The sequence below is a fragment of the Eupeodes corollae genome, chromosome 1 (assembly GCF_945859685.1).
Source record: "Eupeodes corollae chromosome 1, idEupCoro1.1, whole genome shotgun sequence".
Taxonomy (NCBI): domain Eukaryota; kingdom Metazoa; phylum Arthropoda; class Insecta; order Diptera; family Syrphidae; genus Eupeodes; species Eupeodes corollae.
Genome location: NC_079147.1, coordinates 230,841,315 through 230,913,403, shown reverse-complemented (window position 1 = coordinate 230,913,403; position 72,089 = coordinate 230,841,315). Strand labels below are relative to the sequence as shown.

General features: G+C 34.9%; 2 protein-coding genes across 3 annotated transcripts in view; both read right to left on the bottom strand.

Annotated features, from left to right (window-relative positions):
- The window catches only part of LOC129942478 (alpha-amylase 2-like), a 3,070-nt gene extending 1,002 nt beyond the window's left edge, over window positions 1–2,068 (bottom strand). Inside the window, exons 1-4 of the mRNA XM_056051454.1 lie at window positions 1,811–2,068; window positions 1,204–1,752; window positions 296–405; window positions 1–237 (exon numbers count right to left, since the gene is read on the bottom strand). The exon at window positions 1–237 is cut by the window's left edge and continues 1,002 nt beyond it. Coding sequence (XP_055907429.1) covers window positions 1–237; window positions 296–405; window positions 1,204–1,752; window positions 1,811–2,023 — 1,109 coding nt within the window. The 5' untranslated portion in view covers window positions 2,024–2,068. The remainder of the gene's footprint in view (window positions 238–295; window positions 406–1,203; window positions 1,753–1,810) is intronic.
- A 39,801-nt stretch (window positions 2,069–41,869) lies between these two features.
- Window positions 41,870–68,740, bottom strand: LOC129953794 (uncharacterized). Of its 2 annotated transcripts, none has more exons than XM_056067255.1 (5): window positions 68,584–68,740; window positions 45,654–45,836; window positions 45,445–45,581; window positions 43,065–43,262; window positions 41,870–42,997 (listed from the first exon to the last, which is right to left on the bottom strand). In XM_056067255.1, the coding sequence occupies exons 1-5, from the start codon at window positions 68,600–68,602 to the stop codon at window positions 42,911–42,913; spliced, it is 624 nt and encodes a 207-aa protein (XP_055923230.1). In that variant the 5' UTR covers window positions 68,603–68,740; the 3' UTR covers window positions 41,870–42,910. The 2 variants fall into 2 exon arrangements, with proteins under 2 accessions (XP_055923230.1, XP_055923231.1); XM_056067256.1 differs by lacking the exon at window positions 68,584–68,740 and adding an exon at window positions 62,962–63,109.
- Window positions 68,741–72,089: the final 3,349 nt, after the last annotated feature.

Sequence of the window (72,089 nt, the reverse complement as noted above, 5' to 3'; positions counted from 1 at the left end):
TATTTTTTCGGTCTTTCAAAGTTCAAAATAGATTCCGGTTCGATATTACCGCCAAGTCCATGGCCCCGTTGAGTGTAATGGGTGTCTACAAAGACTAATGCATCTGGAGGCATCAAAAATCCCATGGCTGGTCCCCAATTTAAAAGCCTATTCAAAGGCTGTAAACCATTGAAATGGTCTCTTATTTGAATTGCATGCTGAGTCTCGGTCACAACACCGTACCCTGAGTATTCAGTTCTGTGTAAAGTACCATTAATTAGAGTTATTATTAAAATATTGTTAAGTTCACATTTACTTTGATACAGCTTGACGGTTGGTATCAATGATTTCTATTAAACAAAATGGACGCGCCTCTTCCGGAAAATCAAAGTCAGTATTTAAGTTATTTAGTTTTCCAAATATTTTCTAAACAAATTGAATTAAAAACAAGACAAATGGAAGAAAGTTAAATTAATTATTTGTCAATGAAGAAGACTAAAAGCTAATTCAGAACTAACTGACAGCTAATAGTTATTCAAAGTAGGAACTTAAGCCCTCGTGTTGCTAAGATGCCTTTGTGTTTAAATTGTAAATTGTTGCAACTATTTCAGTGTCAATTAATAGGAAATTATTAGCCAGTTCGTTGTTAAAGTTAAGACTTCCAATATTCAAATACGGTTTTTGAAAAGTGTTCTGCTAAGTTGACATGAAACATTGCACGATGTATTCGAAATTGTTACTACAAAGCTAATTATCCAGCCAAAAAGAACTTTAAACCCGTTTGCGAAACTGCGACAAAAAGTGTTGAAAACATTGCTGAATAAATTCGAAGTTTCACAGCAAGCTAGTTAAGGGCAAACTTAAAAGCTTTTAACCAAAGACTTTCAAATTCGCTTTTGGGGAGAAGCGTTGCTTTGCTAAGTTCAAATCAAGTTAGAAAACCTTAAATATAGAATATTGAATGCCAAAATTAAAATTGTCACAAGTAGGTAATTAACAGCAAATTATCTAGCTGCTAACTTTTTGACCTGTTAATGTTGTGTTCTTGAAAATCATGATTTACAGAAAATTATCAATATTTTGAGGAGATGCTTTTTCTTTCGTTAATAATAATTGAAGAAAGAGAAATATCAAACTTATTATTGAACATGTGTTTCTCCTTATCTATTCACTTTAAATTTTATCCAATCAACCTGTCCAAGAACCACTCTATAGCAATTTTACCTTAATGTCCACTGGCCATATGTATTTAGCTGAGTCAATTCGAAATCCTGCCACACCGAATTTTATCAGCTTATTAAAGAAATCAACCAGCTTTTGAGTAACTGAAACTTGAAAATGATCTAAATCAGGAAGTTGCAATATTTCGCAATTCCTAATCAGCTGCCCATCTGAGGGATCATTGATGGAACATTTAGAATGAAAGTCTGTCGAAGTATAGGGAACTCCTGGATAATCTCGAGAACTAGCGTTTGCTATATTTCCTCCAGTGCCTTCAAGGACATCATCGGTAACCAATAATTCCGAACTTTCCATGTCATTGTCAAAGTCCTCTTCGTGGTTGAAATTTCCAAATGGTATTGGTGCAGCCATGTGATTCATCACAACATCCACATAGGTTCGGACACCTACAGCATTACATGTGGCTACCATATCCCTGAAATCGTCTTCATTGCCTGATCGTGTTATTATTTCATAGGAAATAGGATTGTAGCGTTCCCACCAGGGTCGATTGAAATCCCGTCTAATGGAATTTTCGGACACGGGAGAAACCTCAAGCCAAAAATCAATATTATATATTTATGACGATAGAATTGCATCAGCAACTCACCTGGACGCCACCAAATCCACCTGGACCCAATACATCCTTGCATTCCTTTGCAATATCATTGAATTTCCATTCAAACATTTGAACAATTATTGTCCTTCCATCCATAAAATGTGGGTCATGATACCTTTGGTCAAAACCTTCCAATTGTGCAATAGAAGATCTAAAGTCAGCTATAATAACCACAAACAACAATGTAGTTGAAAATAAAGTCATTTTTATGTAACGATTGTAGCTGAGGTCAAACTGTAAATGGAAATATGAAACACTTTATGAAATGTTTTGCCGAACGCCTTTTTGTAATTTGACGGTCTGTCGCGTGTTGTGCAGATTCAACACGCAACCACAATAAAGGTAGATCCATCACATTTTAATCGCTCTGTAAATGTGCAGAGTTTTTACAATGAAGTTAAAAATAAGTAGATGTAGGTTAGGTAGCTACATGATTTCATGGGCTAATGAAATGATGACAGAGTTTGCACGTTAAAGCTGGACTTTGGTTTTATATTGTGGTTCTTCTTTGTGGGATGATTTCACTGTCTGTCTTTCTGTGTGTCCTCATCCTTTCATGATTGTGTTGATTTAGGTCAAAATTGAAAATTAAGGTTTTAAGCAGATTCACGTTAAAAGTTTTATTTTCATTTTTTAAGACCGAAAATAAAAACAAACCGTTTTATTTATATTCTTCTTCCAAATATACGTAAATTACATGTCACGAAGTGTGTACGCAATGGACTCCTAAACCACTTAACCGAATTTAATAAAGTTTGAGCACCGTGTGCAGTTTGATCCAAAAAGCGGTAAGAGAGGATAGCTTCCATGCCGATATTATTTTATTGCAACTTATTTGTCTATTATTTGACAGTCACTGCCTGACTGTGGCATCTAAAGATAGTAATTCTTGTCGTGAAAAGTGCTTTCACAAATTAGCCGTTTGGATTCGTAGGTCCCCTCCATCTTTGACAACAGTACTCGCGCACAGGAATGGTTGAGAATTGTAAGTCACTAGGCTCTAGTTCTCAACGGACTTTTGCCCAAACTAATTTTTTTATTTTATGAGTTTGGTCATTACTGAAAATATTCTTGTAGCAACCATTTAAACAGTCTATGTTGAGAATATGGAAAGACCACTTCTCCAAATTATATAGCGGCGATGACGAACAGAATTCGGCTAAGGATAGCTATGTATTATGCCGTATTATGTGAACGTCTGAAGCCGTTCGTTAACAACCTAATAGGTCCTTATCAGTGTGGCTTCAGAACAGAAAAGTCCACTATTGACCAAATATTCACACAACGGCAGATCTTGGAAAAAACCCAGCAACTTCAAATCGGTACCCACCATATCTTAATCGATTTTAAAGACGCGTATGACAGCATCCATAGGGAAGAGCTCAACAGAGCAATATCTATTTTTGGCATACCTGTCAAACTTATCCGTATGTGCAGAATGACAGTGGAGAATGCACGCTGCTTTATCAAGGTCGGAAAAGATCTCACCGATGCATTTGATGTCAAAAAAGGTTTTAGACAAGGCGTCAGGCGATGCACTGTCATGCGACTTCTTCAATATCGTTCTGGAAAGAAATGTGCAAAACTGAACCGTCTACACTAGAGGCACTGACATCCAAATGTCCATCCAATTACTCAGATACGCAGATGGTATTGACATAATTGAAAGCGTGATGTCAGTGTAGCTTTTTTGAACATTGCTACGGAAGCGAAAAAGATGGGTTTAGTGGTCAATGAGGGCAAGACCAAGTATATGTTGTCATCAAACAGGACATTGAGCAACAGCTATAACTTAGAGTTAGTTAAGGGCTTTGTCTAACTAGGCACCACTATAAACACGGACAACGACACCAGCGCTGAAATCAAAAACTCTTGCAAATCGCTGCTTCTTTAGACCAAGAACGCAAGTGAGTAGGTTCTCATTTATGGCGCTGAGGCTTGGACCCTATGAAAGTTAGATAAGAGCGTCTTAGGATACTTCGAGAGAAAAATGTTTGGGGTGATTTTTGGTCCCGTAAGCATAGATGGAGAATGGAGGAGAAGATATAAAGACGAACTGTACGGGCTGTACAGCGACACCAACCTAGTTAACAGAATTAAAGTCCAACGACCTAGATGGCTGGGTCATGTAGCCTGAATGGACATCAACGCTCTAGCCCGGAAGGTATCCAATCCCGAGGGACGGCGCAATGGAAGAAAACCGCAACTCAGGTGGGTGAAGACCTAAACCAACTTGGCGTGCGAAACTGGAGACAGCTAGCTAGGGACCGAGCTGGCTGGAGACGCATCTTGGTTGAGGTCCAGGTCCACCCCGGACTATCACCTGGGGCTTCGCCATTCAGGGGCGCGCGCCGTGTCCCCAGGCATAATTATAGCATAAAGTAACCAATCGTGTATTTTGCTTTTGTTGTGGCTTGTTTGACTTAAAATCTACCTCAACCTTGAGCAGCAGATTGAAGTCCGGTATAACAATTGACAAGCAGGCTCAAAAGATTATTTCAAAGGGGAGATCAAGGTGGAAAAACTTACTGCAAAAATTGTTGATGAAGAAGATTGAAGATGGCGTTCAGAGAATCATCCGACAAGTTCTTTACCAGAAACAATGGAAAATTCTTGGGCCCTGTGTAATTGTTTTCGAAGTTTGATCCCATAATAGAAGAACATGTCAAACTGGCGATGAATCACGAACTGTCTGTTCACTATTGCGGAAAGAAATTACAAAATGAGTTGATAGAGCTCATAGCATCAAAAGAAGTATCCGCTTTAATTTCACGCATTAAGGAAGCAAAGTACTTTGCAATGATAGCCGACTGTACTCAAAACATTAGCCACAAAGTTCAGCTATCAGTAACGGTAAAATGTGTTCAATATAATCGAAGACAATGTATGCGTTCAAAAATAATTTATTTCATTCGTAAATTATAATGACACAACGGGTCTTAGCCTCACCGATGAAATATTCAAAAGCTTGAACGATTATGGTATTAGCTTGATCGACTACAGGGGACAGGGTTATGATAATGGTGCCGATATGAAAGGCAAAAACAAAGGCGTCCAGAAGAGAATACTGGACATGAATCCATTAGCTTTCTTCGTACCTTGCGGGTGCCATAGCTATAATTTGGTATTGTGCGAATCCGCAAAATCGTCTATAAAATCCGTCTTCTTGTTTGGAATTATACAAAAATTATTTAATTTGCTTGCAGAATCTGTTAGCAGGTGGAAAATTCTAACTGATCACTTAAAAACGCATCCATACAAAAATGTAAGTGATACGCGCTAGAAGACTCGAGTAGAGAGCGTAAAAGCGGCCCGCAATCAACTGTTAGAAATACACAAGGCTTTGGTTTCTTTAGCAGAGAGTTGCAAAACGATGCTGTGACTTCACACGAACCAACCACTTTTGCAGAACAAATAAAGGACTTCAGCCTTATTATTTCCTTAGTAGTTGGGTATGACGTTCTTTTTAAGTTAAATATCGTGAACAAAGCAAGTCAGTCACCAAAAAATTATATTTCTCCACTTCAAAAAAATAAGTAAGCAGTAACAGTTGTTCTTATTTCGAAGTATATAGGCAATAAGGCTTTATTAAAGCTCTTGGTACAGCTACAGAATTAACATCGGCAGTTGAAACGGAACCACTTTACTTGCAATTAAATAAGAATCTTAGCTTCTATTAAAGATTAAAATTCGATTATTTCTCTAGAAAAAGCTGTTGTTATAATAAAGTAAGGATAAAAGAATTAAGAATGTTTCGATCGATATTGAAATAAACTTAGTTTCTTAAGTGTTTTTGTTTTTAACATTTTAATTAAAAAAAAAATCGATACAAACAGAATAAAAATAATTATTATTACTGAATATTTTTGAAAAATTTAATGCAAGTCACTAAGTTCACGTATCGCTAACGTGTAACTTAGTGACTTGAAATATTTGTAAAATTAAGCATTATTCTACTTTTTTAACAACTTGCAATTTCATAAGTGAAATACAAGCTCTAACTCTTTTAATTCTGGAGAAGGAGGTTATATATTTTAATAGAAAAAAAGAGCGCCAAATATTTGACTAGCCTGGGGCGCCGAGCTGGCTGAGACCGGCTCTGGCAAGGCCAAACAATGTCCATTTGTGGTTTAGATTTGGAAAATCCATGTTTTTTCATGGGCATCTATATATTGCATGTTCACTTCTAGAAAAACCGTAGAACCTATTTGTGTAAGCGAAAGAATAAGGTTAACGAAAAATATTGTGCACCGATTAGTGCTTAATTAAATTGAAATTAAAAGTACTTATAATTCAAAAGAATAAATATTATTTTGATTGTTAAAAGATTTTAAACTATCCTCCTTATCTATGTACATCATTTATAAGTTTAACTGTCATATTTTATTTACTAAAAAACTTTCTAATATACTAATTTGTTATAAACTTGAATAAAAATAATAATAAATTTAAAATTTAATTCTTTTTTAATAAAAAAAATTGTATCAATTGTATTCAAATTCCTTCCTCTTCAAATCAAAAACCAGTAAATTTGTATACAAGCTTTTACGTTTCCGTTCGTAGATAATAGTTAAGTTGTAATAAGCTGATTAAGCTTTTTCATCTGTCCTACTCCTCAGGTCTCGTTCCGAGCGGATAGAAAACCGCATTTGTCCAGCCTATTCCCAAAAAAGGCCAATCTTGCTCACCCTCTAACTACCGACCGATTGCACTTACGTTCCTTCTTTCCAAGGTCATGGAAACGCTGATTAATTATCAGCTCAAGAATTATCTTGGAGATCGAAAGTTTCTTAATGAACGACAGTACGGGTTTCGTAGCAATAGATCGACTGGTATTCTCATGGTTCCAATCACCTAATAGTGGAGCAAATCCTTACATCGTTTTGGAGAAAGTAAGATTATCGCACTTGATATTTCAAAAGCATTTGATAGGGTTTAGCATCAGGCTCTCTTATCAAAAACGGTGGCTTTTTATTTTCATGAATCCCTTCTTCATTGGATCAGTAATTACCCTTCAGATCGTTCAATGCAAGTAGTATTGGATGGGGTCAAGTCTGAAAAACCACAAAATAAACGCTGGTGAGCCTTGGGGGTCGGGTCTCTGTTCTGTCTCCAACGCTGTTTCTCATTTTTATTATTGATTTCCTTTCTGCAACTTTTAACCCAATACATTGTTTCGCTGACGATAGCACACTTACAATTCCATATTCGTTTTTAGACTCCCATCCCTCTTCTTGGGATGGGGAACTGCAACGACAAAGTATGATAAGCTCATTAAATTCTGACCTTAACAGCATTGTCCAATGGGGATTAAAAAACCGCGTGGAATTTAATGCTTCAAAAATGCAATGTTTCCTTCAGCGATGCAAGAAATGTTTTACGCCTTCTGATCTGGATGTTATCTACAAAACTTATATACGTCCAAAGCTTGAGTATAACTCCAGATTCTGGCCTGGTGCTCCTGCAACTTACTTAAGCCTCTTGGATGGAAACTGATTGGTGATAAAATCATCATAAGTTCATTTTCTTCGCTTAAACATCGTCGTTAGGTTTCTTGTCTAACGCTTTTTTAACGATTTATGTTCTAAAGAAATGGTCAGTTGCATTTCTCATCTAAGTAAATGTGTGATGTTCTCCTACCGTTCCCATTTAATAGTTATTTAAGGTGGCGCTACAGTTTTGGTTAAACTAGGGTCTCACCCAACAAACTTCTCCATCTAGCTTGGTCCCTAGGTAGAAGTCTCCAGTTTCGCGCTCCAAGTAAGGTGAAGTCACTTTAGACTTGTGCGCGCTACCTAATCAATAGTCTTCCTATACTGCGCTGTCTTGTGGGTGTAGATTCAAAGACTTTTCGGTCCGGAGCTCTGGTTTCCATGCGATCTACGTGACTCAGACATTTTAGTCGTTATACTTTTACCCTTCTAGCTTCTCTTCCACTCCCTTTATATGCATACGCGACCGTAGATCAAACAAAGAACTTTTCTCTTGAAACGACCCAAGGTGCTGTCATCCTCTTTTGTCAAAGTTCATGCTTCTGCACTGTATAGAAGGACGGGGCTAATGAGGGTCTTATATAGCGACAGTTCGGTTCTTCGAGAGAGGACTTTTCTACTCAACTGGTTTATTAGCTTAAAAAAAACAGTGATTATCTCAGCGCTGGTGTTATTTTCTGCGTTTACAGCGGAGCCTAGGTAGACGAAGTCCTTGACTACCTCAAAGTTACGTCTGTCGATGGTGACGTTTTGACCGATACGTTGCGGCGCTTTGTTTTGTCCTCATTAACCATTAAATCTATTGTTCCCTCCTCTGCCTCAATACTCACAAAAGCCCCATTGACATCACGCTCAGTTCTTCCGATTCCGCATGACAGCGCATCACCTTGTCTAAAACCTTTTTTGACATCGGAAGGTTCTGTTAAGCTGTTTCCAACCTTTATGGAGCAGCTTGAATTCTCCATTGTCATCCTGCGCAAACGGAAGAGTTTGTCCGGGATGCCAAAACTAGACACGGCTTTATACACCTCATCCCTGTAGCTGCTGTCAAATCCAGCCTTGAAATCGATAAAAAGATGATGGGTGTCGATTTGATGTTCTTGGGTTTTTTCCTAGATCTGCCATAATGTGAATATTTGATCTACTGTGGACTTTCCTGGTCTAAAACTACACTGATAAGGAACTATCAGGTTGTTGACGATTAGCTTTAGACGTTCACATATTACGACAAAGATGATTTTGAATGCAATGTTAAATAGACTGACTCTATAGTTGGTGCAGTTCAGAGGGTCTCCTTTTTTCAAAGAATCTGGCAAACAATAACTGAGGTGCCACTCATCAGGCATTATTTCTTTTCGAAATCTTGACAGCAACTATTATTATCTCTCCATTTCAGGAACTATTAAAAACGTATTTCTAAAGTAGGTTCTTTGATTTTTTAAATGAGTCTGTTCAAAAAACTCGTTGTTGTATGTACAAAAACGAATTTTAAGGGTGTTTTTCGATTTGGTAATTGAATGAAATTTCGTATTTAATACGAGACAATAAAAATAAATAAGTTTCTTCACACTTTAAATAAACTTTATTCCTAAAAACTAAAAGTGTTTCTTTACTTTGCAAAGTAAACATTTCTTTTTAAATAAACGTTTTATTTATTCCACCTCTTTTAAACAGCTTAGAGCTAAATTCCCTCATTTTTATTCGTGTCCTTATTCCTGCTGAAAACCATTATCTATATCTATTCAATTATTTTCATTATCATGTTACATTATCTCAAACAGCAACGTTTGACGCCAACTATTTAACGAGGCAACAATAGCCATCAGGGTACTTAACCCTAAAAAGTTGTCTTATCGTCTTTAAAATATCCTGCGATTCACTGACTCCGTTCGCCAACATTTAAGTTTCAAGAATGCAACAGCAATAAAGCAAAAACGTCCATCAAATCACCTTAACAGATGGAGACGTACATCGTTCATCCTTTACAACAGCAGCAACACCAACTCGTAGAACAGTCAAAGCAAAAGCTATAAAGAGGGACAACAAAGTGAAGGTAAACTACAGCAATTCAATCGATCAAAATGAAGAAATTGATTGATATCAGAACCAGGAGCAGGAGCTTCTCTATAGGTTACTGCCCGGCCAAATTGGTAATCTATGGAACATGATGTTGAGTGTTCATTGAAGATGGTGTGGTGTTTGGCTTCAAACTAACTACCAATGGATAAGTATATGTAGTTGGTTTGATAGCTACATAGCTGTGAACATAAAGTTCTCAAGAGCCAGTCAGGTGTTGCTCCGTCTCTTCTTCGAAGTCCAAGGACGAGTCGGAAGGACTTAGGAAGACCATCACCAGAGGTTGAAAAGGAAAATGAACTTTGTAATCACCAACTATTGGAATTGCATCGCGCAATCTTTGCCCTACAACGACGTCGACGACGACCGACACTATGCGAAAAGAGTGCTCTTGATGAAGTGATTTCTACAGGGTTTAGAAATTGATTAAGGTGCCGAGTTGTGTTTTGTGATGTTGAAGGCCGGTGTGGTGTGTGTCTGTTCTTGGTTGAGAAGAAGTTAATGGATTCGTCTGAAATATATATTGATTGAGTATACACTGCTTCGAAAATTGTGTTTTTAATGACCGCTCATTTGGTGAAAAGGTTTTCTATACACTACAAGATCCTAGAGAGTCTAAGATGAAAAAGACGTGTAGTTATATTGAGGCTTAGAGAAGTTTTGAAAAAATACTTTTTTTGCTTAGATAAAGTGGCTTCTGACACTGAAAGATGTTTCCATTAAATGTATGCGTATATTTTAGATGTTTTCTATGGTAAGTTTTTATAAATAATATAAAACATTTTCAACATATTGCTATGGGATATCGTACCTATGTTAATGGAAAATGTTGCGAAATATTTTTTGAAACCAAACTTCTTTGAGTTTAGTTTATGGAGATACTGGAAATAAAAAGCTTTTTAAGGGATTTTACTTTTAAAAATCATTATCAAAAATTGAGTAATACACGCCTCAAAAACTCATTGACATTGTTAAGATTCTTCAGAAAATAGTGTTTTTATGTCGTCACAAGGAACTTTCACGGACTGCAATAGCGAAACTGATGTAAACATTTAAGCAATAAGCGATGTGAAGAATGTTCAAATGGTAGACATGTGCTTTTAAGAGGACACAAGTGACCACAGGTTTTTCTTAAAATCCACTTCTGTCTATCAACTTCTACACTCACCTCCCCGCGGTGAACATCGGGTGCCTAGTACCCCAACTGGAGATTGGGTTCTAACCCTAGTGGAAAGTTGTTGGTTGCAGCAAACGAGAGAGAGATGTTTCCATTAAGGCACTTCTCCAGACCCTAGCGGAGTGATTCCCGAGATGGAATCAACGGTGGCATCTACAGTTCCAGTAAGGTTGAGCTACTTAGTGAACACCTTATAGGGCTTCTACGGCATATTCGGAGCCCAGGCCTAAAAGGAGTGGAGTTATACTAAGGATCTGGCCCTCCAGGTTGGGGGTTTTGCCGTCGTCGGGGTGACTTCCTGACCAACTAAAAAATACCTCAGTTGCGAAGAACCAACAAGCCTCGGAAAGTGACGGATTTACATATGACGAACCAAGCAAACGAAATAAGGACAACGAACTTCGGATCTGTATGTAGAATGTTAGGTCCCTCAACAGACTACTTACAGCCGAACAATTAGCGGAAGACTTTAACTGCGGCAAGGCAGATATTACCGCTATTCAAGAAGTGCGATAGGATGGACCGGGCAAACGTAAACAAAAAAATTGCAGTGTATACTACGTCGACTACTACCAAGAACAAAGGTAAATTCTTTTAAGGTGTGGATTTGTTGTTGGAACTTAATTCAGTTCAAAAGTCTTAAAATTAAAAAGTTTTAGCGAGCGCATCACGACAATCCGCATCAAGGCTAAATTCGCCAACATAAGTCTAATATGCACGCATTCCCCAACAGAGGAGAAAGATGAAGCTCCTGGACAAGACATATGAGCAGTGCAATGGCTTTGATATTTAAATGATATTAAGATATTTTAACGCCAAGCAAGGAAGAGAAGACATCTTTGCTGGCACAATCAGGAAATAAAGCCTGCACGACAACACATCCGACAACGGATTCAGGCTGATCGATTTCGCTGTCGGGCAAGGAGTTCTGGTAGCTAGTATTCGCAGTTCACACATCTAAATATAAACAAGGGGCCATGGAAATCTCCTGATCAATCAACTGTCAACCAGATTGACCACATTGCGATCGACGCACGACATGATGTCCGAACGTTCCGAGGGGCCAACATTGACTCGGACAACTATCTCCTTGTAGCCCAGGTACGGCTATGGAAATCCCGATCGAAGCTAAAACAAGGAAGTACTGTGAGAAGTTTCAACGTTTGCTGCTACATCCTGCTGCCATGTCCTTTTCCGATCGAGTTTCTAATAACCTCTTAAGGGGTCCTGCTTACATTAAGCCAGTGGCAACATTCCTTGCACCCATCAGAGATGCCGCCTCCGAAGTGCTAGGTTTTACAGTGAAACCCCTGGTTAGGCGAAATATGCCGTCTAGCGAACGCAGCGAAACAACAGGCATTCAAAACGGTTCTGCACAGAAGGACTAGAGCTGCTCGCGAGCTCTACTAGCAGAAGAGGAGAGAGAAGCACCGGCTTCTTAGATGGAAAAAAGAGAGCATGAGCAGCGCGCGATCGAGAAGATAGAGGGATGTCACAACAGGAATGAGGTTCGTAAATTTTACCAAAAGGTAAAAAAACCTCCCAAGGGTATCAGCCACGAAACGAAGCCTGTAAGGAAGATCTTAGTAGATCTCACGAAATTATAAAACTCCGATGAGGAACCGAAATTCGCTGTAAGGGAGATGGAACCACTTAACCTAAGTGAAGCAAATCAACAATCCCGCCTACCCTACCTCAACGAAGTGAAGATAGCTATCTTAACTGAAGGTTAACAAAGCTGCTGGAGCTGAGGCATCACTGTGAAATTATTCAAAGCAGCAGGCGATGACTTGGCAGGGAGCCTGAACGAACTTATCTGCAAAATATGGTCGGAAGAAAGCATGCCCAATGAGTTGAGTCCCAGCATAGATTGCCAGTACTTTAGAAAGAAGACCCTCTAAATTACGCCAACTACAGACGCATCAGTCTCCTTAACATTGCACATATGATCCTCTCTGCCGTATTGTGTGAACGTCTGAAGCCGTTCGTCGACAACCTAATAGGTCCTTTTCAGAGTAGCTCCAGACCAGGAAAGTCCACTATCGACCAAATATTCACACTACGGCAGATCTTGAAAAAAACCCACGAACTTCAAATCGATACCCACCATATATAGGGTGGGCTCTACAGAGCAATGCCTAGTTTTGGCATCCCTGTCAAACTTATCCGTTTGTGCAGAATGACGATGGAGAATGCACGCTGCTCTATCAAGGTCGGAAAAGATCTAACCGATGCACTTTATATCGAAAAAGGTTTTTCACAAGGCGATGCACTGTCATGCGACTTTTTCAATATCATTCTGGAAAGAATTGTGCAAAACTCAACCGTCAAAACTAGAGGCACAATCTTCCAAAGGTCCATCCAATTATTCGGATACGCAGATGATATTGACATAATTGGAAGATCAAAGCGTGATGTCAGTAGAACGTTTTTGAACATTAAGACATAAGAAGAGAAGATTAGTTTAGTGATCAATGAGTGATCATATACTTCAAGACGAAGTATATGCTGTCAGCAAAAACATCGAACAATGACGACCTTGCAAAACGTAACCGTGGACAGCTATAACTTTGAGGTAGTTGAGGGCTTTATCTACCTATACACCGCTTTAATCTCAAACTGACTCAGACGCTGAAATCAAACGAAGAATAACTCTTGCAAATCGCTGTTTCTTTGGACTTAGAAGGCAATTGAGCATTGAAGTCCTCTCTCGAGCATCTAAAATCAATATCCATAAGACACTCATCATCCGAGTTCTTATTTCTGGCGCTGAGGCATAGAGCCTCTCAATGAAAGATGAGAGCGTCTTAGGGTTGGGTTCGAAATCCTGTATGGATCATAATATTGTATTTAAAATACTGTATCGCAAAATACCGTATTTCAAAATACTGTATGTACAAAATACTGTATGATCAAAATACTGTAGCTCAAAATTCTGTATCTTAAAATTCTGTATACCAAAATTCTGTATTTCAAAATGCTCTAAATAAACTGACAAATAAAAATCGCTTTGATCAAAACGATTTTTATGTGTCAGCCTATTAACAGCATGTTGAAGTTGGATCTTGTTCACCACGTTGAAGTCTGCGAAAGGCTGAATTCTTGTGCACGGCGAGGAATAGGCTGCCTCGGGTTCTACTGTACACTTTCACGGAACGCGGCGATATTCTCCACCGATCGTGCGTTCATTGAACGTACGGATGTTGGCTGAACCGGTCATCTCAAAATTACCCACCAAACGTTGAAGATTCTACTGTGAAGAGCCACCACGTTTACCGTAAAATGGACGCAATGCGTGCAATCTTTGAGGTAACGAACACTCATTTTGATGATAAAGTTTTATCATTTAAAAGTTCTTTTCAATCGTGTAACTTGCCAAGATGATTTGGCATAAGCAATTGAATAATAAACAAATGATTTGACAGATGTCACCAAAACAAAATGGCCACCACGGGTCGCCAAAATCTACCCGCGCTAATTGGAAAACCCTTTACTTACAAGTTTTTAAATCGAATTTTGAAGACAAAGATCATTAAAATGATGAAAATTTCATTAGAAAAGAAAAACTATTTCGCGAATTTATTTGGTCTCAAAAAGCTTAGTAAAACAATGTTAACACATTTTAAACGCTGGCGCTCTTATCTCAGATATTAGAACTAAGGATGTCAAACTCCTTCAAAAAAGTTCAATTTGATTTAAGTTACATAAGTCTGTTTGAGTAGTGTAACTAAAAAATTAGCTTTTTGATCAGCTTTAGAGGACTAAAGCTCTATAAAGGAAATCCCAGAAGTAAGCCATGAAAAGCTTCAAGCCAGCTTGTTGTAATTTTCCAGCGAAAATAGTATCAGATTATGAGTTGCATGATGGCACTGTGCCTTTAATAATTCATAATTCTCTCATTTTCATTCAGTTTTGTTAAAATTTGCCACCAAACTCAGTGGACATGGACACCGAGCGATTAATTCAAATTCCTTATCAACACGAATAAATCTCACAACCGCTACCACCACTTCGTTTATTTTGCAATACCAAATCCATGTTATATGCGTCCGGACCCGTTCGTATCATATCCTTGTCTCGCATGTAGTTTGCAGGGTTCAATATCGCATTTGTCGGTCGTATGCTGGTGGCTGGCGGCCGGCGGCGGCGGCGGTGGACGGGTGGTTTTATTTTATGTTATGAAATGTTGATGTTGTAGCAACAATTTATCAGAATTTTGACGGAATTATGAGAAACGTTTTTACACCCACGCACGGTTAGTCCTTGTACCTTAACATGTTTTATGTAGAAACAAAAAGTTTATAAATAAAACGCAAAACGTGTTATAGAAGGTAATATGTAGTAAGTTATTGCACGCTAGCAATAATATCGAATTCGTGTAAATCGTGTGGAGTTGCGGGTGAGATTTGGTGGAGATAAAATCCGTGTCCTGAATGTCCTGTTGAATGGTATCAGGAATGTAAATTGAGTTGCGTTCTTTTTACTGAATGCACTTTTATTTTTGGACTAAAAGCTAAATTTACTTGTTTCGTGTCGGTCGTAAAATGTTATACCAAGTAAATAAGGATATTTTCATTGTCACGGGTGTGACAATTACGCTCATGACTATTTGTATAAAATATGTAGAAAGATAGATCTTATAGGAAAAGTGATGTTATTTTAATAATTTATAGTTGTAAAACAGGATTTATATTCACCTCGAGCTTAATCTTTCAGAAGTAGTGGTTTGAGGGTATTCTGTGCACAAATTGTACATGGATTGGTGTGTAGTACATCGACCCCTGATGACTTTTACATAATTGAAGATCCGAAGCAAAAGGTGAAGGTGGTTGGAGCTGCTTTCCAGCAAGTGTGGAAACCAGATCCCAACTTCACCACTTTTACCTTCGAAATGAAATGACCCAATGTATATCTGAGAACTGCGGTTTCATGCGATTCAATGACAACTCCTTGGCAAATGCCATATATATATACGAAGATCGAGCTTTAGCTCATCTTCAACTCAATACAAAACAAAAAGTCAGCAGTTGTCGGTGGTATATATTTATACCACACTCTTCAAAAATGCACTGATTAATTCATTGGAAGACCGATGTGGTTCATCCTTTGCCGAAAACGGGAAATTAAAACTCCAACCCTTCAAATCTTCGGTCGATACAACGGGGCTTGAATCAACATAATTTACAATTTTGTGATAAGACTTGTTCGAGGTTACATTGCCAGAGCTACATAATGTCTTTGACCAACAATTTAAATTTTCGGGGCGTTCTATCCGAACGACGAGTATTTTAAGTGTGCACGCTTAAGCGACTTCATTCTACCAGAAGCATTCCTCGTCTTAAATACATACGGTCTGATACTGGATATTTTGGCAGTTCCACTAATCTACTACGTCAGACGAAGAACCGTGGATATGTGACTCCTGTACAATAGGGACGTCATGGCACCAGACGGAGCAGAGCTCATACGGTTCAGTAGAGCTGCGTCCGAACAGGAATGAATTGATAAGGTAAAGCAGGAGAACCACTTTTGGTGGCTATCATTAACACTTAATAGTGGTTAGTCGGCCTGGGGCTTGAAGCCTTGGTCAGCTTTAATTCCTGTTTTATAGTTTTAGAGTTGTTGGCACAAAAAAAGTGCATCGGCCTCGTAAGAAACTTGGTCAAGGTTCGATCTCAGGTGACCAAAGGCTAAGTACCACAAATAAAGGAATCTGATGATCTGATGATAAACTTAAAATGTAATTTAAACTTCCTTGATTGTTTTACTTGTTTTTTTTTAAATCATAAATGTAACTTGTTATCCACTTTGCGATCTCAAAAGTAGAAGTAAATAAAACAAAATATCTTGACCATGGAAAAACATGGATGTTCAAGATTCAAACCATAAAACCACAAACTTTTAAGAATTGGCCTTGTGATATGTCGGTTGGGATCATCGGGATCCTCGGAATGAGAACTTCTTCACCTTTCAATTTTCCTTTCAGTATCGTCGCGTAAATTACATTGTTCATCAATTTTCGAACCATCAAACCCGTACTGTTGCACAGTTTTGGTTGGTTTATGTTTCGCAGCATGAGTATTACGGAGTAAATTGTGCGGTGATAAGCTAGGCACATCCAAGGAGTTTTAAAATTAAATTGGATAATAGGTGGCTTCATCTTCATTTGTGACGCAATCAATTAATTTGAATGAATGCATTGTTTCAATGATCTTATTTTGAATTATGTAGTTTAAGTAATCTATATCTATATTCTTAGCCGCTAAAATCGCTTGCTTACTCAAGGATTCATTATTTTTGCAGTTAGAATTAGTGTTTGAAATACATTGTTGATAAGTTCGTCGTTTTATGAGACAAAATTACAGAAATTATTTGGAAATGATATCAATCCGCTCGATTCATCGACAGGAACTTGACCATTACCGACAGTCAGCAATTGTTCAGAGAATTCTTCAGCAGATGTATCATTACGCAATGCAACTCTCATGCTTGTTGTCAGCTGCAGTTTCTTCTCATAGCGCCATAGATTTGACAAGCGTTTATTTCGTCCCTAGCCGAATAACGGAATAAACAGTATCCTATGTCCGTCTCCTGGCTCTAAGCTACCTACCCACGCCCTTAGAATTACTGGCAGTTGTTTGGCGGAAATCGCCTGACAGTAAAAGCATTGCTCCTCCAAAACATCCGGAGTCATCCCAGATGATGATTTTCGATGCCGATTAAACTTTGGCCATTGCTGAGAGTTTTGTGATATTACACGTTAGTTCTTCGATACCCGATTTGGCACTGACACTCCTTACCTGATTAAAAAAATAGACCTCTGTTGTTCGCTCGAAGATTTCGCATTGCCAATAGAGCCGTTTTACGGGCTGTTTCACTTTGCACTTGTGATTGAGAAGTTCGAAATCGATCCATACTAACGCGGCGCTGTTCACTTGTGATTTCTTGTTCTTCTTCAGTCGTTTCATTTGCAGTGTTTCGTATCTTTCTTGCATTAAGGCTTTGTCGGAAAAGATTCGATCGTCTTGATCGCGGCATTGTTAAATAAACTTCACTTCAATTCACCTTAAAATTAATATCACAACTCAAATTTTTAACCGCGATGCGTGTTTTGTTATTCCAAGTCTGATGCGTTTTGGGTTTAACACCTTTTATAGTTCACTTCACTTTTTATTTAAATAGGCAATGGCTCCGTCATTACATTTTGATTGTTAATTATTTATTTAATTGAAATAGTTTTAATTATGATTCCTTACAAAAATCAAATTATTAAAAATGTATTAAACATACTGCCATGGTCAGAGAAAAAGCACATCTAATGGAAAAAACATTGAAACAAAAATTTCCATCATAGTAAATGTTTTTGTTGTGTTATGTTGTCAGTACTTCTAAAAACTATTATGGCTGAATCACAAACACGCTTCAGCTTCGACTTCACCTGAAGTTTACAAAATATTTGCTCCTTGGAGGGATGAAATAATAGAAATGTCATTCAAAGCAACCTCGGAGCAGGTTCACCGTAACGCAGACGAAGCTTGTTTGTGATTCAGCCATTAAGCTTTTAATTTAGCACGTTTTCAACTAAGAGTTTTTTGTTGTTGCCTTCTTATGCCCTTTACAGCTAAGTAAGCTGTGGACAGAAAAATAGCACAGTTATTTTGTTTTATGAAAAATAAGAACGTTCATACAAAATATAGGCCGAAACCAACATTGTTCTTCAGAAAGAAAAAAATCACTAAGATGTGAACAACGTTCACAATTGTTGAAATGTCCAAGGAAAATGGTGTACAATGCAATTAATTCGGTTAAAGTTCAAAATCACCTGTTAAAAATTTAAAATTAAATCCGAAAGCACCCCCTATAAACAAAACAAAGATAAACCGCATCGAACCTGGCGGAAAACGTTTTTACATCGCTCGAGTCGCTAGGGGTTAAGCCTATAATGCAAAGTAGACTTTGAAGACGGTCAAACACTGAGGAGATAGCATGATGGTTTGGGGAGCGTTTTTTTTTGTGTAATGTGGGTCCATTGGTAAGAATGTACGATGAAGCATGAAATTCCATTTTCCAGAGTAGATACCAAAAAAAAGTGGAGAGTTTACGTCGAAGATGGGAGGCCATGTTTAAAAATATTAGTCCATCAACAAAATTCTTCGATAACAATTATTACAATGGCACATTTTTCATGGGATGATCTGTGATGGACTAAGTTGATAAAACTGACCAGAAAATACAATCCGAACGATTCATCCCCTGGCCTGACCTAGGAAAGAACTTTAAATAGTATAAAATAAATAAATTATGCCGCGCAACAGTCCGTAGAGAACCAGGGCCTAGTGACATACAACTATCAACCATTCCTGTTTGCGAATAATGCTGTCGGAGAAGGAAGGGATCTACAGTTTATATGCCGAATCCGAACGGCTAATTTGATAATGCACTTTTCATGACAAGAATTACTCCTGGAGGTTTTGTCGAAAGAGGTAGTACCCGAGAAAAAGATAGGTAGCACAGGCAGGGATTGAACCCAAGAACCTTGCATGACATTCCAACGCACTAACCATCACTTACTGGGCACTACTTTAATATTAAATACCGGGGAAATATATTATTTACAGAAATGGTTTGCGTATTCGATAAGTTAATTCAAATACACAAACCATTTCTTTTCATATATTATTTTCCCAGTATTTCATGTTTTTATTATATTTATTAAAAGTTAAATTATAAATTTATAATAAATAAAGACGCAATTCGAAGTGTGACGGTAGGTGTTTAAAATGTGGGAAAAATCAAGCTGTCTAAAAGCTGCCAATTCGGTTGGAGATAGAGGCTGGGACGCGACCCACAGTGATAACTTCCCATCCCGTCTGTCAATTTGTCTTGCTTAAAAGTTTGTAGGTTTTGGTTTCGTTAAAAAAGTTGTAAGTTGAATTATTCTTAACAATTTCAAATGACCAACAATATTTGGCATATAACAAAATAGTTTGATTTCGAGATCTATTTTTTTAATGAGATTTTTAGTCGTTAACCAATTTTTACACAATTTTAGTAGTATTTCTTACAATTTTATATTTCTTATATAAAAAATTGGATAAATACAATTAATTTGAAGTCAATGTCTTTAATTATTCACGAGATATCGAAAACCCAACATCAATTTTTTAATTTTTGTATGAAAAAACTGACTGTTGGAATTTTATAAAAAATTTACTGAATGTCGAAAACAATTTTTTTTATGAGATAAAATTAGTTTGAAACCAATATTTTTTTAATTTTTCGTCGAGATATTTAACCCTAGAAAGATAATCATATTTTTTAGTGCGTGAAAGATAATCATACGTCTTAGAGACGTATGGCACTTATTAAGCGCGTTTAAAGATGACAATTGATTTTTCATCATTATTTTGTATTTTAATTCATTTTATTTGGGTTATTTTAAGTAAAATGAATCAATAATTAAGTACAAAAGAAGTAAAATTGGAGAAAAATTTATAAAAAATCTGAACCACCTTTGAAAACAGAACGAACAAAATTCTTTATTTTTTAAAGAAACCTTTGAGTTGGCTTTGAGTCTTAAAATTTGGTAAATTAGTTCATTGAGGGGTAAGCTAACTATAAAAAATAGTTTTAGTAATTTTTGAGAAAAAAAGTTTTTTCCCCATATACTTTTGTTCAGTGCACAAAAGTTTCATAAAAGATAATCATACGTCTCCCAGACGTATAACATAGTCATTACTGGCCCTAATGCATCTTCAGCGTGAATTTTAAGATGCACCATGCAAGCTCTGACCTAGTCCTGAGCAAATATAAAAATTAATGTAATACGGCTTATAATTGAAAAGATATAACAATTTTTCCCCGCGCCATACGTCCCGCAGACGTAGATTATCTTTCTAGGGTTAAGATATTTGTTATACCGTTAATTACCAATACTTCTCTCGAAGAAATCTCAATAGTTCTCAACTTATTGAGTTCAAATTTTTTAAAACTGAAAAGAAACCGTTCAATTGTATTTAATGTTGAGATTAAGTCGATTTTTTGAAAAAGTGACTTATGCCACTTTCAAAATAAACGGCTCAATTTTTGAAAATATATTTGAGTCTCAATTTTTCAAAACTTTTATTATTTTTGGTCAAGTTTTTATTTTTTTAAAAGAAAACTGTCAACTCGATATTTTTCAAAATTTAACTGCATGTTAAAAACAATATTTTTTAAGAAATAAATCTATCTTAAGCCAATATCTCAAAGTTGCGATTTTACCGAATGCTGAAAACAATATTTCTTATAAGATAAAATTAATTTGAAGCCATAATCTCAAATTTTTGAAAAGATTTTGAAAGTTTATGTAAGAAAACTTTCAATGCGATTTTTCTTAAAATTTTACAATGTCAAAGACGCCTATTCTCGTTGGATACAATTATTTTGGCGATAAAAAAATTTGTTATTGGTAAGATATTCGAGGTGACATTTTTTATTAACTTCCCATAGGAAGTTATTGTAATGGGTACGATTTGTCAAATTGAAAATTTTGACATTTCTCGACGTTTCAAGGTCCCTAGAGTCGAAATAAAAGATTTTTAGAAAGATGTCTGTGCGTGCGTGTGTACGTACGTTTGTACGTCCGTACTTTCGCGACGTTTTTTTTCGTTTTCCATAGCTCAAGAACCAGAAGAGACATCGATTTCAAATAAATTTTGTTATACAGATAATAAGGCAGAAAGATTCAGAAAGGGTTCTCAAGAAAATTGCATGGATGGTTTTTTTACCATAGCAGTTTGAAAAAAGGTGAAAATTTTGGTTAACCCTAAATATCTTACGAACCAAAAACGCTAGAGACCTGAATTATATTTTATATAATACATTGTAACTTGATTTCAAAAAAGTATATTTTTTGAAAAAATCCATTTAACGGTTTTTTTTATAAATCAAAAAAACTGAAAAAAAAAATTGTCACTTAAAAAATTTTACGACTTAAATATGATTTCATCTCCAAAACAATTTTATGCAACGAAGAAAAATGTTTTTGACATCTGACAAAGTTTTGAGGAAAATCGAATAGACAGTTTTTTTTATAAAAAATAAAACTCTAAAAAAAACATTACTCAAAGTTGGTAAAAATTGAATATCGATTCAAATATCTTTTCAAAAACTTGAAATTTAGGATTTAAACTTATTTTATCTTATGAGAAATATTGTTTTCAATATTCTGAAAAATGTTGAGAAAAATCTAATTGACAGTTTTTGTACAAAAAATTAAAAACCTAAAAAAAATTACCAAAAGTTGGTAAAAATTGATTTTTGAGTCAAATAGCTTTTCAAAAATTTTTAATATTGGCTTCAAACTTATTTTATTTCACAGAAAATATTGTTTTCGATATTTAATGATTTTTATATAAAAATCCAACAGTCCGTTTTTTCATAAAAAATAAAATCTACAAAAAATGGTACGAGTACATATAGACAAACTTTTAAGCAAGACAAATCGGAAGACGGGATGGGAAGTTATCAGTGTGGGTCGCATCGCAGCCTCTTTTTTTATTTATCAATAAAGGTTAATTGATTTTTTTTTTCAAAAACATATTTATTTTAGATCACGTCACAACACATAACATACAATTTAATTCAAGTCGCTACCGTTATTGGTAAGATATTTTGGGTTAACCAAATTGTTCATTGTTTAAATTGCTATGGTACAACAAAACTACCAGCTCATTTTGTTTGAGAATCCTTTCTGCATCTTTTTACATTATTATCTGTTTATGAACATTTATTTGAAGTCGATATCTCTATTAGTTCTTGGCCTATGGACTACGAAAAAAAAAACTTCACACACACACAAGCATCTCTCTAAAAATCTTTTATTTCAATTCTAGGAACCTTGAAACGTCGAGAAGAATGGCAAAATGTTCAATTCGACAAATCGGACCGTACCAAGTTACTAAATATGTATATTAAATTGAAATGTCATTTAGGTAAAAAAAATAACTTTCAGGTCAAAATCTGAAAGCAACTTAATCTCATTCCTAATAAGAGCAGCATAAATATGAAATATTTTGTTTGGTTAAATTTTTAAATGTTTGTAACCAATAAGCTGAAAAATTTGAATAAGGCCCACAAGACAAAATATTCTGAACTGTTCATATCCTGGCTTAAATCATCCTTTAACCGTTTATAGCCCTTCCGAATATAATATGAAAAATAGGGAAAATATCTTATCGAAAGAGCTGGTTTGTGTATTCGATTAATTAACTCAAATACACAAACCATTTCGCCTAATATCATATTTTCCCAGTATTTCATATTTTTATTATATTAAATAAAAAGTTAAATTATAAATTTGTAACAAATAAGTCCATTGTAATATAATATTAATCCGGCACTGAGCGCTTGTATTACGCGTTTTTATCTTAATTTTAAAAAATAAGTAATAGGAATGAAAAATCACTTACCATTCTTATAAAAATTCTTTTGTCAACTTGATTGATGATGTTGAAATTAAAACTCACACTAAATTATATTATTCTACTTATTTTCATTTAAATTCTTTAATTATGTATAAATTATTATTCACTTTCACAAAATATTTGAGAACACTTCACTTTAAAACTTTGTAATTAATTTTCGTTTTTAAATTATTCGATCGTGGTCCGCGGAACAATCTAGAAATGGAGAGCGGAAGACTTTAACGCGACAAAGGCGAGACAACGACTGCATTACTGCAACTACACTTTTCGCTATCTCTTTGTAATATTCTCTTAACCTCGGCTTTCTCCTGTTGTTCTCACTTACACTCGCATACATACACAGCTTAACTTTGAATGACAAAACTCAGACTCAGACCAAATGAATTGCACATTTTAAACGTAATGGGATCATTAAAGAAATTGCAATGAATCTCATAGTGGTAGAAAATAAAATGGGATTATTATTAAGTTTTAACAAAATTCCCTTTGGATAAATTTAATTTTTTAATAACAAAGAAAAGCCGGATAAAACACAAATATAAAAAGAGACTAGGATGCGATTGATAACTTCAATGCTGTCTGTCGTTTTGCCTTGCTCAAAACTTAATATTTATTTAAAATAATATTTTGTGTGATATAAATAATAATTTTAATTCAATATCTTTCTTTGTCCTCATAATTCTTGAGTCGAAAGCCATATCTTATCAGTTTTTTGTTGTTTTTGTAGGTTTTCGTGTTTTTTCAAGAAAGTTTTTAGTTAAATTTTTGTAAAATATTAACTTTAAATTACGAAGCAATATTTTGCATGTAATGGAATAAATCGATTTTAAAATCTATTTTTGTTAACTAGATCTTTAGTGGAAAACCAATTTTTACCAATATTAGCACCGATTTGTATTTGTTATATAGGGTTTTAAATTGGCGCGGATAGATTTTGGGAACCCCGTAGCGGCCATTTTGTTTTGGTGACATCTGTCAAATATTTTGTTTATTATTCAGTTGTTTATGATAAATCATCATGTCAAGTTACACACGATTAAACAGCACGACGTGGTGGGCCTTCACATTCGACTTTTTAGCCGAATTGGAGACGACGGGTTCAGTAAATAATCAGCCAACACCCGCACGTTCAACGAACGCAAGATCGGCCGAGAACATCGCTGTGGTTCGTGAAAGTGTACTTCAGAGCCCGAGACAGTCTATTCCTGGACCTACACCCGTACAAGATCCAACTGACCCAAGAGCTCAAAGTTCATGATCATAGACAACACCGTTTGTCCGCTGACTGGGATTCGAATTTTTTGGAAGAGGATTCCAATTTTGGCGGAAAAATCATCTCTGGTGACAAGTCGCATTTTCGGATATATGGCTGTGTTAACAAGCAAAATTGTCGTATATGGAAACATTTACTCACGCGAGGTTCACCAGGTGATAATGCATCTTCAAAAAGTTACCGTTTGGTTTGGATTTTGGGGCCGGCGGCGTAATTGTTCCCCGACGTTAGTAAGGCCATCACGTCAACAGCGAGCGACATGTGGACCTAGAAGACATGTGGTTCTAGAAGGACGGCGCTACGTGCCACACAGCATTTTGCATTAACGATTTGAGGGTAAGGTTGTCTCTTTTAGGGGTGATGTGAATTGGCCACCAAGGTCATGCGATTTGACCCCTCTAGACTTTTTCCTGTAGTGTTTCTTGAAGTCGCAGGTCTATGCAAATAAACCACAATCGACAATCGACATATGCCCTAAAGATGAACATAACACAGGCTATCGTTCAAATTCAGCCGGATCTATGCGGAGAGGTGAAAATCGGAGAGGCCTTTGAATGATGTTATATTCCACACTTAATGGCATACATGCGTCTTTTAAATAGAAACATAATTTTAACAGCTTGTTTTATTCCATTTCAACATTTACCCTCCCTTATTGAAAACTTCTTTATAACAAGTTGATCAAACATAAGCTTTTATCAAAAACCCAACGATTAACTAGCTTAGTTTGTAAAAGTAAACCTTTGGAGCTATAATGAAATTTGATTGGCTTTACTAAAAATAAATAAATAAATTAGGCGGCACAACAGTCCATGAAGAACCAGGGCCTAGTGACTTACCACTCTCAACCATTCCTGTGTGCGAGTAATGTTATCAGAGATGGAAGGGGCCTACAGTTTATATGCCGAATTCGAACGGCTAATTTGAGAAAGCACTTTTTATTACAAGAATTACTCTTGGAGGATTTGTCAATTCCTCGCAAGACGCAGTACCCATAAAAAAAAAGTTATGTAGGTGGCACAGGCAGGGATTGAACCCAATACCCCTTGCATGACAGTCCAACGCACTTTTTTTTTTTTTTATTTATTCAATCTTAAACCTATCTTAAAGCTAGACAAAAATTCATAAAACTAGCCTAATTATCCATAACTTACAACTAACTTAATGGTCCCATACGGACACTCTAAGTTAAACTATGACACTAACTACTAATGCCTTTCGGCCCTAAGATCTATTTTACTTATATTTATATTTTACTTATTTCAGTTCGGTCCCGCTCGGACACAGCCCTACTGAACCGAAGGAGCTCTGCTCCGCCTTGTGCCATGACGTCCCGATTGTACAGGAGTCGCCTATCCACGGTTCTTCGTCTGACGTGTTAGATTAATGGAACTGCCAATCTATCCTGTATTAGACCGCATCTATCTAAAAAGAGGAATGCCTCTGGGGGAATGAAGCCGCTCAAGCGTGCACTCTCAAAATACTCGTCGTTCGGATAGAACGCCCCGAAAATTAAATTGTTGGTCGAAGACATAGCTCTTGCAATGTGACCTCGAACGAGTTTTATCACGAAATTGACAATTCTGTTGATTCGAGCCCCGTTGTATAGGACCTCGTTTGAATAGTAATGCACATAAGAAGATTCGGCTGTTCGATATAAGCCGGTACAGCGTCGTAAACACTGCCGCTCGAACACCCGAAACTTCTCAATCTGGGAAGGGGCAACGTTGAACCACACAGAACAATCATAAACGATCATTGGCCGTATGTGGGCCATGTAGCAAATTACCTTCACTCTGGGGTCAAGCCGACTGCTAATAAACAGCCGTTTCGTCAGAGCGAAGGCTCCTCTGGCCCTGGTCAGAGCAGAATTTGTATGTCTGTCGAAATATAAATACTGCCCGTGAAGATCAACAATGACCATATTGCGCTAATTCTTGCATGTATTCCTCGTGGCCCCAGCCAACGGAGTTTGGAAGAGAATTGTCTCCGACTTCTGGACATTTATTTTCAGTTTCCAGTCGTCTCAATATCGATGAATCTTGTCGAAATCACGCTGCAAGAGAATTCTAATAACCTCAACCTTCCGGGCCGTTCTGTACGCAATTAGATCGTCGGAGTACGCAATTGCCTTTGTAAGACTACCTATCAGATCGCTATGGTGTAAATTCTGAAGAGAATCGGCGAATTCACCGCTCCCTGTTGAAGACCATTTTTAATTGAGAATGTTGTGGTAGAAGTTACATTGCCACTTTTGACACCAAACTTTCTTGCTTATGCCAAGCCTGCTCAGTTTTAGGTAAAGACCCTCTAACCATACGGTGTCAAAGGCCTTTTCCAAATCGACCAGGACAGCACCTGTGCATTGTTGTTTTGATTTATTCCATTGGATATCAGAAACGAATTTAGACGCAGCATGAATTGTGTCATGACCCGCCTTGAACCCGAACTGATTATCCGGAATTATTTTGTTGTCCGCAGCCCACTTAGTCAGAGCCCTATTAATGATTTTTTCGATGATGCCGGAAGAAGACTTATCGACCGAAGATTTGACGGGTTGGAGTTGTCTTGGAACTTGGTCCCGTTTGCTCGGCGATTATGGCATTTGCCAAGGAATCGTCATTGAACCGTATGAAACCGCGGTTCTCAGATCGCCAAAGTGTGATATCATTACGGAGGTAAAAGTGATTAAGTAGGGCTCTGTTTTCCAGGTCGTGGTTGGGGCGAATGCTAACATTCAACTTGTACACTTGCTGGAAAGCAGCTCCAACCGCCTCCACTTTTTCCTTCGGATCTTCAATTATGTAAAAGTCATCGTCAAAGATGGCTTCTTCTGGATCTATTTGCGCTGTCCTGAGTACGTCTTTGTTCTCTTCGGTTCTTTGGAGTTTCAGAGTGGGAAGGTCATTGTCGTTCTTTTTCCTGAATATTTTGTTGATTTTAGGGAACATACTAGGGTCACTTGAATTAACTGACCGAATCTTGCGGTCCCAGTACTTGTTAATTGATAACCTGTAGTTCTCCTTAATCAACAGATTGACATTTTTTATTGACGACTTCAGTGTCCTAACCTCCAAGTCGTGTGGGTATGTAAGTCGTCTGTACAAGTTTTTGAGTCTTGTCAGTAAGCCACTCTTGTGCCTTCGCAGTGCGTCAATAGTCGCGTTTCTGTATGCGTCCATTTGGTCTTGTTCTTTGTACTTTGGTATTGTCCGTTCCATCGTTCGTTTTATTGTTTCGTCCATCTGTTGTAAGTGTTGGTCAATTTCTGTATTTGTCAGGTTTCTGTTGTTTGGTGGGGCTGTGTCACTCGAACGAAGTTCTCTCGCTAAGGCGTTGGTGAAACGAGGCCAACACATCTTACTGTAATTGTAAGAGTGCGTTGCAACGTATTCTTCCAATTCCACGCGTTCGTTCGGAATCTGCATTACAGCAGCCAGTCCGCAGTGATCACTGTCGTACTCGACTGTCTGTAAGCAGTTTCGAGGGTGATTACCCACTTTGTCTGTAACTGTCTGTCTGGTGTCCTACAGCAAAAGATCCAGAAAGGACCACTTCTTGGATACGATGGCTTTTCAGTAGCCAGCAGGTCGACACCATATTCAAAGCTGTAAAGATTCATCAAATTAAAAAGATGGATGTTTTGCATTCAAATCACCGGCCAAGATGAAATAGTTTTCTTCCAAGCTCAGTTTAAGTTCCCTAAAAACAATCTCGAGTTCTGATGCAAAGTAAGTGACCTGCGGAGCTCCAGCCGCATAAGCCGCAATCATATACATCCGCTTCCCTTGAGAGAGAGAGATGCATACAACGCAAACTTCTAGCGTCTTTGCGCCTTTATAATTAATGCCTTTTCGTATAAAGAGAGCGACACCGCCCCCTTGAGTGGAGTCGGGCCGGTCTCTTCTTACGATATTGTAATTTAGTCCAACGCACTAGCCATCACGCTGCAGGTTTGGTTTGACTACTTGTCAAAAAAATATTGGCGGCTGTCCAATTTACATCTGCGATCTCTCAAGGCGCGTAACTTGAATAGCTCTTGCAAAATTTTTAAGAAAGTGAACGAATTCTACCTACGAGACAGGGTTTAATGTATCTTGTTTATTTACAAAATTAACTTCGATGACGGTAAGTTTTTAATTTCCACTAATTTATGTAATGCCTTCCTCCCTGGAATTTTTGTATCAAATGTGCCAAAATAGAAGCCTGGGAAGGTAATACTATATACTTCGTATATCGATTAACATATCAGCAATCATGTAATAATCCATTTAAAGTCCCCTTTTAAGGTGTCCGTTATTTATTCCTCTACGGCATTTAACTCCGCATAGTCCACTAACAGTGTTGCTATATTAGAAGAAGGTTTTCAAAATAACTTTCCTTCGAAGAAACAAATGAATAGAATTTCCGGTGTAATGGTGTAAAAACGATGAAGGATAATAATTGAATTGAAAGGGTATATGCCAAGCCAGCCCAGTAGATGCATTGCATTCTGATGCCCCGAGCGGACGAGGAAATTCATTTTAAATTCCATTATCCCACTGGGTATACCACCTGGTGGTGTTGATATTGATATCTTTCTCGTACTCGTCCTCATCCTTGTCCTTGTCCTCCTTCTCTCCTAATTCAGGTGAATTTTAGTTTTTTCCTATCTGCATCAAAATAAAAACGAGATAGATTTATCCCATCAGGATATCGTATCTTGTCCATCGAAAACTCCACTGCACTGCACTCCAGAAGAACACAAAAAGTGAAAGATCTCATTATAATGTATTTGGGAACTTAAAATGGTTAAATTCAAGAACTTAAAGTTAACTCATATAAAACATTTTTACTTATGCAAGGATATTTGTCTCCTTGGATTTCCTCCTAAACAAAGTTTTTGTATGGAAATGTTTGTATTTTGAATCCTCCTTTCTTTTCAAAGCATACGAGTACGTCCTCATACTTTTCAACAACGACATTTAATTCTTTAAGGTCACAAACTTTTAGTGAAAGTGGAAAATTTTATGTTTAGTTATACCAAAGAGTCTAGAACACACAATGCATGAAGAAGAAGGACCTGCATAGGTGAACCTGAACATCAGAGAAGGATTCGAATAAAAAGTTTAACTGAAAGCTAGCAGCCATAAAAATAACTTCAAGCGCCGCACATGTTGTTCTATTGTTTGCTATACTTGCCGTGGGATCATTCCTACTTTGACTGCGGCTATAGGACTCCGACTCCGACTCCTGTACGACTCCGCTTCCAATCCAAAAGCAAGATGCAATCATGGAGAAATCCAATCGGCATAAATCACCCGGAATTGAATGAATAAAATGAACGAGAAAATGTTATAGAATGCGTTTTTATATGGACTCGAGATCGGGACTATCAAACTATTGCTGCTCGGAAAACGACAATGCTGTATACTATTTCACACCAAGTTAAAAGCCATTTAAATTGAGTTTTTGGTTTTAAGCGGCGGCGGGGGGGGAATAAAGTGAAATCAAAGTTTGTTGATAATGTTTTTCACATCACTGGGCTTATACCGGGGAAAGATAAAGTTTTTGAATTAGAAATTGAATCGAAACCAAAATGTGAGTGGGACCGAACTCTCAATGAGGTTTTTGCCTTTCATGGAGTCGTATAAAGAAATGCGACTTTGCCATCTTACCTATATGAATGTTTTTTGATAAATCAATTACATTTAATACATATGTATATTTGTTGACTTTCAAATTTTACCTGCTAAATACAGGAAGGGTGTGCGGTTTCCTTTTAAGGTTAGTTTTACTCTGAAAACTATTTTTCGCTCGAAAACAGAAAGTCAGTCAGTCAAACCTCTTCGAAACGAAATAAGATTGGACAACTTTTGAAAATATTGAAAACTTAAACTTAGAGTAAGTGCTGTGTAGTCCAAAACAGTTGTATTTAGCGGACCGTACACGAAGGGAACTAAACAAATAAATGAAACACTGATTTATTTAAAAGGTGTCCAAATGGTAGACATGTGCATTCAAGAGGAGACAAGGGTCCACAGGTTTTCCTCAAAACCCACCTCTGTCTATCAACTCCTACTCTCACCCCCCTCCGCGGTGAACATCGGGTGCCTAGTACCTCAACTGGAGATTGGGTTCCAACCCCAGTGGAAAGTTGTTGGGGGCAGCAAACGAGAGAGGGGGAGAGGTGTTTAAACTAAGGCACCTCAACTTATCCAGATGGCAAAGGACGAATTCTGGAGATAGAATCAACGGTGGCGTCTTCAGTTTCAGTAAGGTTGAACTACTTAGTGAACACCTTATAGGGCTTCTTCGACATATTCTGAGCCCAGGCCTGTAAGGAGCAGTTTATCCGGCTCCCCTTCCTTGGAGTTATACTAAGGATCTGGCCCTGCAGGTTGAGGGATGTGCCATCGGGGTGACTTCATGGCAACGTAAAAAATACCTTTAGTTTCAAAGCAGCAACAAGCCTCGGAAACGAACGGATTCACTGTTGACAACCTGAAATAAGGACAACGAACTTCGGATCTGTACGTGGAATGTTAGGTCCCTTAACAGACCTCGTGCAGCCTAACATTTAGCGGAAGCACTAAACTGATGCAAGGCAGATATTACCGCCATCCAAGAAGTGCGATGGGATGGACCGGGCAAACGCAAACTAAAAGACTGCGATATATACTACGGCGACTGCTACCGAGAACAAAGACAGCGTCTATTTGGGTGTGGATTTGTTGTTGGAACTAGACTCAGGCAAAAAGTCTTGAGTTTCAACAGTGTGAGCGAGTGCATCACGACAATCCACATAAAGGCTAAATTCGCCAACATAAGCCTAATATGCGCGCATGCCACAACAGAGGAGAAAGATGAAGACATATTCTTCGAGCTCTTGGACAAGACATATGAGCAGTGCCCTGGCTATGACATTAAAATTGTCTTAGGAGATTTTAATGCCAAGCTAGGAAGAGAAGACATCTTTGGTGGCATTATCGGGAGATACCCGACACCACCTCCAACAACGGATTCAGGCTGGTCGATTTCACTGCGGGGCGAGACTTTCTGGTAGCTAGTACGCAGTTAACGCATCTTAATATCCACAACGGGACATGGAAATCTCCTGATAAATCAACCGTCAACCAGATTGACCACATTGCGATCGACGCACGACACTTTTCCAGTATCCAGGATATCCGAACATTCCGAGAGGCCAACATTGACTCGGACCACTACCTTGTTGTAGCCAAGGTTGTAGGAAACTGCACCGCAATATATATATATATACAAAAAAAATCTTAAAACAATTAATACCCAATTGAATAACTTGGCAACCCTACCCATAAGAATAAATAAAAAGTAACTAACATAATAATACCTTAATATAATAATCTCTAATAATATTTAAAATAATAATAATAATAATAATAATAATAATAATAATAATAATAATAATAATAATAATAATAATAATAATAATAATAATAATAATAATAATAAAAATAATAATAATAATAATAATAATAATAATAATAATAATAATAATAATAATAATAATAATAATAATAATAATAATAATAATAATAATAATAATAATAATAATAATAATAATAATAATAATAATAATAATAATAATAATAATAATAATAATAATAATAATAATAATAATAATAATAATAATAATAATAATAATAATAATAATAATAATAATAATAATAATAATAATAATAATAATAATAATAATAATAATAATAATAATAATAATAATAATAATAATAATAATAATAATAATAATAATAATAATAATAATAATAATAATAATAATAATAATAATAATAATAATAATAATAATAATAATAATAATAATAATAATAATAATAATAATAATAATAATAATAATAATAATAATAATAATAATAATAATAATAATAATAATAATAATAATAATAATACACACATAACAAAATAATGAACTTTATAGCCCAGACTATAATAATAGATAGCAAATATAATAACGCAATGATAATATTGCACACCTAACTCATTATATAACTAAGTCTTTTTTTTTTGTCTCTATACCAAACCTCCGTTTAACTGAGAAAATAAATTATGAATACGATACATATTAGCTTACATAATATGTAGGTACATAACTCAGTCTAACTGTTAGAATTGATGTTAGAATTGATGGCATGATTTATATACCACGACCTCGAACTGTAGGAATTGACCGCTACGTAGGTGGGATGATTATCCCGCAAGAGTGAGAGTGAAGAAAGTTAGAACCTGCAGTTACTAATTAGTTAAGAGTTAGACAGTTGATCTGGGAATATAAATCAGTGCGGTTCGGTCTCTAGTTGATCCTTTTATTATAATAGGATTACGCGATTCTAGTTGAAGTAATAAAAGTAGAAAAAATAACAAACGATATATTCTTTGGTGATCAAATTTTAAAGAACAAAAAAAAACAGAAAATAAAATAAGTTTTGGTTTTAGTTTATATGAATACCTACCCTGAAAAAAAAAATAAATATAGAAAAATTAAAGTACAAAATCACAAAACGGTGTACCTACTTACCTGCTGAAAAAAAATTAATACTTACCTGCTGAAAAATTGATACTTACCTGCTGAAAATTTATTACTTACCTGCCTAAAGAAAATTAAAAAAAAAAATATAGAAAAAAAAACCCAGTGATATTCCCCTGCCGAAAGAAAAATTAAACCCTTGTACTTACCTGCTAAAAAAATTAATATAAAAATATAGAAAAATTAAACCAGTGTACTTCTGAAAAATTAATTACATATATAGAAAAGAAAAGAAAAAAAAAACTAGTGATATTCACCTGCCGAAAGAAAAGTTAAACCAGTGGATAATCGGAAATTACCAATTATCAAACAACCAATACCTACCTACCTACTTACCTGTGATCATCATACTCACCTGGAGGATCATCAACCGGAACAACCCCGTGAAATTTCTCCCTTGTGATACTTACCTCCCTACCTTTCGATTTTCTGCGTACCTCCCCCCCCTTTTTCCTAATTGTATTATGTATCTTGCTTGTCCGACGTGGTGTATATGTGTAAATTATAGAATTTGTATATATAATAATTAATCAAACAAAAAAAAATTTAATCTGAAAAAATGGGAAAAAAATTATGTATAGCTATAAACTGTACTTACCTGAAAGAATTTTAAAATTAATCGAAAAAGAAAAGAATTTTATAATAGAGTAAAAAAAAAAAAGTGTCATCAAAACATATCAAAATATTTCTTTGCTTTTTGTCGAATTAGTTTCTTTCCCAGTGGAAAATAAAAGGAGGAAACCAAGGTGGTGCACTACATTGGCGGCAACGAATCCAAGTAAGTCAATTTAGTATATATATTATCAGAATATTTTAATTTGTTTTGTTGGAACACTTGCATATATAGAAAAAATGTAATTAAATAAATAGTAGCTAAATACAAAAAGTAAATCTCATTTAAATAACAACATTTAAAAAGAGATGCTTTAAGAAGAAAAGAAACAAATTTCAATACACCAACGACGACAAAATATTAAAAGTTTTTTTTTTAATTCTTTCATGGTTGCCAACGATTGTTCGAATATTACAAGTTTTTTTGGAATGTTAATAAAAATAGAATAAAATCAAAAGACTTTAATGTAGAATACATCACATGGTTGCCAACTGACAAAAAAAAATATTATTAGTTTTTTTTTAAAGTTAATAGTTTTTTTATTGTTTTCCATCGAAATTTAAATATCTAGTTTAATATTACCATTTTTTTTGAATTTCATTGTTATTTTTTTTGCCCATAATAAAAAAAGTATCTTAAATTGATCTTCCCTCTTTTTATCGTCCATTGAGCGGTATGGATTGAGTGAAATCGAGTTATGTCCTTGGGAAGTGGAATTCTTTTTTTTTATTTGCTTTTTTTTTAATTTAGGATAGCATGAAGCACTAAACCCGAAGTCAGAGGTGGAGTGACACGTTGAAGGATGACGATGGTGAAGATTAGAATCTGGTAAGCTGGAAACTCTATCCGGTTAGGGGCTACTGCATAATACGGAGGAAGCAGTAGCCAAGGTATGGTGTCCTAGGTCACATAGGGTGGGATAAAACCTCCAAAAAGGGGTTATTAACAACTTTAACCCTCCCCCTATCTGAATCACACACCCCTGGTTCCCACATTGAAGAATTCGGGCTCAACGATTTTTTTTTATTGTTGAACCTCCGATACTACGTTCATACTCTCTCCGGCATGAAGTTGCGTAACAACGGTTCAGTGTTACGGTAGCAAGAACCCCGACCACCGACGAGCTAGATCGTGCTAAAGCAAGCATGCCAAGCTACCGTAGCCTGAACACCCTCTCCTTCCTGCTGCCCGGATCAGCCTCATGCATCTGTAGGCCTGGGGTTGTAACGGTGGTATAGGACGGAGAGGTCGGATTCTCTTGGGAATCCAACCGATTTCACCAGCGGTTCGTTACAAGGTACGGCTACGGATATCCCGATCCAAGCAAAAACAAATAAGTACTGTGAGAAGATTCGACGTTAGACGGCTACAATCGCAAGAGACTGCCATGTCCTTTTGCAATCGAGTCTCTAATAACTTCTTAAGGAGTCCCATGCTGCCTGCATTAAGCATTGAAAACCAGTGGCAACATTGCCTTGCAGCCATCAGAGAAGCCGCCTCTGAAGTGCTATGTTTCACACGGCCACCATAGCGAAACCCTTGGTTTGACGACGAATGCCGGGATACGAAACGGCGCTGTAGGAAAATAATAAAGCTGCTCGCGAGCTCTACGAGCAGTAGAGGAGAGAGGAACACCGGCTTCTTAGATGGAAAAAAGACAGGATGAGAAGTGCGTGATGGAGGAGATTGAGGGATGTCACAACAGGAATGAAGTTCGTAAATTTTTACCAAAAGGTAAAAAAACCTCACAAGGGTACCAGCCACGAAGCGAAGCCTGTAAAGACGATCAGGAAAACATCGTAGTAGAACCGCAGTCGATGCTAAGAATATGGAAAGACCACTTCTCCAAATTGTATAACGACGATGACAAATCGAATTCCGCTGTAAGAAAGATAGAACCACTCAACCTAGACAACGCAGATCAACAATTCTGTCTACCCGACCTTGACGAAGTGAAGATAGCTGAAGTCAAACAAAGCTGCTGGGGCTGACGGAATCGCTGCCAAACTATTCAAAGCAGCATGCGAAGACTTGGTAGGGATCTGGCACTAAATCATCTGCAAAATATGGTCGGAAGAAATCATGCCCGATAAGTGGAATCTCAGCATAGTTTTCCCGGTACATAAGCCAACTACAGAGGCATCAGTCTCCTTAACATTGCGTATAAGATCCTCTTTGCCGTATTATGTGAACGTCTGAAGCCATTCGTCAACAACATGATTGGTCCCTATCAGTGTGGCTTCAGACCAGGAAAGCCCACTATCGACCAAATATTCACACTTCGGCAGATCTTGGAAAAAACCGAAGAACTTCAAATCGATACCCACCACCACCTCTTTATCGATTTTAAAGCCGCGTATGACAGCATCTATAGGGAAGAGCTCTCCAGAGCAATGTCTATTTTTGGTATCCCTGTCAAACTTATAACGCTCCAGCCCGGAAGGTCTTCGAATCCAATCCCGAGGAACGGCGCAGTAGAGGAAGACCGCGACTCAGGTGGCGCACTCAGGTGGGAGAGGACCTCAACCAACTTGGCGTGCGAAACTGGAGACAGCTAGCTAGGGACCGAGCTGGCTGGAGACGCTTGTTGGTTGAGGCCCATTTCCGCCCCGGACTGTAGCGCCACCTTAATTAAGTAAGTAAGTCAAACTTATCCGTTTGCGCAGAATGACGATGGAGAATGCACGCTGCTCTATCAAGGTCGGATGTGATGTCAGTGGAGCGTTTTTGAGCATTAAGACGGAAGAGAAGAACATGGGTTTTGTGGTCAATGAGGGCAAGACCAAGTATATGCTGTCATCAAAAAAGGACATTGAACAATGACGTCTTGTACAAAACGTAACCATGGAAAGCTATAACTTTGAGGTAGTTTGGCACTTTGTCTACCTAGGCACCGCTATTAACACAGACAACGACAACGATCCGCAGTCTTCCTCTACTGCGCTGTCCTGTGGGTGTGGATTCGAAAACTTTCCGGGCCGGAGCATTGGTTTCCATGAGCTCTACGTGACTCAGCCATCTTAGTCGTTGGACTTTTACGTACAGCTCGTCGTTCCATCTTCTGTTCCACTCCCCTTCGATGCATACTGGGCCGAAGAACTTTTCTCTCGAAACGACCCAAGGTGCTTTCATCCGCTATTGTCTTAGTCCATGCTTCTCCACGTATAGCAGGACGGGGATGATAAGGGTCTTATATAGCGACACGATGGTCCTTCGAGAGAGGACTTTTCCACTCAATTGCCAAAGCTTAGCCCAAGGAAACAGCGGTTAGCAAGAGTTATTCTTCGTTTGATCTCAGCGCTGGTGTTGTCAAGGACCAAGTCAAGGGATAAGAAATGAAAATATTCGCAATAGAACCGGAATTATTGATACCATATTTAGAACAAGAAGGCTAAAATGGAGCAATGGAGCAACAATGTATCGCAGCTGGACGTCCCAATTAAAGATGGAGTGACGATCTATCACAAATAAACACAAATTGGTACAACGAAGCCAAAAATAGATATTTTTAACTTAGTTAAACATCAATTTGAAAAAGGAATGGTGTTTAATTATGTTACTAGTTCTTATGTTTTTCAACCTTTAATACAAAAGCAATAGGGGTTTTATTCAAGTGAGCGGCACTGTATATAATACTTTTTCATTTTATCTCAATTAATGAAGTAGCTTTTTCAAAAAATTGATGGTTTTCCAAAATATGATATATGATAATCTTCATATGATTTCAAATGGATTACAAAAATCTGAAAGAAACACTAAACAATTTAGCTAAAACGGTTAACTTAAGAGCAAACTAAAATAATCTTTTAAACAATATTTAAACAAAAATATGAAAGACCAATTCGGAGTTTGACCCGAACTATCTTTCACCCTTAAAAATTTTTGTTCTCCCGTGTTTTTTAAAGGTACCAAAGGTAAAAGGGAGAGGGGGGTTAGTTTAGGTGGCTGATGGAGGAGACCACTTAGACCACTTTAATGGCCTATTGTGATACCTCATGAATCTTGAGGCTTTCTTATAAGCTCAATGAAACCCGTTTGAGTCCCTAACTAAATGTGAAAGACTGTTTATGTCGCGGAGGCGAAGAAATGTTTCCTCCTCTTCCTTATCCATACAGCTTTTGGCAAACGTTATTTGAGAGTATACGCCTAGCCACATGGCGTGGTTTTCTATTACGCATAGTGCCCAGTTATGACACCGAATATCGAGCTGCTTAGAGATATGAAGCTCCTTGACCGCTTTAAGTCTAGTGATCTACTTAGGTTATCGCACCTGTTAAGTCTGTTGGGAACACCTTAAGCTGCATAGGGCCTATACTACGCCTACGCGCCTTCGTGTACGGTTTCCGGATATGTGTTTTAGCTCCCTCTAACTATTGACTAGTGACGCTGATTTCTCGTCGACTTTCCTGCGTCTTGTGCTCTTCGGTCGTCCAGCTTTCATTCCTTCTTGTGTAAGCGGATTCCATTGCATTTCTTGGCTTGCAATGCAGCCGTTACCATTTAAAAGCGTATGTCAAATCCATTGCCACTTACGTCTTCGTATTATAGTTTTATAGGTTCCTGACCTGTCCTTTGATATGCGGTTTGGCCAGAAAATCCTTAGGATGTTACGAAGACATCTATTCACTAATATTTGCAGCTTTCTTGTTATGGCTGAAGTAACCTTCCAAATGCTGCACAGATTCGACATTTGAGCGAAACAGTCGTAGTTTTGTTCATAAACTGATAGAGTTATTCCTCCAAATTTTTGACAGCATACCAAACGTCGCTTTTGTTTTGCCGATGCGGCAGATTACGTCTTGTTCGGTTCCGCCTTCGATGGAAACGATACTTCCAACCAGCGTGGTATCCTGCCTGTTCGGCATCTAGTGTGGCCTCTGATGCGTTTCAGTATGACTTTTGCTACTATTTTGGCAACGCCAGGTAGAACGCAAATTCCTCTCCAGTTTTCGCACTTTGTAAGATCTCCTTTTTTGGGAGCTTGACGATAATTCCCTTCTTCCACTCATCGGGGAAGCTTTCGGTGGCCCAGGCTTCTTTTATGAGCGGATGAAGCAGTTCGCTTGATGACGCTAGTAAAAGCTCTGCGGGAATTCCACCAAGTCCTACCGCTTTGTTGTTCTTAAGTGCTTTAATTGCGGTAACGATATCATCTTTACGGGGAGGTGCGGTGTGGATTCGTGGAATAATTTCTTCAGGCGCTTCAGAAGGTGTCGGCTGCACGTTGTTTGCAAACATTTGGTTTAAAACCAAAGAAAAATGTTATTTCCACCTTCTGACTTGCTCATCAACCGAACTCATCACAGTACCGTCTACTTCTTTCACCAGTTGTTGCTTTGAGCTGTGTGCACCGGTCAGCTCTTTGGTTATTCTGTTAGCGGTCCTGGCATCGCACCTGTTAGCATCCCCTGCTTCTTGCACCAATACGTTGATATAATTACGCTTGTCGCGGCGCACACTGCAGTGACTCTCTCTCTTTTTCATGCGATACGAGGACTCCAGCTCGTTTTTTTCTTCCCTTGTGCAGCAGTTATTTGAGCTCTTAACTGTTTGCGTTCGTCGATCCTTGCCCAAGATTCTTCTGAAAGCCAAGTGTTGCTGTTTCCTTCTTTCCGACCGACTATTCTGTCAGCGTCTGAAATGAAAACATTTTTCACAGCATTCCAATGGTGTTCGATATCGTCATGTACTGTGCTGCTGATTGTTCTCATTTCGTATGACAGGTGGTCTCTAAATTGTTGACGCGTCATGGGATCCTTTAGTCTGGCGATGTTGAATTTGGGGGCTAGTGTTATTCCGTTGGATCTCCGAACAGTAGCTGCACGCAATCTTAGGGTAGCTATCATTAAGTGGTGGTCACAGGCAAGTCCTATATCGATGCCTCTTCTGTTTCGTACATCCAAGAGACTGCTCCTAAAGCGTCGACTAATCGCGAAGTGGTCAACTTGGTTGGAAGACGCTTGCCTGTTCGTCGACACCCAGCTAATTTTATGACAGAGTTTGTGTTCAAACATAACGCCACCAATCATAAGGCCATTGGTTTTGCAGAAGTCATGAACGTCTCACTCACTGAACTCTCTGAACCCAATTTTCGACAGTTTTCAAGCATAAGTTGACAGATACTGCTACAATTTCACGGTACAATTTCGTACGAAGTTCATCAATTGTCACCGGCTTGTTGGCATAAACCATAGACCTGACACAGGAAGTAGTCTAACTGCCTCAAATCGCTCAACCGAGGCTGCCTTTCGTGAGATAACGCACATTCTCCAAACTTGGTTTCCAATACATTGATTATGACATTCGCTGTGTAACTTGTGGCGCGCGCCGCCGCGCCGTCGTCCTGTTGGGACCACTTGTCCTCCAAGTCCATATCATAAAATTGGGGCCAAAAATATTCGGTTATCATTGAACTGTGACGATCCCCATTCACAGTACCTTGCCGGTCCTGATCATAATGGAAGAAGAACGGCCCAATAACGCCACCGGCCCATAAACCACACAAAACAATGCAATGATGACCCATAGACTACGAGTGGATTGCTGCCTGACCAATACCGTATATTTTGTTTATTGACGAAGCCATTCAGCCTTAAATGAGCATCATCGCTTAAGATGATTTTTCAATGAAAATCCGAATCATTTGCAAATTGTTACTCAGCCCAATCCACGAACATACTACGCTTCTGGTGGTCAAGCGGCTTGAGCTATTGCGTCAATTCAATTTTGTAAGGATTTAGGCAAAGATCTTTTCACAAAATTCTCCCCAACGACTTCACAGGTGACGACGTGTGAGAGACTCATTTGCGCTTTCTGGAACTGAAGCCTCAGTGGCAGCAATATTCTCTACACTACCAGCACTTCATTGTCTCATTGGCACGGGAAAATTTTGTACTGTGTCTGTGGATTTAAATTTGTTCACTAGACGCTCAATTCTTGATCTGTTAGGACGACCATAAATTAGACGTAGCGCTTTTAACGTTAAGGCCACTGACTCCGAATTTCGGTGGTAAATTTTAATAATTTCGACTCGTTGTTGGCTCGTATATCTTCCATTCTGAAATGTCGAATTAAGACCACACTTCTCTCGATTTTGGATATGGAAAATATTTAAAATGAAGAAAGCACAAATGAATGTAATTGTTTTGTAATAATAAACTCCCTGTCCTAAAGTATCTCATGAGGGCCGTATTTTTGGAAAAAAAAGAAGCCATAAAATCAAGTATTAATTGCATCCTTTTCTATTCGTTTTATTGGATGAAATCTTAAAGAAATATGAACAAAATGTTAAAATAAGGCTGCATAATCACACTTTCTTTTATATTTCACTCTAGATAGTAAGTGTATAGTTTTAGGCCTTAACACAAATTAAACTGATAACAGATCCAACTCAACTCAAACAAGAGTTGTCGATCTGCAAACTACTTACGCCGTCTACTAAAGGGTGATTTTTTTGACGTTAGGATTTTCATGCATTAGTATTTGACAGATCACGCGGGATTTCAGACATGGTGTCAAAGAGAAAGATGCTCAGTATGCTTTGACATTTCATCATGAATAGACTTACTAACGAGCAACGCTTGCAAATCATTGAATTGTATTACCAAAATCAGTGTTCGGTTCGAAATGTGTTTCGCGCTTTACGTCCGATTTATGGTCTACATAATCGACCAAGTGAGCAAACAATTAATGCGTTTGTGACCAAGTTTCGCACTCAGTTTACTTTATTGGACGTTAAACCAACCACACCAATGCGTACAGTGCGTACAGAAGAGAATATTCCGTCTGTTTCTGAGTGTTGTTGAAGACCGTGAAATGTCGATTCGTCGCCGTTCGCAGCAATTGGGTTTGTGTTATTCGACCACATGGAAGATTTTACGCAAATATCTTGGTATAAAACCGTATAAAATACAGCTCGTGCAAGAACTGAAGCCGAACGATCTGCCACAACGTCGAATTTTCAGTGAATGGGCCCTAGAAAAGTTGGCAGAAAATCCGCTTTTTTATCGACAAATTTTGTTCAGCGATGAGGCTTATTTCTGGTTGAATGGCTACGTTAATAAGCAAAATTGCCGTCTAAAGTTTACACAAATAAGCCAGCAACTATTCCAGCTTTGGAAGACAACATTTCCGAAGAAATTCGGGCTATTCCGGCCGAAATGCTCGAAAAAGTTACCCAAAATTGGACTTTCCGAATGGACCACCTAAGACGCAGCCGCGGTCAACATTTAAATGAAATTATCTTCAAAAAATAAATGTCATGGACCAATCTAACGTTTCAAATAAAGAATCGATGAGATTTTGCAAATTGTATGCATTTTTTTTTTTAAAGTTCTCAAGCTCTTAAAAAATCACCGTTTATTTAAATAACAACTAAATAATAACAACACAGTTTCACAATATATTTCATTTTTATTTTACACATTAGTTAAAAACTAAGGCTCCACATTTTTTTTCTTTTATAAACGTATTTTACTGATACAAATTTTACAACTTAAATTTAAATAATAAAAGTATAAACAAATGAAAATTCATAAAAAAAACAAAAAAATTAAATATAGAATTATTATTGTGCAAATTATTCAAAGCGTTACTTTCAAAGTAATTTCTTTTAATTGACTTGATATAAAATAATTATGTCATTCCCTGCTCTAACACTTAGCATTTCTACTAATTTTTATATTTTTGTTTTGTTTTATGCAAATATAGTAATTCATTGTTTTGTGGTTGTGGTGTGATTGCGCAAATATTTCCAGTAGAAAAATATATGTAAAAATATATAAAAAACTATTTCACTACAATTTGTCTACAAAAAGATAAAATACACAGTTCTTCAGTGGAAGGTTTTTAAACCTGGCTTAGCTGCTGGAACATTATGAAACCTCAAACAGCTCCAATCTGCGTAAGCTAAAATAATGCGGGAATCTTACATATTGAAAACAGTTTCTTCAAGGTTTTGTTGTATTTAAGACAATGTTTAAAACCTGATTTCGGAATCAACCTAAAGCACTGAAAAACTTAATTTTTGTATTTAAACAATTCTTTTTGTAAAAAGTCATGTTTTTGGTTAAAAAATATCCTTTACAAAAAAATAGATTATTTGAAGCTGTAAATGTTTATATAATTAAAATTTCGATATTTTTCTAGCTACAATCAACATTTTGTATATTTTGTTTACATATAAAGATTAGAGACTCTTTTTTTAGTGTGCAATTTAAATTCCCACTTAAAAAATTCCTGTGAACCCATTTCAAAAGTTTTCAACTGGCACTTCGTATATTTTATCATTCCACATCTATCAGGACATATCACACCTTCTTGACAGTGAGTTAAGCGTTTTATTTTTTCAAGGGACATAATTTTAAATTGTTTTTTTCTCGTTTGCATATTCTTAAAAATAAAAATTAATTCTAAAATCGCAGCTTGGTTGGATTTAATTTCCCAAGTGGAGTTTGCCCATTAAATTGGCTGTAGCGTTGTTAGTAGTTTCAGATAGTTTTGCTGCTTTTTCTTGCATTGCCTGAAAAATACAAAAAATATACATATATAGTTTAAGTTTTGTGGGAAAAGTTAAAAGCTTTAAAAACCTTTTCGAGTTCTCCACGTTTCTGGTCAGAATATTGGTTTGCTTCATTCAATTTTTGATCAACTGTATTGCTAGCTGTCTTAGTTGCCTCATCGATTTTCTTTTCAGCGACATCAATAACTTGTTCACCAGCCTTGACACTCTTGTTGATGGCTTCATTGGCTGCTTTTTTGGTCTGGTCTAAAGCTGTAGCTGCGGCCTTTTAAGAGAAATACAATTCAATTAGCAAACAATTTGATAAAGTATTATTCAGATTTAATAGAATTTGTATACAATTGTACGGTGCCGTATTCAAATAATTTAAAAAAAGATTTTCCAATAAGCACTTTTATATTGAAAAGCTCGCGATTTAGGCAGCTGTTACTTTTGAAGCTGTCATCTTTTGACATTTGAAAAAGGCTGCAGTCACTGTTCGAAAAATTAATGTTCTATTGTGCAACTTTAACGGGTAATTGATTGCATTACTTATGTTAAGAAACTATTATATTTCAAAGAAATATTGACCTATTTCTTCATCCATTTTTTCTTTCAGGAAAATTAATGTCCGAGCTATTAGCTTCCATGTGGAAGAAAACAAAATTGGGGCTATTGTCGGTCAACTGGTATATACAAAAAAGTTCGAAGCCCTAGAAGCTCACAAAATCTCCGCCCAAAGAATGCTTTTAAACGATTTCAACAATAGTACCTTCACCAAAAACAACACCAAAATTAGGGCAATGCGACGTCTTGAGAATAGCGGGTTTTTTGACGTGCGGTACATCACAGCCAACCGACAAGAAGTGATGAATAAAATCACACTTACCGATGACGGAACTCTGATGACCATAACCGGCTTCGACCGAGAAGAACGGAACCACTACGAACTGACAATCATGGTGGAATATTCGAAGAGACAGATCAGCCAGCGGTGCGGTAGTAGGGTAGTAGTACCCGTAGCGTGATGGTTTGTGGGTTGGGCTGTCATGAAAGGGGTCTTGGGTTCAATCCCTAACTGTGGCACCTAACCTTTTCACGGGTACTACATCTTGCGAGGAATTGACATATTCTCCAAGAGCAATTCTTGTCATGAAAAAGTGCTTGCTCAAATTTGCCGTTCGGATTCAGCATATAAACTGTAAGTCCCTACCATCTCTGACAACATTACTCGCATTACTGAGAGTTGTTAGTCACTAGGCCCTGGTTCTTCATGGACTGTTGCGCCACCTAATTTATTTATAGATCAGCGGTGCAGCGATTGATCAAGTAAATGTGCTGGTCGACGATGTTAATGACAACCCGCCGATATTTGAAGCTCCAGTCTATGTGGGAATGATAAATGAAAATTGTGGGCTAAGGGCTGAAGTATTCTTCAATGGATACATCAAAGTTTCAGATGAAGATGCGGGAAAAAATACCGAGTTTAAAGCAGTCCTGCAGGGTGGTGGCAGTGAGATTTTTGGTGTGTAACAGTTCCGAAAATAACGTCTTTAACTTATTCAACCCAACCAGTAGAGCAGTGGAATAAGGAACAGGAGTTTGTTGACATACAATTGTTTATTCTAGGTTCTAATCTGACCTTCAGTAGTGGGCCACACTTGCGAATTAGATTTACCAGGCGAAAGGGCCTCGATAGAGAGAGGGAGCAGTTGTACAAGCTTAAGCCGATTGCAGTTGACTCTTGAGGTCTATCCTCGGTGATGTAGTTCAATGTTCTTAATGCCAATGTTAACGACAACCCACCGATATTTGACAAGATTTTGGTCTTTAAAGAGTCGAATTTAGAGATTCTAGACTGCACTACTGATATGGAGATCTTCTTTGATCCCGAGCTACAACATTCCCGATTCACCGAGGTTAGCCTTTTAACGGCATTTTTACCTGCTAAGCAGGGAAAAGTGGGCTGGTAGAATGCAAAAAGGGTGGGAACAGTTGTTCTTCAAGTCACAGCTACCGATGAAGACTACGGAAGGAATTCGAGGGAGTTAATTTTCTTTCCAACAAAAGCTGCTACGTGTCACAAAAGCAACGAAACAAACCCAATTTTGAAAAAAATTAATTGAAGACGTTTAAGTGGGAATTAGTATAGTAATCAAGGACGTACAGACATAAATGTGCGAATTTGATGTTAGGGATATGGAAATGCAACCGTAGCCTGGTTAGCTGATATCGTTTTTCGTTTTTAATGGCAAACCATGCTCTTAAAAATCATTGATTTCTTTTTATTTTTTTATAATATAAAAATTAAACATTAACTTTCAATTCTATAATAAATGGTCTAAATTGGTTTCTGAAAAAAATATGTAGTTTCTTGGTTCAGAACTTAGTTAAACAAAACCATGTGTCTTTAGCTCAAAACTTAATCTAATGTTACGTCATTATTTGATACTGCTTTCTTAAAATACCTTTGTAGAAGCTTCAGTAATGTTAGCGGCAGCTGTCTTCGTGTTTTCAGCAGCATGACCAATGGTTTGGGCTGTGTTTTCAACAGCAGCATTTGCAGTCTGGACTCCACTTGCAGCAGTATTTTCAGCTTGTTTTGCTTTAAAAATAAAATTTTAACACAAAATTAATTAATTTAAAAATTTTTAGTATATTTATTAATAATAAATACCTGTTGATGATGCCAAATTTCCAACATCAGATGCAGCCGAAGAAATCATTGTTCCTACATTTTTGGCTTGATCTTCTGCTAGTTTAGCTGCAGTTTTTGCTTTTTCTTCAGCCAATTGGGAAGCTTCATCCTTCTTCTTGCTGAATAAGTTGACGGTTTTGTCACCGAGACCCTTCAAAGATGCTAAGAGTAATAGAGAATATAAATTATATTAGTCAAGTAATGTAAGATTATAATAAAGTTTTATGTTATAGATGTGAAGAAATTTTTTAAACAGTAAAATCAACTCTATTTCGTGCAATGGTGATTTCTTAGGCGTTTAAGTTTATCAGAGTCCCTAAGCTAATTATTATTATTAAATATATATTTAAGCTTAAATAAAATTATGATGAATTTAATGTACTAAGTGAACTGCAAAGTTCATAGAAAGCATAAAGTTAAAGACCTAATAATAAACTCACTAACTACTAAATCTAGCAATTTCTATTATCAATGCAAAATATCATTTAAAAAACAAAATCGAGTGGAAAATGTGGTTAAATCTATGGGATTTTTCTTAAGAGCTTAGAAACTATAAATTGTTATAAAAGACGTAAATATTTATTGTAATGTTAGGTTAATTGTTATTGTAAAACATTATAAAGGGTGGATTATCCTTTCGGCAACACTGGTTTAAGCAACTGGAGAACTTGTTTTGCTTCACTATCAAACATCTTCAGTTTGATCTATAATTTAAATATGTATCGTCTTACAAATGAACAACGCTTGCACATTATTGAATTTTATTATCAAAATGCGTGCTCTGTTAAGAAAGTTCATCGCGCGCTTCTTCCATTTTATGGTCAGTTTAATCAACCCACTGAAGCGGCTATTCGGGCTATTGTGGCTTAATTTCGCATCAAATTTACATTGTTACAAGATCTTGTCCAGCGTATTATGTGAACGCCTGAAGCCATTTACTGATAAACTAATTTACCCTTAGCAGTGTGGCTTCAGGCCTGGAAAATCTACCATAGACCAAATTTTCACTCTACGCCAAATCCTGGAAAAGACCCAAGAACATAACATGGAAACACACCATCTTTTCATCGCTTTTAAAGCAGCTTATGATAGTGTAGACAGAAACGAACTATACCGTGCCATGTTGAGTTTTAGTATCCCTTCCAAACTGATACGACTTATCAGGATGACGTTAGAAAATGCTAGTTGTTTTGTCAAAGTTTTGAAACCACCAGAGGACTTCGACTAGGCTATGCGCTGTCATGTAGCTGCTTCAATATTGTTCTTGAAAGAGTGGTGCGCAACACCAACGCCAATACAAGTGGAACCATCTTTCAAAACTCCACACAATACCTTGGATATGCAGATGACATCGACAAACGTAGAATTACCCTTGCTAATCGCTGTTTCTTTGGCCTAGCAAGCAGTTGAGAGCCTTAATCATCCCAGTCTTGCTGTATGGTGCAGAAGATTGGACCCTCTCACAGGCGGATGAAGGATCTCTAGGTATCTTCGTGAGGAAGGTTCTGCGTACGATATATGGTCCGGTTTGTTTCGACATGCAAAGAAACATCTGGCGGGGAAGATTATAGCAGGAGTAATACGAGCTGTACAGCGACTTGCCACTGGTCAAAAAACTTCGTGTACAACGTTTAAGACGGCTGGTGCATGTCGAGCGAATGAACATCGAAACTCTACACCGCAAGGTATTAAATGCCAAGCCTGAGGGAACAAGAAGCAGAGGCAGTCCTCATCTCCGGTGGAGTGATCAAGCTTAAGCCGACGCACTTCAACATGGTATTCGAAACTGGAGGCAGCAAGCTAGAGATCGAGTAAACTGACGAAAGTTATTACTTGAGGCCCAGGAGCACAATGCGCTATAGCGCTAATTAAAGTAAGTAAGTAAATTTACATTATTGGACATTAAAGCACCAACGCGCCTACGTAGAGTCGGAACTGCGAAATATCAGCCAGTGTTAATGAGGACCATCAATTATCGATTCGTCACCGTTTGCAGCAATTGGGCCTCCGCCTCTGTTACTCAACAACGTTGACAATTTTGTAGAAAGATTAAAGTGTGATGCCTTTCAAAATACAGCTGGTGCAAGAATTAAAGCCGAACGACCTACTGCAATGTAAAATTTTTGTTGAATGGGCTCTTGGAAAGTTAGCCGAAGATCCACTTTTTTTACCGAAAAATTGTGAGAAGTTCATTTTTGTCTCAATGGGTACGTAAATAAGCAGAATTGTCGATTTTGAAGTGAATATCAGCCAGAAACATTGCAAGAGCTACCAATGCATCCACAAAAAGTCACAGTTTGGTGCGGTTTATGGCCTGGTGGCATCATTCGACCGTACTTCTTCAAAGATGATGAGAATCGTAACGTAACTGTGAACGGTGAGCTCTAAAGTGATATGATATCCAACTTCATGACATTTAGTTTCAACAAGGCGAGCTACACGTAAACACAATACGCGCAATAATGGACTTATTGAAAGGCGAGCTCGGTGAACATTTTATTTCACGTTCGGGACCGGTCAACTTGGGTTCTGAGGATCATCAAGTAATTGAAGAGAGACTATTAACACCACAAAAAGTCAATTAGACTTTTTTTGCCGCTATTGAAGAATAAGACTTGGAGAATATATGGTTTCAACAAGACGGTGTGACATGCCACACAACTTGAGTGAATATGGCTTTATTGCAAGAGACATTTCTTGACAGCTTAATATCTCGTCGTTCCCATATCAACTAGCCACCAAGATTATGCAATTCGACACCGCTGGACTTTTTTTTGTGGGCCTACCCGAAAAACGTGTTTATGCAGATTAACCTTTAACTCTTGAGCACTTAAAAACAACATTCGCCAAGTTATGGCTGAGATACCGGCCAATATGTGTCAAAACGTTGTCTCAAAAGAATCGAAGCTTGCAACAATTAGTGTGGTGGTAATTTAAATAATATTGTTTTTCACACATAATGTCAACGTTCAAACTTTATAATAAAAATAAAAATAAAATAATAAAAATTAAAAATATTATAGAACAAAAGTTTTATTTGTGTTTTATTTACGTTGACTTTTTAAACAAGAAATAAGTTCCATCACTAAGCTTTATGAACTTCACTAACAGATCTTTTTGTTTTAATTCAATTTAATTATTAATTTTCAAACATTTTTGTGCTGAACAGATATGTTAACATAGTTTGACATTCTAAACTGTCAATCCATAGACAACAACCATCGAAACTTCTCATGCATCTTTAAAAAAAGCTAAGTTTACTTATAGTTGTATAGATAAGCAATTCTAAAACTACTTTTGCCAGCTTAGCGTTTTTTTAAATACTTCATTCCATACAAAGATGAAACTTGTGTATTTATGTATCACTGACAACTAGAAATCATTTCCGTTGTATGTATAAATTCAGCTTCTCAACGCGACGTTATTTCACAATACAAATCAACACCCACACTAAGTCTTCTTCCGCAAATACCTAGGTTATGTGGGATCTGGTAAATGTTAAGTTGAATTAAGATGAAAATCCGAAATCAAAAAGGCCAAAATACTGAAATTGAAACTTTACTAATTTAACCCATATTCATTCCTGAAAATATTTAATGATCACAAATTTCAAAAGAAAACGAAATTCATATTGACGCTTCGTTTCTAAATTTGGCAATTAGCAAAAGACAAAACCAGTCTATCATCTGATAGCCAAATCTTATTAATTGTGTGTCTTTGCTTTGATTCCGGTTACCGACCATATTGTTTTTATGACCATAACTTTAAATACAGTTAAATTCGCACTTAAATTTATGTTGCGTTGCTTTGAAATCCAAGTTTCAGAAGCTTATCAATTAGATTCTGATACCAATTCTTGGATAAGATGCGAATTAAAGTCTTACCAGAAAACCTAGTTCTCACCCTTGACAACTTCTTAAAGTTTATTCATAATTATTTTCATTAAATATTCTCACATTCTAAGTATTTGACAACTGCTTCCACAATTTTATCAATGACTTCATTCCTCTATGACAACTATATTAGGTAAAAACTTATTTCCAAGGAAATTCAATTTCAACAATTGGTTTTATTAATCATCTTTAAAAAAAATATAAAAGTGCATCATCAACTTAAGTCCATTAGCTAAGCACGGTAAATGGGTTTATTTTTCGAAAACAAAACAAAACAAATGACCGCATCAAGCTAAAGATATAAATGCTATATGCTTTGACTTTGGTTCTGAGGTGGTGGTCTACGACGAACTACGATGCTGCCTCAAGAATGCTAGGTGTGGTGCGGGTAAAGTATGTATAGATAATTTTACAACATTCCTCTGTGATGACATCATTGGCATCAAAAACAGCATCACTATATTATACCCCATACCAGGAAGATACACTGAGAGAAATGTCTATTTAAAAAACAAAGAAATTTAAGTTTTTTGAGAAAACATGGATTTATTATACGTAATATTCGATTCTTCAAAAAATCGGCAAGTTTTATTGAAAATATTTGATATTTTCCAAGCTCTGCTGCTTGTTCTAACTTCCCGGTAAATTCTTCATTTTCCCGGTTAGCTAAATTTCAGAAGTACTGTCAAATAAAGATATTCTTACTTCTGCCGCACATCAAGAATGTGAAATGATTTACTGAACTCTGCCATTGAATACAATTTCGTAGGACCGTTCACCATTTCAAATTAAAACTGAATCTTAACGAAAAATCTTACAAAAATTATTTTTTCAGTGTAGACCGAATTAAATGTAGAGACTTTTGTGTTCCTTCTCGAAGCATGTTTTCCTAGATCATGATTATTTTCTTTCCGTAGTATAAAGACATGGTATTTTCTGTTGTAGACTTGTTGTGGAAAATAATTCAATTGATACAAAGGCGCTTGGTAAAGTATGTAATTTTGTGTATCTATATATACATACGTAATTATGTACATATATAGAACGGTATAAATTGTAGAATATGCTTTATTTAGATCGGGGGCGTCAGAATTTATAAATAAATGTTTGCTGAAGGGAAATTCGTAAAGTATTTTTTAATGTATTCCATTTGTTTAGGCTTAGAAAATGACTCTTTGGTCATTTTATGAAGGATGCAAATGCATTTGTCTAGATTTTTTAAAAAGTAACAATTCTTCGACACTAATAACCTTTAATTAGATCAACTTGATTTATGAAAAATAAACTTGAAACACATTTGAATTTTTCCATTTTTAATTTTTCTTCTCGGACGTTAAGGAAATTTGGAGCAATCTTCACCCTCAACTTCAACTTAAAGTCTAGGTTTATTTTTAATATTTCAATATAAGACATCTCCTTTCTAAATACAGTCAGAAACTCAGGGTTAAAAAAGAATGCAATCTTAATAAATCTTAATTTGAATTGGATTTGGATTTGATTCATTTAACTTAGTTTTAAAATTAAATTTTTAACCACCAAATATTTCACATCGGAAAGAATGTAATCATTTCTACCTCAAATTATATTAGGCTACATTCATTCATTTGCATTTTCAAGTCTTTTCATTATTTTGTAGTAAACGGTGATTTTTTAAGAGCTTGAGAACTTTAAAAAAAAAAACCCATAAAATTTGCAAAATCTCATCGATTCTTTATTTGAAACGTTAGATTGGTCCATGACATTTACTTTTTGAAGATAATTTCATTTAAATGTTGACCGCGGCTGCGTCTTAGGTGGTCCATTCGGAAAGTCCAATTTTGGGTAACTTTTTCGAGCATTTCTGCCGGAATAGCCCGAATTTCTTCGGAAAGGTTGTCTTCCAAAGCTGGAATAGTTGCTGGCTTATTTGTGTAGACTTTAGACTTGACGTAGCCCCACAAAAAATAGTCTAAAGGCGTCAAATCGCATGATCTTGGTGGCCAACTTACCGGTCCATTCCTTGAGATGAATTGTCCTCCGAAGTTTTCCCTCAAAAAGGCCATAGAATCGCGAGCTGTGTGGCATGTAGCGCCATCTTGTTGAAACCACATGTCAACCAAGTTCAGTTCTTCCATTTTTGGCAACAAAAAGTTTGTTAGCATTGAACGATAGCGATCGCCATTCACCGTAACATTGCGTCCAACAGCATCTTTGAAAAAATACGGTCCAATGATTCCACCAGCGTAGAAACCACACCAAGCAGTGCATTTTTCGGGATGCATGGGCAGTTCTTGAACGGCTTCTGGTTGCTCTTCACTCCAAAAGCGGCAATTTTGCTTATTTACGTAGCCATTCAACCAGAAATGAGCCTCATCGCTGAACAAAATTTGTCGATAAAAAAGCGGATTTTCTGCCAACTTTTCTAGGGCCCATTCACTGAAAATTCGACGTTGTGGCAGATCGTTCGGCTTCAGTTCTTGCACGAGCTGTATTTTATACGGTCTTACACCAAGATCTTTGCGTAAAATCTTCCATGTGGTCGAATAACACAAACCCAATTGCTGCGAACGGCGACGAATCGACATTTCACGGTCTTCAGCAACACTCTCAGAAACAGACGCAATATTCTCTTCTGTACGCACTGTACGCATTCGTGTGGTTGGTTTAATGTCCAATAAAGTAAACTGAGTGCGAAACTTGGTCACAATCGCATTAATTGTTTGCTCACTTGGTCGATTATGTAGACCATAAATCGGACGTAAAGCGCGAAACACATTTCGAACCGAACACTGATTTTGGTAATAAAATTCAATGATTTGCAAGCGTTGCTCGTTAGTAAGTCTATTCATGATGAAATGTCAAAGCATACTGAGCATCTTTCTCTTTGACAACATGTCTGAAATCCCGCGTGATCTGTCAAATACTAATGCATGAAAATCCTAACCTCAAAAAATCACCCTTTATTTGAATTATGTTTGCAGCCTTCAAATAAACCCAAAGACTTCAAATAAATCCAAGGCTTCAAAGGATTTCATGAAGTCTAAAATGATTGCAGACAAATGTGGAAAAATACTAATGGAGAAAAATACTATTGCAAATTTTTTGATACCAACTGATTTGTGATTGCAAAATTTGAAGTGAATTCAATGAATATAATCTTAAAAGTTAATTCGTTAAGGATTGCATTCAGAAAAGATTGCATTCTTTTGCAAGCCTTTTTCATTTCCATGATTTTAATATAACAAACAAATTTCAAAACATTTTGGATTGTAGTTTTTGTGCCTAAAGTAAATAATTTTAATTATTGCAACAATTTTGTAAAGTAAAATGTTTATATAAAAATACGCATTCCATTTAACCAATTATAAAAGTACACATTTTCAGCAAATAAACTATCCATTTGATATGTCAGTTCAATCTTTAAATGAAATCATTTCTAAAAAATGTTTGAGGTCAAGTTTAAGATTGAAAAACCACTTCATATTGAGTGATCTCATTTAAAAATAAATTATAAGAGTGATTTAGAAAGAAAAGTAAACAAGAAGACTCTTATCAGTTAAGAAGCTTTCAATCATGTTAACATGCTGAGTCTTATTGTTCATTTAATTTATAAAATTGTAATGGAATGTGTAGAGGTTTTATATAAATTAGAAATGTTCTAATTTGTATTTTGTAAAGCTTTAAAGAAAATAAATTAATATAGGTTTAGTTTTGTATTTAAATTTGTATTCAAATACTGACTTATTTATGTTGATTTCTTTTTCATTGGCAAGTAAATTAAAACTTTGTGAGGTAGGTAGTCACGTTTGGGAAACTCTAAGAAAAGATTAAAAAGCTCATTTAAGACTATTTCCAACTACCATGGTCTAATTTCTTCAGTAGTTTAAGAGGTCCTATAACCCGCTCCTAAACTTTCTAAACTTTGTTGCAAAAATTACCACTTTAAGCTGAGGGCTGGACCAAGAACATAATATGAATCTGACCTATTCCAAATACTTAACACAAATGCATCAAGTTTTAACCAATGGACGATCCAGTGGGGGGGCATATGAGCCATAAAGCTTATGCAGTTAAGTTGTGTAAGTAAGGATTTGTTAGTAATTTAACGACATTCGCGAGAAAGTGGTTTGTTGTCAAGAACATTTAAAATTTGAGTATGCTTTAAATTATGTTTATAAAAAAAGAGACTCTGAATAAGACATCTTCAATTTTATATTAAGTTCCCCTTAAATTCCTGAAACTAGCCTTCAATTCAATCTTATTTTTTGTATGCACATCATAAATAGTGAACATTGAAGTGGTTTTTACTTGCGACATATAGAAACTACATATTTATATGGCAAGTATTGCATTCGTAAAAAAGTTCGAATCAAACCAAACCCATACCTTTCGTCTATCTGCCTGTCCTGGCCCCTAAAGCATAAACCACTGTGCCGATTAACTTAAGGCTTTTTTTTATGTTTTAATATTTAAAGTAACAGCACTCCCCATACAAATTTTTCAGTAATTAGAATTCAGAATTCAGAAATTAACCCACTGATTTTTTTAGAACTTTCTATAATTTTTTCCTAATTCGGCTTCTTTTTACAGGAAAATCATGTTTTGATATTGCTTCAGAAGGGTACCCCTCATAAGGCAGTTATTTTGTTTTCAAATTTTAAATGCAAGCTTTTGTCTATGGTAAAATTTTCAAATTGATGATCGAAAATGTCATTATTTTTTTAATGGCATTTAAATTTTTGAGAACATTTTTTTTGCAGGTATTGCGGCCGAGCAATATATTTCGTTCAAAATTGACTTCGTGTTGAAATTAACTTTTAAGGTCGTAGCAAATTAAAGAAATCTACATTTTGAAGGGAATTTGCTTTAGATGTTCTAGAACTGAGTTTTAAACACGAGTTTCAAGAATATAAATGTCCCAATAACAGCAAAAGTCACAATTTTGTTGAACTAATGGCTACTTGAAAAACAAAATCCACGTTTCATATCTATTTATATAAAAGCTTTAAATTTCTTGATAGCTGAAGTGAAAAGTGAAAAACGTGTAATTTGTGACTGCAATACAAACATTTCTTCCCAGTTTATTTGTTTACCTTAGTTTTTTTTTTTATATTCAGAGAAATTATGTACTTAAAGCACTTATTTCCCTAAATTCAAGAACCAAAAATGTTTCTCTCTACAATTTTAAAGTTTTGTTGACTCCTTTAAGATGAAGCATCAGCTCAAATCTACGACTAAGCAGACTGGTAGCGATTGTAATAATAGACTCCCGAAAATTGAGTCCGAAAAGACTACGTCAAAAAAAAAACACAAAATTATTGATATCAGATTCTTTCTTATTTTCTGGGTTTTTGTAGCGTTTTTCAAATTGATATAAATGGCAACAAAAAAGAAAATATTCTTTTTGGAAGAAAGCAAAGTATTAAAACAATTCGTAACATTTCTCCATGAAAGCAATAAAACCCTCTTAACTATTGTGTTTTGCTCTTAAATATGGCATACTTAGAAAACTGTTAGAATCTTGAAATGCTTTCATATGAAGAAAGTCTATTAAATTAAATAGTTAAACTATACCTTGCTGAACAATAGTGTTCTCAAATAATTTAATAATTAAAGTTGTCACTTTAGCCTTGAAATGTGTACATTTAATGTTAGGATGCACATTATGTTATTTAAATTTTGTTAGCCTTCTTCAAAGAACATTTTTAAGCGGTAAGTAAAAACTCGTCTATATGTTAAGTGCGTGAACCTACCCCCCCCCCCCCCCTGAATAAAAATGTGAATCCGCCCTTGCCTCATAACAGCTAGAAAACCTGCTGAATATTGTCAAAAATCAAATGTATCGACAGAGAGTTACAATTTAGTAAGTATTGTAGAGTAGTGGTATCATTGGACAACTCGTATATCAAAATAAAGTTAATAAATATCAATCCGGCTTAAATTATTGCAAAGGTGTATTTGTTTGCTACCAAGCAGAGAATGTCGCAATTTTTTTCAAGACTTGGTTGCAGACCCCACTGACAGATACTTTTCGTTGCCTGTGACCAAATTCTGTAATTTTAGTTAACCGCAAACATGTATTGCGAAGATTTTCACATGGTTTCAAAGGTGTATTTGTAGCAGTTAAAACATCCTAATTTTAAAGCCCGGAGGGGGAAATAAAGCCACTAACAGATACGTTGACGAAATTCTGTAATTGAAATCTATGACATTAACTTAGAGGAATTCTAGTTAAATTTTATATAGCCTATGGCAAAATATTTTACAAATTAATTTCCCAAATCTAGGTATTGAGGATGTCAATTGACTGCATCAAAAATAGGATTGGACCCACACTGATAACTTCCCATTCTTCTGTCGATTTGTCTCGCTTAAAAGGTTTGTGGGTTTTCGTCTTTTGTTAAAAAGAAAGTTGTCAGTTGAATTATTCTAAAAAAATTAAGAATTTCCAACAATATTTTGAATTTGATGAAATTGTTTGATTTCAAGACCTAATTTTGTTAAAGAGATTTTTAGTCGAAAAACAATCTGTTTTTTTGTTTATTTTATTTTTGTATAAAAAAAATGACCAATGGACTTTTATAAAAATTTACTGAATGTCAAAAACAATATATCTTATGAGATAAAATTAACTTAAAACTAATATCTCAAAGTTTTGAAAATATATTTAAGTCGAAAATTAATTTTTAACAACTTTTATTATTTTTGTTTAGGTTTTTATTTTTGTTAAAAAAAACTGTCAATTATTGTCAACATTTTACAGAATGTTGAAAACAATATATTTTATAAGATAAAACTGATTTGAAGCCAACATCACAAATTTCTGAAGAAATATTTGAGTCGAAAATCAATTTTTACCAACTTCGTTTTTTTAAGGTTCTTATTTTTTGTAAGAAAAACTGTCAATTTGATTTTTCTCAAAATTTAACCATAAAATTATTTCGGAGATGAAATCATTTTTTCCTCTTAAAAATTTCGAGGTGTCAAATATTTGTTTTTTTATTTATAAAAAAACCGTTAATTTGATTTTTTTTCGAGCAATATATTTGCTTGGTATCATATACTATAAATTTTAATTCAAGTCACTAGCGTTATTGGTTCGAGAGATATTTCGGGTTAACCAAACTGTTCACCGTATTTTTAAAGTGCTAGGTAAAAAAAATCAACCACGCAAATTTGTAGAGAGTCCTGTCCGCATCTTTCTGCAATATTATCTGTAGAACAAAATTTATTTGAAGTCGATATTTCGACAAAATGTCATAATTTTCAATTTGACAAATCGTACCGATTACAATGACTTCCTATAAGAATTTAAGAATCAACGTTGTGTTCCATAAGTTATGGGAAATGTTTGTTCTTAATAATAATGCAATAATACATTAATAGCATTTAATTTCATCCATTTAATTGAATTTTTATAACGATGTTATGTTTCCCCAACCTAAAAGACGACCTCTTCGGACTTTTCCTCTAATTTCCAAAGATTGTTTTCTTATAATGCAGTTCATCTAAAATTACTTTAGTAGTTCTTTTCTTTTCAAACGTATATTTATTTTTCCAAGCACGTTCGTGTCGCCTTCCTTACCAATTTGTAAATTTATCTACTGTCCCTGCCAATGTCACTAATCGGTAATCTCATTTCAACTTCAAAAGCTGGTAACTTGCATTAGGTCAAAAAATACTGTGCCATTACTCAAACTCTTCACCATCAGTCTTCTATATAATGTTTGAATCAGCTGATATTTTATCGACTGAAAAACGAAATTAAAAGAACACATCTTCTCTTATAGCCCGTTCTGTTAACCATCAACTGAACTGTGGTAGAATAACACGACTACTGTCAAACCTATAGCCAAGTTTATGTATATTTGTGTCTTGCTATAGCAATATAGCCATTAAGTCCTAACCTTGAGTTGGGTAGATGACATCATACTAAAATTATACATTATTTTTCGGAGTTGGAGTGCGATGTTGCGGTCTCACCATTAAATTTTCCAACACTAAGTTCTATACCACTTCCAGCTTTGTTATAATATTTTTGTACCTATGGATTTACATTCTGAATATATTATTATTGTATGTTGTCGTCGAAGCTAGTTAAATGTAGAAAACTGGCTTTGAGGGGGGGGGAGAACTGAATTTATCTGAATGCACGCGATGTTTCTATAGCCATTACTGGACCCGTTCCACTATGTAGCTGCTACAATTGTGCTACTTGGTGGATCTGATTTCGTGTTTCCAGTCCATGTGGTTTTTATATTGTTCTATTTTTAAAACTCTTTTCGTGTGCTGACCAGTGCCGGATTACACGAAATAAAAAGTGTTAAGAGGTACAAAAATAAGAAATAGCATATGGTTTAGAACCAAATCTTTAAGGAACAGAACTCTTTAATCTCATCAAATAACATTTGGCATATCAAAGAATGGGAGGGCTTATTTGGCACAGTACATTTAAATTTAAAAAAATTCTTTCTTAAAAGAAAAGCGAAACTTCTTAATTTCTAGACTTTTTGGGCTTAATAGAAAATTGTGGGTCCACATTTTTCTGGTCATACTTGCTTCAAAGTAATTCAATGAAATGTAATGCTCAACATAATTTCAATTGTTTCGTTCCACTAAAGAAATACTCTAAAAGATGTCCATCATATAAAGCTGAACAAAATTGATACTTTAAATAGACTGTTCAAAGTTTTCAGAAGACTACGATGGTCTGAACTTAAGATAGAACATAAAAAAAATAATAATGACTTACTTTTTGCGCTTGAGATTATTAAGATGCAACTTATTTTTATGATACTTTAAATAGACTGTTCAAAGTTTTCAGAAGACTACGATGGTCTGAACTTAAGATAGAACATAAAAAAAATAATAATGACTTACTTTTTGCGCTTGAGATTATTAAGATGCAACTTATTTTTAAGTTAAGGCCTTTACATAAATTGCTTCAGCCCTGGTCCAGCACTAGAAGTTCTGAAGCGAAACTGTGATGAGACATTTTGCGCATTTTCATTTTTCAACAAAACGTATTTACTGAGAAATTTCGTTAGGAAAATTTGTGTTTTAGTTTTCCTTTGTTTAACTTTGTTCTAGCGCATGTCCGCAACGCGTTCTCAAGGGCAAGTTAGCTAAGTTAAGATATTTCCAAAGCTTTGAACTAAAGGAATTTTATAATTTGTATTCTTGATATTTTTTTTTTGACTGAGTCATCTACTCCGTCATCATCAAAACTTTTGTTTCACGGCTTTAAAAAGTCAAAGCTCTTTTTAAAAATCATGATTCATGAATGATGATGATAAAATTACGTCAATCTTTATAGGTATTTTATATAAAAGTACCTGTTCATGTATAATAAGGCGCCAGATGATTAAAATCTAGACTTTTTACTTTACTTTATTGCTATTGGGCTATTGTTAAAATCATGATGCCTTAATAAAGTTATAAAAATTTCATTTGAAGGGAGAAAGAGTAGGTTCTGGTATTATTTTGAGGACTTTATCAGAAGAAAAGGGTGAAAGTTAGGTACTTATTTCAATTATGTACATACATTTATCTACAAAAATATGCTTCATTTTAACGGTTTAGGTATATACTCTAAAAAAAAACTAAAAGAAATTTTTATTTAGTTTGTTAAATTATAACAGCGTTTCGAGATATCATATATTTTAAACCCTTAATAAAATGAGAAAATAAAAGAAACGTTCATCCAAAACAATAATTTCAGCAAATTTCACAAGTAACTTATAGTCGAGGAAAGTAAGATACAAAATCTGAATTGTGATGAGAAGCGTCCTTAGTTCACATTTAATACTTCTTGAAAAGTACCGACAAATTTGGAGTAGGGCTGGGTCTTAAAGTTCAGTATTTTTCAAAATTACTTGAAAAAAATAGCTTGTTAAAATGTTCAAAAAGAGGCTGGGTTGCAAAAAACACTGATAACTTCCCATTCCGTCTCTCGATTTGTCTTGCTTGTTTGTAGGTTTTCGTCTTGGGTTAGAAGAGTTGTCAGTTGAATTATTCTTCAAAATTTTAAAGTTATTAACAATATTTTTCATATACGGAAATAGTTTAGTTTGAAAATCTTGTTTTGTTAAATAGATTTGTAGTCGAAAACAAATTTTTACTAATTTAAGTAACATTTCTTACATTTTTACAAATTTGATGAATAGAATTAATATGAATATCGAAAAAAATATTTTCTGTGAAATAAAACAAATTTTAAAACAATATTTTTAATTTTTGAAAAGCTATTTGAGTCGAAAATCAATTTTTACCAACATTTATTAATTTTTTGTTTAGGTTTATATTTTTTGTAAAAAAACTGTCAATTCGATTTTTCTTAAAATTGGTCTGAATGTTGAAAACAATACTTCTTACAAGTAAAAATTAGTAGGAAGCCATAATCTCAAACTTTTGAAAAGATATTTGAGTCGAAAATCAATTTTTGCCACCTTTTGTTAAATTTTCTTTTAAGTTTTTATTTTTTGTAAAAAAAACTGTAGATTCGATTTTTCTTAATTTTTTTCAGAATATTAAAAATAATATTTCTTATAATCTTTTGAAAAGATATTTGAGTCGAAAATCAATTTTTACCAACTTTTGTTCGATTTTCTGTCAATTCGATTTTCTCAAAATTTGTCGAAATGTTAAAAATAATATTTCTTATATGTTAAAATTAATTGGAAGCCATAATCTTAAATTTTTAAAAAGATATTTGAGTCGAAAATCAATTTTTACCAACTTTTGTTAAATTTTCTTTTAAGTTTTTACTTTTTGTAAAGAAAACTGACACTTCGATTTTTCTCAAAATCTTACAAAATGTTAAAAATGTTATTTTTTTTTGTTGCACAAAATAGTTTCGGAGATAAAATCATTTTGTATTCGTAAAATTTTCGAGGTGACAATTTTTTTTTTCACTTTTTTTGATTTATAAAAAAAACTATGAATTGGTATCACGTTACAATATATTATATAAAATTTAATTCAAGTCTCAAGCATTTTTGGTTCATAAGATATTTAGGGTTAACCAAAATGTTCACCTATGGTAAGAAAACCACACACTCAATTTTCTTGACAGCCCTTTCTCCATCTTTCTGCTTTATTATCTGTATAACAAAATTTATTTGAAGTCGATATCTCTTCTGGTTCTTGAGCTATGAACGACGAAAAAACGTCGTGAACGACATCTTTCTAAAAATATTTTATTTCGACTTGACCTTGAAACGTCAAGAAATGTCAAAATTGTCAATTTGACAAATCGGAACCTTTACAATAACTTTCTATGGGAATTTAATAAATCTACACAAGAAAGATTGTAACACTTTTAATCATCAAATGTATGAAAATGTCCATTTTCTGTTTTGGAAAATATTCATTTTCTGTTTTGAAAAATATTCATTTTCTGCTTTGGAAATGTTCACTTTCAGTTTTGGAAAATTTTCATTTTCTGTTTTGGAAAATATTTATTTTCTGTTTTGAAAAATGTTCATTTTCTGTTTAGGAAAATATTCATTTTCTGTTTTGAAAAATGTTCATTTTTTGCTTTGGAAAATGATAATTTTCTGTTTTGGAAGATGTTCATTTTCTGTTTTGGAAAATGTTCATTTTCTGTTTTGGGAAAAGTTTATTTTCTGTTTTGCAAAATATTCATTTTCTGCTTTGGAAAATGTTCATTTTTTGCTTTGGAAAATGATAATTTTCTGCTTTGGAAAATGTTCATTTTCTGTTTTGCAGGTGTCCATTTTCTGCTTTGGAAAATGTTCACTTTCTGTTTTGGAAAATGTTCATTTTCTGTTTTAGAAACTATTCATTTTCTGTTTCGGAAAATTTTTAATTTCTGTTTTGGAAAATATTCAGTTTTTGTTTTGCAAAATGTCCATTTTATGTTTTTGGAAAATATAAATTTTCTGTTTTGAAAAACGTTTATTTTCTTTTTTAGAAAATGTTCCATTTCTGTTTTGGAAAATATTCATTTTCTGTTTTGGAAAATATTTATTTTCTGTTTTGAAAAATGTTCATTTTCTGTTTAGGAAAATATTCATTTTCTGTTTTGAAAAATGTTTATTTTCTGTTTTGAAAGAAATTCATTTTCTGTTTTGGAAAATGTTCATTTTCTGTTTCGGAAAAAGTTTATTTTCTGTTATGCTCCTTTATAATAAGCCCTATATTATGAAATTGAGGCAAAGTATTGAGACGCAATCATGCCCCAGAAATGTCTACGAATTTTGAATGTACTTTTTAAGAAATGTAAAGACCTTTGTTTTCCATGCGAATGGCTATATTTCCCTGGACTATAAGTCTTGTGTTCTTTAATTATCAGCTATATTTGCTAAAAATAACTCGCTAAATATTTACTGCAATAAATTAAATTAACAGAATTAACAATTAAACAATTTGTTTATAAAATGTGAATGATATTTATGAAATTACGAACATCGCTGTTTTCTATTGTGAAAAGTATTTAGAAGCTTCCAAATAAATCCATATTGATATTGAATAATATAATTGCTTTGAATAAAAATATTCTTCTGCAAAATTTCATACTTTAAGGTGTGGTCAATATTTGTTTTCAATTGTTTAAAACTACGAGTCTAAAGATGTTTTCTATTCAAAAGTTATACGAACTAGAAACTTGCTTATTCAAAAAATCACTACAAAACTTATGAAAAAAAACTAAATCTATGTTTTTTTTCCATACATCCATCTTTAATACAATCAATCTAATTCATTCTACGTCACAATCTAGATCTACTTTTTTGTTTTATAATTTTTGTTGCTCATTCAAAATTTATTTTATAAAAGTTTTTTTTTTTAATGTTTTACGCAATACTTACATTTTGAACTGTCTGCGTGTTTGTAATTAAAAATAAAAATTATAGAAAAAGAAAATTTTGTTGTTTTATTTTTCCATAAGAAAAAATAATATTAGAAAAATTTTATTTGAATAAAAGAATTTATAAATAGAAATTTGAGTGGAAAATAAATTAAAAAAAGATGCATGTGAAGGCAATATAGGAAATGTGTGCGGTAGTTTTTGGTGCTTTTGGAGATTGTTTGTTTGATTTGAAACTTAAAATTAAAAATATTTGAAAATAATTTATTCTTGTCTATTAACACATGGCTTGAGATGAAGGATAACAATGGCTTTTAAAGTACGGCTCTACTACACAATTTGAAACTTAAACAACACATTGAATACCTAAAAGTTAACATATTCATTTTTAAAGAAGCCTTGTTATTGAAACTTTTCACAAATATCATGACATTTAGAGACCGAAATCAACTTTCCTGACAAAAAAACACTATTCTCCCGAAGTTCAGAGTTAACAAGAAGATCTGGAAGGTCTATTTTCTGTCTCAATATTTCTTTTTTTTCGGTATGCTGTTTTATTTGTTTTTAAAATTATATTTATACGTACATGTTATTCCTTCCATTTTAGTATTTATTAATAATAATATTAACACTTAAAGTTTGAAATTCGAGTTAAAACAATAAAAGCTACTATAGAAAATTATCACCGATATGTCAATGTCAACTAGGAATACAAGACTGATGTCACTTAGCTGAGAATTCATGCATTTTAAACAAATCTCGGTGAGAATACAATTTACTGCTTATTCATTAGGAGACTGGAATGACAATAGCTTTTATTGTTGTTTGCTTAGGTCAACTTAATGATTAACAGAAAACAATCAAAATATTTTCAATTTGAAATGATTACAAAAAAAATATATCTACAAATATTTATTTAATCTTTACTGACTTTATTCTGCAACATACGAGTAGGTACATATACTTATGACTTTATATCATGATGTGGAAAAATATGGAACTTAATGTCTTAAAATTCGTACAAATGACAAAACATTATTACTTAATGTATAAGCTTTTTACTTATAGAAGAATTTACTGATTCGCAACAGGAATTATTGAAATTAAGTAAAAATACATGTGCCTTTGGTTTATTCTTTCGTAAAGGAAACTATGATTTTCTTTAATTGCTTTTCTCTTTGCGACAACTTTTAAAATAAGTATTTATAAGGTTTTCCACTAAGAGGTTTCATTTTGATCTTCAAAATACGAACAGGTATTTTTTTTAAGAGAAAACAAAAGATGTCTCAAGCGAAATTTCTGAATATCATTAAATACAAACTTTTTAAATTTCTTATCTAACTTTAGCAATAACATTTTTTAAAAGAACGCAAGATCAAAGATATTTACATACACTTTGTGTCACATGGATAGGGACTAGCTTTTTTCGTTTTTATTGGACTTTATTTATCAAGAGAATAGGTTTTTTGGACAAACAAAAATGTGGAATGAATGAGGTATGTATTACGTTTATATTGCAAACAAGTTCTTGGATTACGTTGTTAAAAACAAGTTTTATGGCATATTTTCGGAAAAAGGTCATAAGAAATTGCGTCATATCAAAAGGGACAAGATCTAAATGTACCTATTAGTCTATTTTAAATCAGATTAAAGAATACTCTCATCGTTTAGGAGCTAAGTACGAGTATTAAATTGATAGAATCAAGAAGTATGGGAAGAGGTAAGGGTCTAACCAAGGAGAAAATAGGAAAAATTCGAGCTTACCGGGATCTCGGCAAAACCATCAGTTTTATAGCCAGCAAAATCTGAAAAAATCAAGGACCCAGGTAGCTATGAAAACAACCACAAAGGAAGAGTCAAGATAGCCACATCATTTCAGGAAAGGAGGGTGATAGTGAGAGCTGTTTTAATTTCAAGGCTTCAAATCAGTAAAATCAAGGCAGAAGCTGGGGTAAATGCTAGCAGATCGACTGTTACTCGGGTGATACAGAAGGCAAAACCACATTTGAATGCTGCACGAAAGAGCCAAAGCCAACTACCTTATGGACCGAGATAGGTATGGAAAAACCACAAAGGAAGAGTCAAGAAAGCCATATCCTTTCAGAAAAGGCGGTTGATAGTGAAAGTTGCATCAACTTCAAGGCTTTCCATCAGTAAAATCAAAGCAGAAGCTGGGGTAAATTCTACTTGATCGACTGTTACTCGGGAGTGCAGAAGGCAAACCCACTTTTGAATGCTGCACACAAGAGCCAACGCCCTAATTTTGCAAAAAATCATATTAGGTCCGATGGAAACAAATTTAATTTAGGGGGACCTGATGGATATAGCTGCTATTTCCATGATTTAAGAAAGGAATAAATGTAATTTAAAAAATTACACAGCAAAGAAGGCGGTGTAATGGTATGGGAAGCAATCCCTTATTACAGGACAGTGGAGCTAGATTTTCAAAGCTCTAAAATTAAGGCAATCACATAAAATCGTTTCTTGAGCAAGCTTATCCGCAGTTTTCTGAATTATTTAGTGTTTAGTGGATCAAGATGGAACTTTCAACAAGATAATGAACCAATACATATAGCACGGACAACAGAAGCCTATATTCAGGAGCCAAAGGTGAACCTATTAACATGGCCTCCATATTCTCCTGACCTAAACATCATGGAAAACGTGTGGGGATGGCTTTCAAGAAAAGTCTATGAACAAGGACAACAATATCAAAAAAACCGAAGAGATTATTGAAGCCATAAAACGGTCCTGGGCCTAAATATCACTCAATTATCTGAAAACACTTTATAATTCAATACACCACAGATTTCTTAAAGTAATTCAGAATGTAGCACGAATTACTAAAAATTATTTTAATCCATTCAATAAAACTAGTATTTATCTAAACCAGAACACTTTTTGTTATTTTCTTTACTTTAAAGCGTCAAACTGTGTGCAAGTAATGTTCTCGAGGATGAAGGGGACCTACAGTTTTAAGCCGAATCCGACGGCTTATTTTAGAAAGCACTTTTCATGACAAGAATTACTCTTGGAGAATTTGTCAATTCCTCGCAAGAGGCAGTATCCGTGAAAAAAAAACTTTCGGTAGCACAGCATGGATTGAACCCAAGACCTTTGACATATGACAGTCCAACGCACTAATGGCCGAAACACAAACACGCCTCAGCTTCGGCTCCGCCTGACGTTTACATGTTCAGCTAAAGGAATTCAATGCATGCTATCACAATGCAGCTTCGACCTCACGTTTTATTTAACAATCGTATAAGGAAATAACGTAATGTTACGTAATGTGACTCCAAACGAAAGCTCTAGTTCAAATTTGCTAAAAATTTGCTTTGTTTGACAGCTCAACACCTATACAAAACTCAACAAACAAAAAACATTTGCTTTTAGAGGGGTTCCCATTGGTAATTAAGCTACTTTCGCGATAAATTTAATTTTATCGATTTCAAAACTCATATTTTTTTGTATTTTGAGAAAAAATAACAGCGGCTAATGACAGAAGTGCCATTTTAGAAATGTCATATTGGAAGTGTCATTCAAAGCCACCTCGAAGCAGGCCCAACGTAACCCAGACGAATCCCAAGCTAAAACGGGTTTGTGTTTCAGCCATAACTTTCAAGTTACGGGTACTGCTACTTGTCCCTATTCAAGTGAAACAAAAGCCCAGGAACTTTTCATGAACTTCTTTGGAAAACCCTCCATGAAACTTGTATTTATCAACTTAATCCAAACATTTTGTTTCCAGTATAAACTTAATACATCATTTCGGTTTTATCAAAAAACATTGAGATTTGAAAAATTAAAACAAAATTAGGTGGCGCAACAGCCCGTTTCAACCATTCCTATTTGCGAGTAATATTTTCAGGAATGTATGGGACCTACAGTTTTAAGCACTTTTCATGTGAAGAATTACTGTGAAACTTTAAATGGCACAACAGGGATTAAACCCAAGACCTATGTCATGGCAGTCCAACGCACTAACCATCATGCAACGGGTACTAAAACTGTTGTCAAATAAAAAATGAAAAAAGCTTGTCCCTATTCATGTGACACGAACTGTACATATACAGGTAAACTGCGAAAATACTGAGATGCATTTTCAAACATTTTCAAAGAAGAAATAGAAATGTAATAATTTTTAAAGTTCTTATGAAAAGCTATTGTTTATTATTATTTGGTTATTAATTTTCCTTATCAAAAAGTCGCAGTTTGATAGAAAGTTCATGAAAAATTTTAAAAGGATTTAAGATAAAACAATACAGTTATAAAGCAGAAATAAAGATACAAATTAATGTTCTTATTCACTACTAAGCATTCTTCCACATTATTATCATCCTAAATTCATTTATAACTTTAGTTTAATGTTCCAATAAACAACTAATTATTTCTCACTGAAATACAAATATCTAGGAATGATATTTATTTGTATCAATAAAAACAATTTAATGTTTATATATTTTTAAAGTTACGTACTTTATTTTTCAGATTCCGAAACTTTCCATAAGGAAAGTTTTTACCTTTTATAGATTAGTTTGCATAATCTCCGCATTTCTATTTACGGAATCCTAAAAGATTGTATATATTTTGTTTTATCAAAAAAGTTCTTTCAGTAAGAAATTCTTAATTCTAAATTAATATTAAAATCGCACAGTTTTATTTTGGCAATTCTAATATTTCACAACAAAATACAAAATTAACCATCTCCTAATGACCGGCAAAAATAGCAATTAAATTAACAGTTAGATACTTCGATGTTCCCATATTTCAAATCATCAGTCTTGTGCCCCAAAGTCTTCTGTTTTTTTATTTACATTCCAAAAGGAAAGCAATATAGAAAATAATGTGATGTCTACACTTCTAACATAAATAAAAATGACGTAATTATCTATTGAATTAAATGAAGTAGCAATACAGTATCTACCAGATACGGATACCCACCCAAATCGATTAGTTAAAGCTTCTGATAGAATCTTAATGTACGCAGCAATAATAAAATAAACAAAACACGTAAACAAAAGTGACTTATTGCCGGTTTTATAGCAAGTTTTAGAAACGACATTGAGTCGAACTTAATGTTTAATGCGTCTTTTATTTTTTTTTTCCACAAACTACTCAACTCAAGTAAATAAATATTTTAAGTGGATTAAATTAATTGAAGTAAAATTTATAAAAACCGCATTTTAATAAAGTAGGGATTTATCTTTATAAAGACTTGACGAAATGTCTGAAGCAATATTGTCTTGAGAAGAGCATAGTTTTAAGTTCATGTTCGAAAATTCGTTTCGAAAGTCAATTGAAGACTTTTGAATGACGTAATAATTCAATGGCTGACATAGACAAAGTGTCAATATTAATCTTTTGTGTTACAGGGAAAGAAACGGCACATATCAAGAAAACTAAAAAACTGATTAAGTATTGAATTTGAACTCTCTTTTAGCTATTCAAAAACTTTTGTGAAACTCAAATGATTGGAAGCCCAAGAGGAAATCTTTTGATGAATAAATTATATGTTCTAGTAAATAGAATTTTTTAATAACAGCAACTTCCTAAAAGGAAAATTACTGATCGAAAAAACATCCAAATTTTTGTTAAAATATTTAAAAAAATGTATATTTGTATAAGTAACAATTTAAAACTATAAACAATCTACTCATAAAACTTTTTCTAATTAATTTAACGAATCTTCGATATAAATAAATTAAATTCTTGAAAACAATGTTTTAAAACTTTAGATGTGACTAATATTCACTTACAAAGTTGTAAAAATGTACCTATTTACAAATTTTAAAAACCATGTTGTTCAAGTCTCTTGTTTTGCTTTTGCGTTGTTTTAAATTTCAAAACCTTACTCAACATGTATTTCATTGGTGGCGATGGTGAGTAAGAAAAATAAAATAAAACTGATGAAGTTATTGGGTGCTGTTTTGAAAGGTGGTGGGATGTAGAGGAATTTTCAAGGAATGACATAATCTTCAATTTAAAAAATAAAAGCAATATTTTTAAAATAAAACAATCAAAAAAACACCAAATGAATTAAAGTGTATCCTGAAATGTATGCTTTTAAATTAATCCAAAATTGTTGAATTTTCATAAGAATTTTTAAAGGTATACAACAAGGTGGTGCCCGATTTAATAAATAAAAACAAAAACAAAATAGTTAACAATAACTACAAACAAAGAAAAACTACATAATTTCGTTTACCTGTGAATGAACTGAACATATTGTTTATATTTTTGTTTTGTTATTTTTGTCTGTTAAAATTTAAAAAAGTTTGATTTCTTTTATTTTTAAATCACACACGAATTTTTTCACCACAACACAACGTCTTCAACGCGAGATACAATGTTAACTAAAGCAAGTGACGAACTTTGAGGTTGCTCTCACATAGTTTGTTGAAAATAAAAAAAAAAACATAGAATCCATATTCAAGCCCACAGGCGACCGAGTTCCGACCGTCCTGTCTTCGGTGTTGAATTGAGTATAGAAAAAGATACTTTTTCTTGGTGTTGTTATTTTTATATACAGTGAATCACAGCTTATTTAACCCACAAGTTGCTTAAGAATTCAAACGAGTGTAGCTCCTTAATAAAAAATATTATAAACAAAATTAAAACGCAGAAAGGTCAATTGACGTTAAACCAAAGAAAAATAACTTTATTTATTAATTTCAATCTAAAATGTTATACAAAAATTTAAAAAAATACAAAATATTTGAATGTCACAGCTTATTTCACGCACTTGAAAAAAAAAAAACAAGTTTATACAAAATTTAAACAATAATTTTAACATTACACGTGTTTTGTTGGAAAATCTATCAATAGTATAGTAGGTTCTTAGACTTATAACAAAAACAATATCCACAGTATAGATACTACCGATAAAAGTTAAAGTAGAATCTTACTACGGATGGGTTTTCGACATTTATACTAGTCTCGAATGGACCTTATGTGATTTCGTTCTCAAATGTTGGTACGATAGATATTGTATTTATATCTCGATGGCTGTATTCGCTGAGCAGTTGTGCGCATTTCAAATCATGTGTTTTCCATTGGGGAACAAATCAATCTGTTACTGTTGATATTATTTAGTTTTGTTAATGAAAATGGACTTATTTTGCAAAGGAAAACAATAGAAAGATAATTAGGTTTTACTATATGTTTCCACCAACATTTTATCTCAGTTTATAAATCCTTTTGGTGTTTCCACCACACAAGAAGATTTAAAAATGATTAAGTTTGACAGCACTTTCTAAAATGCAAATGGTGTTTCGATGTTTCTTATGATGTGCACGTGAGATAGTTCTTCGTGTAAAACAATGAAGAACTGAATAGTTCAGCACCATATAAGAATATGCTACCTACTCCATGTGCAATTTTGTTTTTTTATTTGATTAGAACAAAACTTTATTTTTTGTACACAAAAATGCAAAAAAAAAACAGACCATACTGCATTATCTGTAAAACCAAGTCCTCCACACAGGTTTTTCTCCACAAATTTTGACTCGATTCCGGTCTGGGAATCAAGCTCAATTTAACTCGATTCAGGTATATAAAGAATTGAGGCTTCAAGTTCTCTTCAACACCACATGGTAATGCATAATCTACGAACAGACCCCCTTCTTGAAGTTTTTATTTTATGTCAAATTGTTGAGTTAACTTAAAACTCTGAAATCAACTATCACCTTACAAAGACGTATTTTCTTGATTTTGATAGTCCACTGTTAAAAATCAGCTTACCCGATTTCACCCCTGCCTGGTCTGAATCTCGCAATTTTTTTGGAATTTTTTGATAAATTATTCTGGCAAACATTTAATTGTATCAACTTTCAAATATAAAAACTGGACAGATCGTTTTTTTTTGACAATTTCTCACTTTACTATATATGTAATACCAAAAAACACGGCTATTAATATTTTGTATGGATGTGATTCTATCAATTTTTTTCATATCGGGGGCATTCTTGTTCATTCTTCAATTAAGGCAGTCTTCAGATCGTTTTTGTTCGAAATTTATGCGTTTTCAAATGTTTTTCTCCAAAATTGACAAAAAGGTTCTATCACATTTAGGTCTGGAGACTGCACAGGCGGTTTCATAACATGGGGACAGTTATAAATTAGACAAGTTTGAACAATTCCCGATCTGTGTTTCTGGTCATCATCTTGGTAAACGCGAAAACTGTCTTTTATTCCCACTTTTATTGCACTTTTAAGCAAGTTTTCCTTTAATTTATTAAGATAGACCATTTTATCTATTGTGCTTTTAATAAATTGCAGCTTTCTGGCTCTCGCAGCAAGCATACAGGCCCATTTCATGACCACCTCCATTCATGACTGTTGGCCTTAGGTGTTTGTTCTGCCACTCTGTATTGGGCTTGCGTCACACATAAAACCGCCCATCCAATCCGAAAATATCAAATTTGGACTCATCAGAAAATATGACTTTCTCCCAGAATCTTGAATCAGAGCTCTTTTGCGAACTTCAAACGACAAGCTCGATTTTTTACTAATAAAGGGCCTTTTGCGCGCGACTCTTCCGTTTAGTTCACTATTTCTCACCATCTCGCTAGTCGGTTTTGTTGCCGATAACTTGAAGTTTTGCTTAACTTTTTGAAAAAAATACTGTTCAGTGTTCATCCAAGGGACTGTATATTTTATTTAGAGCATTTTCCCCAAAACACAATTTACGGACACAAAACGATGGATTATACCTTTGACCGTCCCATCAGGAATATTAACAATTTCGGCAATTTTTCTCCGAGAAAGCCCATTCCGGTAATGATGGAGGATTGATTCACGCTCCTCAATTGTACGCTTTTTAATCGTCCTTGTAACACCTGTTTCCTACATGAAAACTAATCATAACTGATAATTCTATATGTTATTATGTTAACAAAGAAATATACAAAATAAGAACCGTTAATCTCATTTTTTTGCAGGCATATTAAAAACTGTGGGTCAAATAAAATGTGGCTTGTAAAATTGCATTGTTTTAGTTTAACGTAGTTTTGAGTTAAAATTAAAGTGTTTTGCTTAAATTAAAATCTCCATTAAACCCACTGCGTTCTTACTTTGTTAATAGATTTTCTTTTTAAGAAGACTTACTCGTTTCAATTTATAAAAAAGGGTGGGTCAAATAAGCTGTGACTCACTGTACATTTTTATTTTCCTACCTACTTTATAAGTAAAACGCAATACGTATTTTTTCTCAATTCTTTCTCTAAAATTGAATCGGAATTGAATTGTGGAAGCGATATAAAATAAAAACAAGGTTGAAAACGTTTTGGATTGAAGAGGGCAGGAGTGCTTGGGAATGTTGGGATATGTGTTGTATATAATATACTTTCACTTAAGAACTAAGAAGTTCTATGTTGACTGCTGCTTCTACTGCTGCCATCGAGTCGCCGCCAACACGGTGGACACCAATTGTTAACCAGTCCATCAGCAACAGCGTAACGCATAAACATATTCAGTTGTTTGATGATAAGGAGGGAAGTTAAGCTGCTGGAGCGGGGATTTCAATTTGAATTAATGCGTTGATTGAAAAGAGAAAATTAAAATACGATGAGTAATGTGGGCAATACGTTGTAGATAGATATTATAAAATGAAAAATTAAAGTATTATGCTCGAACATAGGGTAAGATTTATTTGTTCTGAATAAATTAATTCTATAGACTCTCAATTTATATACTTTTGAAATGTATATAAGT

Coding starts and splice junctions, on each gene's coding strand:
- LOC129953794 (XM_056067255.1), bottom strand. Junction 45,582..45,653: donor AAATTTGGCATCATCAACAG/GTATTTATTATT, acceptor TTATTTTTAAAG/CAAAACAAGCTGAAAATACT. Junction 42,998..43,064: donor AACGTGGAGAACTCGAAAAG/GTTTTTAAAGCT, acceptor TGTATTTTTCAG/GCAATGCAAGAAAAAGCAGC.